Source organism: Carassius auratus, unplaced genomic scaffold (assembly GCF_003368295.1).
Source record: "Carassius auratus strain Wakin unplaced genomic scaffold, ASM336829v1 scaf_tig00217322, whole genome shotgun sequence".
Lineage (NCBI taxonomy): Eukaryota > Metazoa > Chordata > Actinopteri > Cypriniformes > Cyprinidae > Carassius > Carassius auratus.
Window position 1 is genome coordinate 29,348 of NW_020529001.1, and position 72,089 is coordinate 101,436.

The following is a 72,089-nucleotide window of genomic DNA, read 5'->3' on the forward strand; positions in this document are numbered from 1 at the left end:
TGATAAAGCTTCTGTTGAGGTTTCTTTATACTGCAGTCTCATCATTAAAGTCCCTCCTGAAGCTGAGGTACAGACATCTGTGTGCAGTGGCAGAGATGATTATCGCTCTCATATTCTGCAAGCACACTCAAAAAAATAGCACATTGGTTGAACATGATTTAATCGTGGACAGTGGTTCCACGTGATTACACCACATTATCTTAACAACAATGGATGATGTTCAAGCAGCTTGAAATATTTGTGTTCATTTAACATGAACTTCATTCATTTGAGTTCAGAAAAAGAAGCTATAGATTGCATTTAAGTAATTGATTAATTAATTAAATAATTGATTAACTGAGTGCTGATTGAGAATTAGTGATGAACAGCTGCTGTTAACAAACAGAATCACTGAAGAAAAGAGAAACACAAGAACTACTACAACTGACTTCAGACACAGCCTTAGATGAAATCAACTGAAATAAAATACATGAAATCTCTCAAGATCTGATTAAACAACCCCACAAACAGCATCACCAGCTCCACTTATTAATAACCAGACTGACTTTATTTCTGTCAGACGTCTACAGAAGATCTTATTGAGAATGAACTAAGGTTTAGATGTTGATTTATTGTTTCATTTGAACATCTCCTTTAAAATGAAAACATTAAACCAACGAGTGACAGTTTAACATGACACAATCATATTGAAATGAAAAATAGCCAAAATGGCATTAATTCAACATGAATTGTTCAGGTAAAGTGAAAAATCATTTTTTTGAGTGCATGTTGGTGATAAATGTTCAAAGTTTTGCTGTTGTGCTCTGGACATTACTGTGTGTGACGGAGAATGTAAAGGAAAGCACGCAGAAGCGGTGAGATGAGGATCTCAGTAGAAATGCACTGGATTCAGGCCAGAAGCTTGACACTTTAGCGCCCTCTGTTGGTCCAACACATGAAGAGGAAGGATTCTTTAACGAGTTTTATTCCTGGAAATATGTGTAATGTCATGATGTGATGCAATGTGACAATGAAGTGATGTAACTCTTATCTGAAAATATGTGTACATTTCATGATAATCAAATCATCACCAGCCTCCATGAGAACAAGTGCAGTTCAGTTTCAGTGCAATCCGCAAACTTCCAGTTACCATAATGCCCGCTGTCACTAACTTACTGACTTACCTTGAATAATAGCAGCACGTGTAAGATCATTCCTGACAAGTGCTCTGAACAGAAGCTTTACCTTCCTTTCACTTCTGTATCAAAACAAAACAAAAAAACATCCGGACTGTGGGAGGGTTTACTTCAGAACTTTAATTACATGGGGACCATCAATGAAAAAAGATTTTTTACAATATTGTTTCACCAGTTACAGAATATCATCCTCAGTCAGGTTCAGCCTCTGTGTCACAGAGAATAAGTCAAACGCTTAGAAAGGACATGAGAGTGAGTAAATGATGACAGAATCACTGCTTTAGGAACAGAGCAGACTGTCATTACTTTCCTTGTGCTCTTTATCTTTAAGTTGCTCTGAGATTTGTCTGCTGCTTCCATCTGTGTCTGAGCTGTGACTTTAACACAAACCGACAGTAAGTGAGTTAGTAATTTAAGAACAACACTGTGTATAGAGTGCTCCTCGCAGTAAGAAGGTCCTCTGTGCAGGTTTATATAACATGAGGACAGAACGATCATCCGTGGGTTAACTGCGACACATAAGGCATTTAGTTGGACATTCATGATTTTTTGGGATATTAGCTGGGCATTTGTAAATAATGAGAGAGCCCCATGCATGAACTTTGTTTGGGACTGACATGGTCAGACACAGTCTTGAAGTGAAGCAGTCCTCGTCTCAGAGTCTCATCCACAGATGACTGGTTTGGGTGTGTGGACGGGCGTTTTTGTAATGCTTATAGAGAAATGGAGAAAAATAAATTCTGCTGTTTAAAAGTAATAAAGTGTAAATGCTATATTCAGATTCATTAATAAATTCAGTCCGACTGAAACAGAAGTTGTGCATGTAAACATAGCCACTGAGTGAAAGCATAACACCCCATAACTATATTTACAGCATGGATACTGGAATCCTAGAGTCAGGCTATTACCTAATTATTTAATTGTTCCTTCTGCACTATTATAACTCTAACCTAAGGAACGAACTGACAGCACAGTTATCAGCACACTATGACTGAAGTGCAGTTCTTTAATTGTGCATGAGTTCACCAGTGCGCTCGAAAACTGTTATGAGATTGGCACAGTGAAATATGCAATCTATATGAATTCTATTGAACAATTGCCACTTTAATATGCGATGGAGAAAGTCAGTTTCTAAAAAAGGCACATAAACTAAAGACTGATGAATAGTTGTGCTTCATCCATGTGTTTTTGACATTGTAATCTTGAGATGTTTAGTGAGGATATGTAATTAGCTTGGTTAAATATAAAACATTTTATAATTTTTCACATATGTCTTGTGATAGTGACATAAAAAATAAGTCAAAATCAACAATAAACAATAAACAAAATCAGTAATATCTCATTCAATGACATAATTTGTTTACTCATTAATTATGTTGTGAAGTTATTGATGAAGTTGTGGCCTAGTGTTTAGAGAGTTTGACTCCTAACCCTAGGGTTGTGTGTTTGAGACTCGGGCTGGGAATACCACGACTGAGGCATAAATAATGCCGTGTGTGCATTTCGGATGGGTTAAATGCAGAGCACAAACTCTGAGTATGGGTCACCATACTTGGCTGAATGTCATGTCACTTTCACACAACTAGGGCAGAGCTTCACTGTTTATTATTCACTGTATGAATTAAATACAGAATCATTGTTATTAAAGCCACAAAAATTTTGCTGTTTTATTAAAATTACATGTCTGTACCGGTATATCGGCCACATCTAGCACTATAAAGGTTACTTCTTTGAAATCAAAATAAAATACAGATGAAGATAAGTATTATAAGCAATAAATAAATTATATTTCACTCCATTTTACATCCCTCCATTCTCTTTCTGTCTGCCGACGTTTTCTTTACCAAGGTCACATTTTCATCCGCTTGGAAGAAGTCTTGAGGGCGCATCCGTTTAAAGAACCCACGCTACACACACACACACACACACACACACACACACACACACACACACACACACACACATACACACACACATACACAAAAGTACATACAGATTGTATTGAGAATGTGAGAGGTGAATGATGACATCATGTGTGAAGTGACTGCTGACTGGTCCTTACCTTGACTAGCACTACCAATATGATAATGAACACGATGATCCCGCCCCCCATGGAACCGCCGATGATCAACATGATCTCATCGAGTGGAGCGACAAAATTCACCTTCACTGCAACCTGGGAGAAACAGCTCTAAATCATCATCATTTCAAACAATTGGTTCAAATTATTCAGAGCTGAGAAATCTCTGTTTCTCCCATCATTATATATAACAAGAGCTGGCATGTGAAGTTCAGCTTACCTCCACATACTTCTCCGTCCTGCTGTGAACGTCAAGAACAGCCACAGAGTTTCCAGACAACATCTCAGTTTGTGAGAAATTCATTCGTATCTTCAGAGGAGAGACTATGTCTGCAACACAGCGCTGAAACAAACACAATATTCACCATCAGACCGAATCTGCTGCGGCTGGCTGAAGTTGTGATAGACCACACATACCAGCATGAAGATGGAGAAGTTAAAACAGGAGGACCCAGAATCCAGCAGGATAAACTGCTGCAGAGTCCTGGACGACACATTGCTCTGATCGAAGAATCCTCGACTCATTCCTCGTACCACATCCACATTCAGATTCAGAGAAACATTCATCTTCTTCTCCAGAGATCCTGAGAGACATGAGGGGGTAAGACATATTCTTCAAGTGACAGAGAGACTCTCTGAAACTTCAGTGATGTTACCTGTGCTGCTGGTTCTCTCGGTCACCGTGAAACATGACGTGAGATTAAATGCATTAAATGTGTTTCCACCTGGACATTCAAAGTAGTTCAGACTGATTTCCTTTGGACTGAAACTGAGCTGTGTAGATACAGACATCACAGGCTGAGCCCTGAGAAGAGACACAGGGTGTTTGTTAATAATGTGATAAATATGGCAGTTTTGCACCTAATAATTTATTCTACAAACTAAAGCATGACATACTTGAGAAGAACGATCCCTCCTTGTGCTCCGATCACGATATCTGTCAGATTATCATCATTCATGTCCATCTGACCGGACAGAGACACTCCAAACTGCTGCAGACCGGGCAGAACTGACCGCGCTGGGATCCGCTGCACACACACACACACACACACACACACACACAGATATGTCAAAGCAGCTTATTATTGTGCAGATTTATCCCGACTTTAAGCACTTTCACACTGGAGGAACATTTTCAAGTATTGGTGGAAGTTCCCACTTTTTGGTGTGTTTACACCGCAGGAACGGGTTTTATCAGTGGTGGGACTTTCAAGTCACAAGCAAGTCCTTAAAGTCATATCCCAAGTCCTCAAAGGGTTAAAGTTAATGAGACAATTAAGAGACTAATTAAATGATGATTGTACATCAGGGATGAACATCTGTTGTTAATAATCAACATCACTGAAGAAAAGAGAAACACAAGAACTACAACTGAATTTAGCCACAGTCTTCAACTGAAAAAAAAAAAAAAAAAAAAAACACTATGCCACCATATTTTTGGTCAATGTTTGCTTTAGGTAGTGTCTTGACCCTTGTACTAATTCAAAAGAATTGCAATATTATTTTCATAACAAACACGTATGCATTGCTGAATCAAACCTGGCAGAAACAGACATTTTTATGCTTTTTCTGTTTATAACTCATGGTGACTGAACATCATGAAGTAGTCTTTATCTTTAGATTGTTGACTAACACTAAGCTAATTACTATTATTGAACTAAATACACCACTGCAATGCTTCAAACATTGAAAGACAAAAAAAAAGGAGACTGCCACTTCAGGTTTTAGACATGCACATTTATCACATGATCCTCAGCAGTGGTGACAGTTTTTACTATGGGGTTACCCAGCATGCAACATTTTGTTGATTGTCACCACTGTTGAGAGTCATATGCTGGTTCTTGACGTCTTTGTGTTTCTACAGAGTAGTGTAGCTCAAATTTTATATGCACTTAAATTTCATTCACTGTAATTATTTTTGCACACTGCTGTTTTACTGGGTTGATCATGCAAAACTCAAATAAAACAATTGTTAACTTGATTGTAATGAGACCAGGGGCCTGTTCTTCGTACGTCGCTAACTCCGTTAGCTGGATTTGATTGTTGACGATTTGGTGTGATCTTGGATCGTTTGGTTCTTCGAAGCTCATCCCGGAGCTGCTGTCATAGCAACAGGTCCGTAAGCTTAAACCTGCTCGGGAGCAGCTTATTTCATGTAAACAGGATTAGATCGCTTCTTTTCAACCAGAACTGATACTCAACATATGTCCAGTTTTACTCACTGAAATATTTATTTGTGATAAAATTATTACTTACATACATACATACATAATTGTATTAGAGTCTTACACACATGCTATACAGATAATAGTCGTGCATTATTTTGAGTGATGACTGCTATTATTAGAGTGGCTTGATGGAGCGCAGGAGACGCAGATAACATGATACTGACCCTTAAGAAACTTTCAATTAATGCTGTCACGTAACAAATCTATCCAAATATAAAATGAAATGAATAGATCATTTCTACATTGAAATAAAAATGTAAAGACTGCACAACTATAAATTGCGAATCTAAATAATTGGGAATCATGAAAAAAATTCTAATAAAATAAAAACATGTATCTATTATCTGTTTCATGTATCTATTATAACATTTATGTAGTTTTGTTTGCTTGGCTGTTTCCTTATAAAAGTCCAGAAATATGTCAAGTTTTTCGTTGGGTGTCATTTTAAATTATATGACGTCATTACATTGCCGTCTTGCCACCAGCCAATCGCTGCACTGCTGATCATGGTTTCGAGTATTGATACATATCCCCTTTTAAGACAACACATGAACGCGCAATTATCTCAGATAACTCTATCCAGCGATACTAATCATACACAACAGGTGTGTTCGAAGAACCCAATTAGCCAGATCAGGATTAGCACGATGATATCATCTTGAATGTGTTATTTGATCTCGGATGTAATAAGCGACGTACGAAGAACAGGCCCCTGGCCCCAGATCCTCTGTAATTCTAAATAACAGCAGGTGTTCATCACTAGTGCACAATCATCATTTAATTAGTCACTTAATTATCTCATTAACTTTAATCCTTTGAGGACTTGGGAAAATGACTTGAAGACTTGCTTGTGACTTGAAAGTCCCACCTCTGGGTTTTATTTCTAAAAACTCAGTTTGGGGAAACTAAATTAACACTGTAAAACCAGACAAGTTATGTTAACTCAAACCATTTGAGGAAACCGATTGCCTTAAACCATTTAAGTTGAAAAAACTAACAGTTATGAGTACTCTGAACTTAATTCAGTTGAGTTCACTGAAAGAAGATATATATTGCAATTAAGTGATTAACTGAGTGATAATTGTGAATTAGTGATGAACAGCTGCTGCTAACAAACAGAATCACTGAAGAAAAGAGAAACACAAGAACTACTACAACTGACTTCAGACACAGCCTTAGATGAAATCAACTGAAATAAAATACATGAAATCTCCCAAGATCTGATTAAACAACACACGGTTATAACATCCAGAGAAAAGATTAAGACAGAAATCAAGGGTCAAGAGCCCAACTAAAGCAAACACTGATCTCTAACATGGTTACTTCAAATGAAACAATAAATCAACATCTAAACCTTAGTTCATTCTCAATAAGATCTTCTGTAGACGTCTGACAGAAATAAAGTCAGTCTGGTTATTAATAAGTGGAGCTGGTGATGCTGTTTGTGGGTTGTTTAATCAGATCTTGAGAGATTTCATGTATTTTATTTAGTATTTTATCTAAGACTGTGTCTGAAGTCAGTTGTAGTAGTTCTTGTGTTTCTCTTTTCTTCAGTGATTCTGTTTGTTAACAGCAGCTGTTCATCACTAATTCACAATCAGCACTTAGTTAATCACTTAATTACTTGAATGCAAAGTTTTAAAACTTACATGGTTTAAATCAAGGCAATCTATTTACTCAAACGGTTTGAGTAAAGTTTACTTATCGGGTTTTACAGTGCTATTTCTTTTGTCTGTTTTCTTAATTGCAGAATATTTATCATGTGCATCCAGTCCTTCGTGCTGTCTTTGCTGTAAACTGGTTTAAAGGGACAGAAGTGAGATACTTATTTACCCTCATTTGATAAAACTGTTTTGAAAAAAATTATTTTACATTTAGAAATTTCTAGAATATCTGTTTCGGGTTTTTTATTAGTGTAAAAACTTTTCCAAAATAAAAAAGTAAGTAAGTGAAATTTTCACTTATTTTCACCAGATCTTGAAGTGTTCCTGTAGCTCAGTGGTAGAACATTGCATTGGCAAGCGCAAGGTTTGGGGTTCGATTCCCCGGGAACACATGATAGGTGAAAAGTGTTAGCCTGAATGCACTGTAAGTTGCTTTGGATAAAAGTGTCTGCTAAATGCATTCATTTAATATTATTTAATTAAATTTTACTCAATAAAATGTACTTATTATTATTATTATTTTTTTTACTTAACTTAGTTAAGTAGATTTACTTAATTTCCAAATGTGTTAAATTTACTTGAAAAATGCTTGTGCAAAAACTTGCCAAAATAAAAATTAAGTAAATTTACTTATTACTTTTTTCAGTGTAGAGAGAAACTGGTTCTCTAGGAAACACACCATGCAAGGTAGTTCCCTGAATGAAGCTCTTAGGACTCTGTGGTCCAAGAGCCCCTATATTCTGGCTCAAATGCGAGCACAGTTTTGGTTTGAGGGAAGCACAGCAAACTCTCACCTGAGGAGCGTGTTCAGGGTTTATGCCATGTGTCCTGTGGCCCAGATAGATGTAGACCACTCCTTCATTCTCCAGCGGTGCCCCGACCGCCACATCAGACAGACTGTCTCCATTCAGGTCCTTTAGTGAAGCCACAGATGCAGAAAATCTGCCAGTGGTTGATTCACTCACATTCAGAGTCTTCTGACAACTCTACAAAGAGAGAGTTAAGAAAACATAATATTTATTGGCACATGACCAGCACCAGCACAAATTTCATGTAACGAATGTCACTGGGAACCTATTACAAAGACAATCGCTATTAAGTGATGCATGGGTGACAACTAGCAGCCTTCTGGTCCAAAATCTTAGTTAAATGTGTTTGTACTGCGAATATCATCATAACTGAATCTGTGTTATGATTGAGAAGCTCCAATGCATTTTTCAAGTATGCAGTTCAATATCGAGGCTTGTATCGTTTCTTGGACTTTTGAGTGATTTATGTGTGTGTGTTGGTGTTTAATGAGGGACTGAAACGTTGTGCAAAAGCTAGCATACTACTTTAAGAAATTACAAGTGCTAGAAAAACGTAAAAGTTTCTCCATTTAGGAACTTTTGGGGGAATTGCTGTTGTAAAATTATCCAGCTAACAGATGATAAAAATGACAGTATCACTGTTGTCGATGCTCTGAAGCTTTTAATCTTTACAAGTACACTGTGAAAATGACCATCATTTTAATGGCAAAAGAATGTAAAAATGCTACAGGTAAAAACCTATTAATATTATAATATCAATTGTATGGTGTATTAACATTTCAGGTAATGAAATACGATTTGAATGCAAATTTAAATTAAATCTATAAAACCCAATATGTTGCTACCATATCTTTAGTGGTAAAATTCTGGCAACTACAGCCAGCTTTTTACCGTCAATTTTACAGTTTTTTTTAATTTATTTTTTTTATCAGTGTATAGTCAGGGGTTTCATTTTCTCCCCCTAAACTGAACAGCACTCAGAGAATCATGAATCTGTGCGTACCTGTTCTGATAAAGTGTAGACGTACAGCCTCCCTTCAGCCCTCGGTTGAGACTGGTAAAATAATGGAGCTCCGACCAGCAGGAAATCTGAGTCTCCATCAGAGTCCACATCCAACACACTCAGAGACGCTCCGAAATATGAGCCAATCTGATGCCAGAAATCAACACATGACAACATTAAAATGTATCTTTATAACCTGATGTTCACAGATGAATTAGCAACACAACATGTTTTAGTAATAGTATGGTCACACTAGATTCTTGGACAATATGGGTTTCTCTAATCTGCTAAATGTGCATGTAAGGCATAAATGTGTAAATAAATAATATACATTAACTTCAAGAATTTCTGCAAAGCTGCTTTGTCAGCTCTTCAAGTCAAGTCTGCTTTATTGTCAATTTTTCTACATGTACAGCACATACATACAGAGAATTGAACTTATGTTACTCTCAGACCGTTTGTGAATACAGAGAACACTAACAAGTAGAGTATAAAAATACAGATAGATAAAGATTTAATATAAAATACAACTATACAAATAATGCAAGACATGTTATAAAACTAAAAACTAAAAATACAGTTAAATAAAACAGCACAATGCTCATGGCAGATAGAGTGCAAACCAGTGAAGTAAACAAACTTCAGATAAAATTATTATAAAATGACTGTAAGGCAAGGCAAGTTTATTTATATAGCACATTTCGTACACAATGGTAAATCATGAAAAAATAATAAAAATAAAACAAGCAATTTTAAAACTTTTAAAATGATAAAAACATTTAAAAACAGTTAGAAAATGATTTTACATTTTACATGAAAATGTAGTGCAATCAGTTCGGACATTGCACAGTGCTCATTCAATAAATGCACAGCTAAACAGATGAGTTTTAAGTCTAGATTTAAATGTGACTAGTGTTTTAGCACATCTGATCTCTTCTGGAAGCTGATTCCAGCTGCGGGCAGCATAGTAACTAAAGGCAGACTCCCCTTGTTTTGTGTGAACCCTTGGTATTTCTAACTGACTCGATCCTAGTGATCTGAATGCTCTGTTAGGTTTATATTCAGTGAGCATATCTGCAATATATTTCGGTCCTAGGTCATTTAGTGACTTATATACGAGTAAAAGTACTTTAAAATCAATCCTACATGTAACTGGAAGCCAGTGTAAGGACCTGAGGACTGGTGTGATATGCTCAGATTTTCTGGTTCTAGTCAGAATCCTGGCAGCAGCGTTCTGGATGAGCTGCAGCTGTCTAATGCTCTTTTTAGGAAGGCCGAAGTCTTGACTGGAAACAAAACATCTAATTCGTGCGATGTTTTTTAAATGATAGTATGCTGATTTAGTTACTGCTTTGACATGACTATTGAAACTAAGGTCTGTCTCCAGAATCACACCAAGATTCCCGACTTGATTTTTAGTTGTTTGACCCCTAGAGTCAAGGTATGCATTCACCTTGAACACTTCATCTTGGTTTCCAAATGCAATGACTTCAGTTTTTTCCCTGTTTAACTGAAGAAAGTTCTGGCACATCCAACTATTAATTTCATCAATGCATTGGCAGATGGAGTCAATGGGGCTGTAGTCATTTGGAGATAAGGCTAGGTAAATCTGGGTATCATCAGCATAGCTGTGATAGGCAATTTGGTTATTTCTCATTATTTGACTTAGTGGGATCATATACAGGCTAAACAAGAGCGGTGCAAGAATTGAGCCTTGTGGGACTCCGCATGTCATGGACGTCCACTTAGACTTATGCTCTCCTAGACTCACATAATAGCCTCTCCCTTCTAAGTATGATCTGAACCATTTGAGTACCATCCCAGAAAGCCCGACCCAGTTTTCCAGTCTCTGTAGAAGTATGTTATGATCGACAGTGTCAAACGCAGCACTGAGATCTAGCAATACCAGCACCAATATTTTGCCAGAGTCACAATTTAAGCGAATATCATTTATTATCTTAATGAGTGCTGTCTCTGTGCTGTGATGCGGTTGAAAACCAGATTAAAATTGTCCAGGTATCCATTTGAGTTTAAGTATTTGTTCAGCTGATTAAAAACAACCTTTTCTATTATTTTGCCTATAAAAGGAAGATTAGATTTTGGTCTAAAATTGCTCAAAATTGTGTTATCAAGATTGCTCTTTTCCAGGAGGGGCTTAACAACTGCAGTTTTTAGGGAGTTTAGAAATGTCCCAAAAAGAAGTGAGGTGTTCACCACTTCTAAAAGATCTGCTTCTAAGCATTAAGCACACTTTTGAAAAAAGATGTGGGAAGTGTGTCAAGACAACAGGCTGAGGATTTTAGGTGCTGCACTATGTCTTTCAGAATTTTGCTGTCAATTGCTTCAAAAATAGACATAGTATCAAAGGAGAACTGCCCCCCCAACTGAGCCTGGTTTCTCCCAAGGTTTTTTTCTCCATTCTGTCACCGATGGAGTTTCGGTTCCTTGCCGCTGTCGCCTCTGGCTTGCTTAGTTGGGGTCACTTCATCTACAGCGATATCATTGACTTGATTGCAAATAAATGCACAGACACTATTTAACTGAACAGAGATGACATCACTGAATTCAATGATGAACTGCCTTTAACTATCATTTTGCATTATTGAGACACTGTTTTCCTAATGAATGTTGTTCAGTGCTTGGACACAATGTATTTTGTTTAAAGCGCAATATAAATAAAGGTGATTGATTGATTGATTGATTGATATTTTGGCCGAATCTGTCTGACCTCTGCATTACTTGAGGATGTGCTAATATCCTTCCTGATATTGATGATCTTCTCAGAAAAGAAGGAAGCAAACTCATTGCATTTTCTGTCTGAGAGCATTTCACTGGGAGTATGACTTGGGGAGTTTGTCAGTCTCTCAACAGTGGCAAAAAGAGTGTGAGTGTTATTTAAGTTACTGTTTATAAGGTTTGAGAAGAAAGTCTGTCTAGCTGTGGCTAGTTTCACATTAAAATCATGAAGGCTGGTTTTATAGATGCTATAGTGAATTTCAAGTTTCGTCTTCCTCCACATCCGCTCGGCTTTTCTCCATTGTCTTTTCATAGTCTGAACTGCTGTTGATCTTCTCCAAACTGATTTCTGTCTGTTTGTTTTCTTACTGACTATTATTGGTGCAATATCATCAATAACATTCTTAACTTTTAAGTTGAAGGAATCAAGGAGAATATCAACAGAGTCTGCAGAAATGCTTGGTGTTAAAGATATAGAATCCAATAATAGCACACTTGTGTTCTCGTTTATGCATCTCCTTCTGACAGAGACAGATCTAGATTCAGTGGTAGCAGAGATCAGTATATCATAGAAAATACAGAAGTGATCAGATAGTGCTATGTTCTTAGTAACAATGGATGAAATGTTTAGACCCCTACTGATGATTAGATCCAGAGTGTGTCCACCTTTGTGTGTGGGTCCATGCACATGCTGAATCAGGTCAAAGGTGTTTAGAACCGTTATCTTTTCTTTTGTAGTTTTGTTGTCTGCATTATCTATGTGAATATTAAAATCCCCTGCTATTGCAAAACAGTCAAACTCTGTGGAAATCATTGATAACATTTCTGTGACCTCTTCAACAAAGGCTGGAGAGTATTTTGGAGGCCTGTAAATAATAATAAACAGAATGCGTGGGGCACCTTTCAGCACAATCCCTAGATATTCGAAAGACAAGTACTGACCAAATGACACTTGCTTGCAATGATAGACATCTTTAAATAGAGCAGCTACACCCCCACCTCTCCTAACAGTCCTGCAGACACTCATGTAAGTGAAGTTAGGAGGCGCTGCTTCATTTAGGATTGTTGCACTGCAGCTGTCTTCTAGCCATGTTTCATTTAGAAACATAAAATAAAAACGGCCTACGGCAGTGACATCAGATGCTAATACCATCATTCACGCTCTCACAGCGGTTATAGACAGCAAATTAGCCTGAGTCACGGAACAGATTGAGAAATTGGAAGCGTCTGTGACACAGACGATGCACAGCAAAATCCCCAGTGTTAATTTAACACTGAGTGTGGACTCATATAAACACTGAAGCAGTGTTAAAAGTAACACTGAAGCAGAGTTGAAGTTAATGAGATAATTAAGAAGTTAATTGAGTTATGATTGATCATTATTGAAGACACCTGATGTTAACAAGCAGAATCACCAACTGAGACAATCACAATTTGTGTGTCACCATTATAGTGGTCAATGTTTGCTTTAGTTGGGATCTTGGCTTGTAACTTTTTATTTTTAAAGTTTGTTTGTCAAACCAAGAGCAAAAATCATCGCGTGTTGATGATTATGTTTTAATGTGATCGTTGTTTGACATGAGTCACTGAACTCATTTACAGTCTTTTCTCAAAGTAAAATTTCCATTACTGATTGTCACAGCTTTGATTCCACAATGAAAAAATCTGTATTTTCTATACATTTTGTAGGTATTTCTTGCAAGTGATTCTGATTTTTTTTTATTAAAGAATTTTAATTTTAGGCACACACAGATAACAATAATCAACGTATGAATCTCAACAACGGTGACAAACAACATATTCAGATAAACAGACCAACTCTGAACATCACAAAACTAGATACAAAAAAATGAACATAAAAACAGCAAAAATAAAATATAGTTAGAATAAAAAGTTAAAAAGACAGTTCAGATCATAATTTATTCATGCCGCAATGCATGATGGGAGCCATGGATGCTTTTTTGATGGTCACCGTTGTTGTGATGCTCACGCTGATTCCTGATGTCTGTGTGTCTAAACAAAAGACTTCTTTTTTACGTCGAACTAACTATTAAAAACATGTCATACTATGTCAGAAATGCTGGGTTGCTTACTTCTCTTTTTCACTTAATTTATGTATGCAGTAAAGAAACCTAAACTCAGGCATTCAGGTAACTCTATAACAAATAGCTCAAACCACAATCAATGGCACACATGATTGCCTCTGCTGTGGTCTGTCTGTATGATATAATTCAGTCACCACAGCCACATAAAATCTAAAGATAATAACTGAAGGGTCAAGATCCCAACTAAAGCAAACACTGACCACTATAATGGTGACACACAAATTGTGATTTTCTCAGTTGGTGATTCTGCTTGTTAACATCAGGTGTCTTCAATAATGGCCAATCATAACTCAATTAACTTCTTAATTATCTCATTAACTTCAACTCTGCTTCAGTGTTACTTTTAACACTGCTTCAGTGTTTATATGAGTCCACACTCAGAGTGTTAAATTAACACTGGGGATTTTGCTGTGTAAATCTAAAAAGGAGTTACTGAGATGGATGGACCTCCCTTTATCACTGATTGGCAGGATTAATACAATAAAAATGAATCTATTACCCAAATTTATTTATTTATTCCAGTGTATACCACTGAAGGTTCCAATATTCTTTTTTAAGGAATTAGATAAATCACTTACTTCCTTCCTGAGGCACAAAAAAACACAGAGAGTCAAACTCCTTACATTACAGGCGCCTTATTCCAAAGGTGGCTTGAATCCCCCAAATTTTAAATTGTATTATTTGGCTGCACAACTTCGCGCTCTGTGGATGTGGTTTCACTGCAGAGCAGATGAAGTAAAACGGATGTCAATTGAACAACATGAACTACAGGACAATCCATTAATAATCGTACCATTTTTGGAATCTTAAAGGGACAATAAGTAACTTTTTAGGCATTTTATTATCTAAAATCAATATTTTTATTCATAAATATGCCCACAATGGTGTACAAATACCTATGCCAATGTTTAAACTAATCCTCGTAAATGAAGAATTTATTATCTTTATATACTTGGGACGGGTAGGTTGACGGAGGCTTCCATGTAGTTCCGCCATCTTGCAAAACTATAATAGCAGAGAGGGACAAAAAAGTACTAAGCCAACGCGTTTCCACAGCGCGTTTTCGGTCAGAGCCAGAAACGCAGGTGCAGAGCAGTGAGAGGCGCTTGAAACTGCACCGGCAAGTTTAAAAGTCTGGATTGCATTCTTATTATGGACCATACATATGCCGCGCCACAGGAGAAGAAAACATCATCGCCAAAACAGTCAAAAATAGAACGTAAAAGGAAACGTGACCGTAGATTACAGAAAACAAGAGTTAATGTCGGGGAAGCTTTTTCTAGGTGGAAAGAGCTAATGCTGGATAAAGATTTCAAAAGAGACGCTGAAGTGGCCAGTTTTCTTCTCGACAGGTAAGTCAGTGTTACAATCTATATTATAATATTTTTTTTATATCTAACAATGCATATAATTCAGAAAATATAACGAATAAATTAGACATAACTACTAATTACAATATTTCATGTTTTCCACAGTCAGTAATTCATACTGTAACATTCGTTTGTTAGTTGTCATGTTGCAGTTTGTTTGAAATAACACACCTGTTCACCTGAAGGAAAACTCGACGAAGTGCTATTAGAAGACATCCTGTCAAAGCTTTTTGGTACATATCGCCTACCGTAGATGCAACGCGCATTTGAAAAAGCGAGGCGCTGGAGAGCAAAATAAGTTTGAATGCAAAATACAATTTCACCAATAGATGGGAGTAATTCCTACTTACTGTCCCTTTAAAAGAAACTAAAAACAATCACTCAAAAACCAATAATTTCTTCTACATTTAACGCCTGGCAGCAATTACACGTATTAGTTGGACAAAACATAAAATTATTGGTAAATTCACCTCTCATGAACAATCCCAATATCCCAACAGCCTTAGCGGATGGAATTTTACAAAACTGGGTGAGAAAAGGAGTAAAAATTGTGGGGGGGATTACTGGGGATGTAACCTTACTAAAAGTGAACTCAAATATGAAACATTTTGTGTTACTAGCAGCAACAGCCCCCCCCCCCAAAAAAAAAAAACAAACATTGGGCTAACGAACTCGTGTCGTACTGCACACCAGAAAAAATTATACTTTCTATTAGAGGAAAACTAGATGACTTTGAACTTATTTGGACTCCTTTTCTGAACATCCTGACCCAACTTGATATGACCACAGACTAGATGTAAATCTATGTTTATTATTGTTTATCTCTATCTTTATGATTATTTAATATCTTGCTTTGTGGAGAGAGGGTTTTTTGTTTTGTTTTTTGCTGTTTTATTCCGTTGCTTTTCTGTTTTTTTGTGTGTTTTTGTAAAAAATTAAAACTATAAATAAAAATGTATAATAAGAAACATAAAATCCAGATTGTTTGTGGTTATAAAGTCATTGATTAGAAATGATTTATTTTGTAGTGAGCGAATGTTTAAAAATGCTAACTTGATGGCAGTGCTTTGTGTCTTTACATCAATCTTAGTTTGATGCATAATAGGCCTGTAGTGCACAAGAGCTTATTCAGACTGATTTAAAAAGACAATTAGCTCAGAGAGCAGTTATTTATTTAAACTGACTTAAGAGGTACTTGAATGAGGTAGTGAGCAGACCAATGCTGCACAAAGTGTTTGGTAAAGGTCAGAGTTTGTTAGTTGGAGGGGGAGTGGAAGGGCCTGGTGATGTTGTAGCTGAGAGGGGGAGGGGTTCAGAGTTCAGTGGTGCCTGGGGCAAAAGAGGGGGGGGGGGCAGCCTGATGAATTAAGCTGTCCTTCAGTCTGCTAGTCCTGGCCTGGAGACTCCACAGTCTCCTTCTTGATGGCAGCAGACTGAAGAAGCTGTGTGACGGGTGGGTGGCATCACCTGCGATGCAGGGGGCTTTGCAGAAAAGATGTGTTCCATAAATGTCCTGGAGGGAGGAGAGAGATTGAAGAGGAATGGGCTCAGCACACATCCTTGGGGGGCCCCAGTGTCCAGTGTGATGGTGCTGGATGTGTTGCTGCTGACCCGTACTGCCTGAGGTCTTCCAGTCAGAAAGTCCAACAGCCAGTAGCACAGCGAAGTGTTGAGCCCCAGCTGAATCAGTTTGTGAATGAGCTGTTTAGGGATGATTGTGTTGAATGCTGAACTGAAGTCTATGAACAGCATTCTGACGTCTTTTTTCTATATATGTGTGAGTGCTGAGTGGATGGCAGTTGAGATGGCATCATCGGTCAACCGGTTCGACCGATATGCAAACTGGAAGGGGTCCAGGGAGGGGGGGGGCAGACTTGATGTGGTGCATGACTAGCTGTTCAAAGCACTTCATGAGGATGGGAGTACAAGTGCAACTGGATGGTAGTCATTGAGGCAGGATGGAGACGGCTTCTTCGGAACTCGAATGATGGTGGTAGCTTTGAAGCATTTGGGGACGACAGCCTGACTAAGCGAGATGTTGAAAATATCTGTGAAGACATCAGTGAGTTTCAATGCACCATGTGTACTGTTTTGTTCCTCAAAGTGAGCAAAGAAGGTGTTCAGCTGGTTCAGCAGGGAGATGGTCCTGTCACAGGTCCCCGGTGGGGGCTAGTAGTCCATAATGGTCTTTATCTCTTGCTACATGCTTCGAGTATCTCTGCTGTCACCGAATTGATGGGTTATCCTCTTGGAGTACTGTCTCTTAGCCTCTCTGATGCCGTGGGATAGGTTGGCCATAGCTGTCCTCAGGCCCACCTCATCTCCAGCTCCAGCAGCATTCTGTGTCTTTGGGACTCTGAAAAGTGAAAGTCATGACATTTGCCAAGTATGGTTACCCATACTTGGAATTGGTGCTCTGCATTTAACCCATCCAAGTGCACACACAGAACAGTGAACACACACACACACTGTGAACACACACCCAGAGCAGTGGGCAGCCATTTATTCTCAAGTCATTGAAGGTGGAGCGAGAACTGTACATGCACTCCCCCCACCCACAATTCCTGCCGGCCCGGGACTCGAACTCACAACCTTTCGATTGGGAGTCCGATTCTCTAACCATTAGGCCACGACTTCCCATCTCTCTCTCAGTACACACCCAGGAATGTTGTCAGGACGAGGAGCTTTGCATGTGTTGAACCTGCTGAGGGACCTCCTCACACTGTCTGGGGACACCGTCATCACTTTGTTGCCGGGAGGAGGAGGAGGAGTCTTCTGTGCAGTGGTACTGTTTTGTTCCTCAAAGTGAGCGAAGAAGGTGTTCAGCTGGTTCAGCAGGGAGATGGTCCTGTCACAGGTCCCCGGTGGGGACTAGTAGTCCGTAATGGTCTTTATCTCTTGCTACATGCTTCGAGTATCTCTGCTGTCACCGAATTGATGGGCTATTCTCTTGGAGTACTGTCTTTTAGCCTCACTGATGCCGTGGGATAGGTTGGCCATAGCTGTCCTCAGGCCCACCTCATCTCCAGCTCCAGCAGCATTCTGTCTCTTTGGGACTCTGAAAAGTGAAAGTGAAAGTCATGACATTTGCCAAGTATGGTTACCCATACTCGGAATTGGTGCTCTGCATTTAACCCATCCAAGTGCACACACACAGCAGTGAGAAGTGAACACACCGTGAACACACACCCGGAGTAGTGGGCAGCTATAGATCCAGCGCCAGGGGAGAAACTGTAGAACCCCCTTGTCATCCACGGCTCCTGGTTGGCCCGGACAGTGATGACCTTTGTGATGGTTATATCATCAATAAACTTGTTGAAGTAAGCAGTGACAGCTTTGGAGTACTCTTGGAGGTCTGTGGTGTTATTGTGTGTTGCAGCCTGCTTAAACATATTCCAGTTAGTGGTGTCAAAACAGTCTTGAAGAGCCTCTGATGACCCTTCCGGACAAACTTCCAAGGTTTTAATTTAGCACAGTGGCTAAATTAACAAATAACCAGACGCCACCTGATTCAAATATTCCATCAGCGTTTAATAGTAATGACTTGAATTGATGCAGTCACACTATGAATATGAATTTCTTCACTGATAAAATAGATAACATTAGAAATACAATAGATGTAGTGTCTAATACTTCAGTTTCATCCATCGCACCCAAAGATAAACTGCAGTCTTTTACAACTATAGGACAGGAAGAGCTAAATAAACTTATCACTGCATCTAAACCAACAACATGTTTATTAGATCCTGTACCCACTAAATTACTGAAAGAGCTGTTACCTGTAGCCGAAGAACAGCTTCTCAATATTATTAACTCATCGTTATATTTAGGTCACATCCCAAAACCATTTAAGCTTGCGGTTATTAGGCCTCTTATTAAGAAACCACAACTAGATCCTAGTGAACTGGCAAATTATAGACCTATTTTAAATCTTCTTTTATATCTATTTTTTTATATCTATCAAGTTTTGAAAAAGTTGTGTCTGCTCAATTGAGCACCTTCCTGCATAAAAATTATCTGCTTGAAGAATTTCAGTCAGGTTTCAGGCCCCACCATAGCACAGAAACTGCACTTGTTAAAATTACAAATGACCTGCTTCTTGCATCAGATCAAGGCTGCATCTCATTGCTAGTTTTACTTGATTTTAGTGCTGCGTTCGACACCATAGATCATAACATACTCATAGATCAATTGCAAAAATATACATGTATTCAAGGGCAGGCTCTAAGATGGTTTACATCCTACCTGTCCGATCGCTACCATTTTGTTTATTTAAATAAGAATAAGTCATCTCATTTATCATCAGTAAAATATGGAGTGCCACAAGGATCCATCCTAGTTCCCCTTCTATTTTCAATATACATGTTGCCACATGGTAATATTATTAGAAAATACGGGATTAGTTTCCACTGTTATGCTGATAATACTCAATTATATGTGACCCGTCACGGAAACCAGTGACACAAGTCGGCAGCACAACTTTCGAACAAAATGAGAAAGAAGCATTTTATTTCAAAATTGGTGATTTTCGTTTTTTGCAGAATCTGTTAGTTGATATCAAAAAGAAGCCTCTCCGTGTTTGAGATAGCAATATTGGTATATTTAAAAGCGTACATTTTGGGTTGAAATCAGGTAGTTTGTCGGAGATTCTAGCGCGCAGTAGGGGTGTTTCATTGTCTGTCTGTATTTCCATACTGGATAAGCCGACTTTTGTTTCTTTTGTTATTGCCCCCGCCCTCCGAGGGAAGCGTGGCTACTTAGTATGCAGCGCTCTGGCTGGCTGTAGCGAACAAGCGCTCACTGATTCTGAAGACGATCTGAGCGAAGATGAAAGCGCCATAATAAGACTGTATAATATGCCTAATCTACAACTGAGCGAAGATGACGACGAGGAAGAATGTATTGGACTGGCGTCAGACGAGTTGGACCGTAAGATATCAGAGACTTTATCGATAGTAACATTTGATGGGGATAAAGACAAAAAAAAAATCCGTAACATTTAGAGGCAAACAGACGCACAGTGCAAACTTCGGAGATTTACATCCACAAAGAAGACCCCAACAAAGAGAAAGTGTGCCCGAACGACTTTTCATTGAAGGCATCGATATCTGCAAGAATACTTTCTGTTTCTTATGGGGTGAGTTTCCATAAACATCAAAGTTTGTCGTTTTGTGTTCATTCTAAGAACACACGTTATCTCATGTTTAGTCCATGTTTAGACCTTCCCATATCTACCTATTGTTATTAGCTAGCTCATCGGTTATCACAGAATCCTGTTAAAAAAGTCCTAATGCTACACAATGAAATCAATTCACTAAGTTTTATGTAGAAAACCAGCAAATAACAAATACAATTAGCATCAATATGTACTTTTTGTTTACATAAACATTAAAATAATAACATTAAAAATGATGGCCACATTTGAAAGATTAAAGATTTTTTATAAAAAGATAAAACTCACATATTTCAGCCTCTAAATCATTTTGTATAAAAGTCAAAAAAGATAAATTACTGACATTTACAATGCACATTCTCCTTTATTATTAATAGTATGCGGTCCGATTTTTCCCGTTGTGTCTGTCGTTGCTATGAAGGGGGTTTTTGAGCTTTTTTAAAAAAAAAAGCTCAAACTTTGAGCAAAAAAAAAAAGCTTTAACTTCTCCAAATATTATCAGATTTCCATGTGTTACACATCGTTGGAAAGCTTGGAGACTACACTTTCAGAATCTGTGAATAACTCAAAATGCCCCAGAACCGACTTGTGTCCCTACTTTCCGTGATTGGTCACATATATATCATCGAGACCAGATGAAACTTATAATTTATCTAAGATAAGTGTGTTAAAAATGTAAAAGATTGGATGACCAATAATTTTCTCCTATTAAATTCAGATAAAACAGAAATATTAATTATTGTACTAAAAAAAAAACAGTACACAGAATCTAGTAGACTACAGCTTGCAACTAGACGGATGTACTGTTACTTCCTCTACAGTCAGAAATCTGGGTGTTATATTAGACAGCAACTTGTCTTTTGAAAATCATATTTCACATGTTACAAAAACTGCATTCTTCCTTCTTAGAAACATTGCCAAGCTATGAAACATGTTATCTGTTTCTGATGCAGAAAAGCTAGTTCATGCATTCATGACCTCTAGACTGGACTATTGTAATACACTTCTAGGTGGTTGTTCTGCTTCTTCAATAAACAAGCTACAGGTCGTCCAAAATGCAGCAGCTAGAGTCCTTACCAGATCAAGAAAATATTATCATATTACCCCAATTTTACAGTCTCTGCACTGGCTACCTATTAAGTTCCCTATCAGTTACAAATTATCATTACTTACCTATAAGGCCCTAACTAGCCTTCTACCACGCTACAACCCATCACGCACCCTAAGGTCACAAAACACTGGACTTTTGGTAGTTCCTAGGATAGCAAAGTTCACTAAAGGAGGCAGAGCTTTCTCACATTTGGCTCCCAAACTCTGGAATAGCCTTCCTGATAATGTTCGTGGTTCAGACACACTCTCTCTGTTTAAATCTAGATTAAAATCTCTTTCTCCAAGCATTCAAATAATGCATCTCATAAATTTTGACTGAAGTTGCATCTGATCAAATGCACATTCTTACTCTTTATCTTTGGTTAAACTAATTAAATTTACTAATTATGCCTCTATTTGTTTCTCTGTTTCTGCTGGATCTTCATCCCGTGGTAACTAGGATTTACACAAGCTCCAGTCTGGATCCAGAACACCTGAGAAGAGATGATGCTGACCCTCAGAGGACCTCAGATGATGCTAACCCTGAATCAACAACAGAACTAACAAATATTGTTACAAGTGTGACTGAATCATATTATAATTATTAATTAATAATATTAATAATGTTCATCGCCTGGTTGATTACGTCTTGTATAAATTTTTCTTAAAAATCCTGTCATACGCACACAAACTGACAGTCACCACTTATAAGCTACGATTAAATATTGTAGAAACATAATTCTCTGTTCTCTAATTCTCTAACGTTGCTTTGTAATGATTTGTATTGTAAAAAGCGCTATACTGTACAAATAAACTTGAATTTAATTGAATTGTATTTGTTTCTTAACTGGTTTGGCGACATGACAGTGATGTGGTCTGAGGCACCAAAGTTGGGGAGGGAAGGCCTTTGTAAGCTCCTCTCTGGGTGGTGTAAACAAAGACCAGAATGTTTTACCCGTGTTGGAAAGTCAGTGTGATGGTGTATTTTTCCTTCCTCTCACACCGCTTATGTTGACTCCTCTGTGGGCGAGATGCAGCAGTGGGGGTCGGTGATGGTGAAGGCCTCCGGAGCAGACTCTTCCGTGTGCGTGTAATTTAACTCTAAAAATGTGGTTTTGCTGACATCGAGCAGAAACTCATGACGGAATCTGAACTTAAAGACAGGTAGACGCGATGAAGTCGTACAAAAACACTGCGACTCACAAGACCAAAAAACATGAACTTCCGTTTTTTTCACTACCAGAGGTTATTCTCCACCACATAGACTCTCACACTACACAGACTGTTTCACTCACCCTGGACTCCATTTCCCATAATCCTCTGCCTGTACACATCATCAATTGCAATCCCCTGTCTTTCATCAGATCTCATCATCAGTTCACAGCTGTCTCACATTAGAAGGACTTTAAAAGTAGCACACACACACTGTCTGACTTTGCTGGTGACTGAATGCTTATCCTCCCATTGTCTTGCCTTCCATGTTTCCTGGTTTCTGTGTTATTGTGTTTTGATTTTGGACTTGCCCTTGTATTCCCACTTTGTCCTCACGACTCCTCTAATGTTACAGTGAAAGTGTTATTCGTATTTATAACTTACGTTTTAAATAATTTATAATTTACAGTAAAAAAAATGTTTTTTTAATTATTATAAGAATTAAAAAGAGCAACATAAAAATAGCAACTGAAAAATAAATAATATGCAATCTGTAATTACATAAGCACATACTCCACAATCAAGCTTGTATTATATTTAATTATTGGATGTTTAATAGCTTAAACCTGCCTCCCAAATGAAGAGGGTCATCAGAGAGAGAGAGACGGAGGAGAAGAGAGACAGGCAAAATTGTGAAAAAACTGAAGAAATGTAGGGGAAAATGTGATTTCAGTTTCTTTAGGTTTGTTTAAAACTGAGTATATTTGCTATTGAACTTCTAATATACAGTTATCTCACAGTATGTATTAACATTGAGTCCCTCTGAGTTAAACTGAGTACTCAGACTTGAGTGACAGGAGCCCCCATCTGTGGGTTGTTCCTCCTAAAAATATTATTAAAAACCATGTTGTGCATTGTAAATAATTTTTATTATTTATACTTTTAATACTTATGTAAGTAGTAAAACAACACAAATGGGGCAAAAATGCATTTTAAGTTTAGAAAGATTTCACTCTCCCCCTCCCTTGCCACAGCGCTTTGGTCCACATGCCTGCTTTGCTCTTTTACATCACCTACACACACACACACACAAGTGGTTTGTATGGGTGTGAGCCCAAACAAACCATGTTTCGAGGGGTCCCTCGCGTTTCGGGGGATAAAATACACATATTGGGGTTGCTTCAACCTGCTGTGAGGCCATGAAAAACAGCCTGTGGCAGCAGTGAAAAAAAAAGCCCAATCCAAAGGAAAAAACTGCGGACTTCGTAAAACATTTTGAGGGATAGTAATTTCTACAACGTACTCTAGCGCTGTCACGTTGCAATCACAACAGCTTGACATTGTCTGATTTGGCATGGTCTCCCGCTGCACTAATATTAGTACAGCTTTCCTCTGTGTATACATATCCTTACCATAACCTTACCATATCCTTACCTATCCTTACATATCCTAAGTACAATTTTACCTTATTTAAGTGTACCCTTCAAAAATTGCTTTTGAAAAATGTTTGTTTATCTTACTTCTTCTAAACTGTTGTATACATGAACACATTACTCCAATTCTCAACTAAAGTTAACTACAGTTAGCTTGGTGTTTGTTGTAAATGTGCTATACAGATGAATGAACTTGAACTTGATAAGTGGTTGTTAGGCTGTTCCTAGTTTTTGCAAGGGTATTTCTGAGTGGTTGCTTCTCAGTGGACTGTATGTTTTGCTGATCTCACCGGTGGAGAGAGATAATGTTGTGTCTGAGGGTTTTTCACTGACTTGTTCTCCGTTGATGTTGCTCGTCACTGTCCATGTGCTTTCAGTCTTGGTGAAGAGGGTCACCAGACCCCTGTGTTCGGCCCGTGGTGCTCCAGAGAACAGAAGAGAGACGCCGCGTCTCATTCCCAGCACAGTAGAGTAACCTGAACACCATCAGCATCATTAAAACACACACACACTCTTTACATCACACAAGAACAAACAAGAACCCCAACATACCCATGTACGAGTCTTTATTTACAGCCGGATCAATGATCTCTGTCTGTCTGAATTCAGATCCTGATCCTGTCACTTCATACAGAGCTCCACACCAGTCATTCACTCCGACCGAACCCACGATCACAGAGTCCTGAAACAAACACTGCAGTCTCAGCACTGACATATTACACACAATAACGGAGAGCAGAGAAAACAACTCATCTGATCTGATTGTCTGTGTGCGCAGGTTTATATCTGTCCATCTGTTCTCACAGGACAAACACAGCTACAGTGAGAGATAGTCACTGGATCTCATAACGCTAGCAAGGTTAGTGGCATCTAATCTTTGAAAGATGCTTATAGTTTGAACTGTGATGCTTAACAGCAAATAAACTAATCAGTTTCTCTTGACTGGCTTTACTTCAGGGCCCCAATTAAATATCAAATAGTGACATTACATTGATTACCCTATTATAAGTATATAAGTACAAGAAATTGCGTTGAGCACAAATCTTGAGTGCATCTCAGTCAGCTCCCTAGAGCACTGACGGGCAGTCTGACATTTCCAGGACTCTCCCAGTGTCAAAACTGATCCAACTGATCCTACAGTCAATTACTACAGTTCCCACAATCCACTGCAAAAAACAGGGAGCTTTGCCACTTACTATGTTCTCTTTTGACAGATGGCAATATTTTGAGATGTGAATAATGGAGATGTTGTTAAAAAGTCACCATCATTAATTATGTGACCAATGAGCTGCCACCCAGTTAAGGTATATAAGTCGGTTGGTTCTGCCTCTTGCAGTGTGTCATGGTTTTGGACTACTGAGGTAGGTGTTTGTAGCTGCTTAGTTTTGCCGTCTGGTTGGAGTGTTATTTAGTGATTTGTGTGATCTCTACTTTAGTGTGGTGTAAGGCTGCTATGAAATACTGTCTGCGGTGTGCTGTTTGCTCTCAGTTAAGTTAATGATGTACGGGAAGCTGAGGGGAAGTTTGGATTTAGTTTAATGTGAGTTTAGTGTTTCAGTGTGGTGTGCCTTCATAGCTCCCACTGATTGTTGCTCCGCAGAATAACGTAGCACAGGTTGCTTTATTCTTTTAAAGAAGAGTCTATGAAGAGGTTGTCATGATCCTTGGATCTGTTGTCATGAGCATTGCACCATCGTATTATTAGCGGGTATGTACACTGCTCTAACAGCCAAATAACGTTGCATGTTTTATTGCAGTTGTAATTGTGTGTTTTGGAATAGGTTGAGTGGGAGCAGTAACACTGCTTGTTTCCTATTCTGCTTTGGTTTAGCCACGCTGCTGCTTTTGGAGTTTAATTATGTCCACATGTAGCATCTTAGTGGGCTTGATGTTTGTTTGTTTGTTATTTGCCTTGTGAACTTTAAAAATGTGACTTCTTTTTGCTTTTTCTAATGTGATGTTTCTTTTGCTTGTAGGAGCAGAGTGCTTCCAGAAGCAGCCTGGGTTTTGACAGCACTATGGACATTATTGCACTTGGGGTGGCCATTTAGTTTGCATGTCACTATTGCTGTGTTCCTATTTGCAGTGAATTTTGTGGGTGTGATTCTGATTGGTTAGTGTTTGTTTGTTTTTTTGACCTATGATATTGGTATGTGCTAGCTATGGATTTGAAATTTAATGTTGACCAATTCTTTTCAGCTTTAAGTTGTTTGTATGGAGATTCACGCCTCTTGCTCTTCATGTGGAACATATTTGCTTGTCCTTATTTGGGTTATTTTCCCTGGTATTTCAGGGTGGCGTAGTCACTACAACACTGGTGCGCTTGCTACAGATGGGACGGGAAAGATTTTAGTGTGTCAAGACTCCTATGTCAGTCTGTATCTTACACAAAGCATCTTATGACTTCAGAAGATATATTGCAGGAGCATTCATGTCCTATATTGGAGCTTGGCCACTGGTCACTGAGGAGTGCTTTCACTGAACAGAAAAGAGCTGCATAGAAATTCTGAATATTACATTTACATTTAGTCCTTTAGCAGATGCTTTTATCCAAAGCGACAAACGAGGACAGTGCACATAACAAAGGCTTTTAAATAATATAATAAATAAAAAGAAAACAGATAGAATAGAAAAGAAAAAGAATAGAGAAAGCTAGTGTTAGAGGTCTTTTTTTATAATTTAATAATAAATGAAAAGGAAATAGAATACAAAAAAATCGGAAAGGTAGTTAGATTTTTTTTTTTTTTTTAAAGAATCAGAATTAGAATAGTGAGTGTTAAAGTTCGAGGGTCAAATAAAGATGGAAGAGATGTGTTTTAAGCTGATTCTTGAAGATGGCTAAGGACTCAGCTGCTTGGATTGAGTTGGGGAGGTCATTCCACCAGAAGGGAACATTTCATTTAAAAGTCTGTGAAAGTGACTTTGTGCTTCTTTGGGATGAACAATCAAGCGACGTTCACTTGCAGAACACAAGCTTCTAGAGGCACAGAAGTCTGAAGTAATGAATTTAGGTAAATGGGTGCAGAGCCAGTGGTAGTTTTGTAGGCAAACATCAATGCCTTGAATTTTATACTAGCAGCTATTGGAAGCCAGTGCAAACTGATAAACAGAGGTGTGACGTGTATTCGTTTTGGCTCATTAAAAATTAATCTTGCTGCTGCATATAAATATTAAAATATTAAAACAACAGGTTTGGAATATACTTTATGAACAACCATTTATCTCTCACCTGCTGGTAGACGACACTGAATCCACTCTGTGATAACTCTCTCTGTCTGTCTCTGCCTTGAGCATCCTTTGACCCTGAAACACAGAAGGAAAACTCTTACAATCATCTGTGGGTTCTTCAACTGCTACTTCTGTTTAAAACTTCTATTTAGGGTCCATTTTCTGTACATGTACATTTTACCTGTAATATTGTAGATCTTTTTTTGCAGGTTGTCAAGAAGTCCTTTTAGTCCACTGTAGTCTTTAATGTAGAAGGTGTTGTTCTGTTTTGGTTCTGATGCCAGCTGAGTGAGTCCAGTTAAATCAACGTTTCCAACCTGAAAAACAGTGTGTAGTGTGTCATTTCTGTGTGACTAGTGAACATATCTGAACATACAGAATAAATGACATGCTTGAGCTTTAGAGAAACACACCCCGATGACATAACGGAGGATATTCTGCTCATCACATTTCTTGAGGACATTATCATCATCGTTATCACTGGGGTCTCCATCTGTGATGATCACCAGAGCTTTCTGAGCATTGGGATCGGCTCCAGACGACACTCTATTCAGCAGATCCTTTCTGATGACATAATAAATCATAAATCATAACAGATTTCAGCCTCAGTGTCAAGAAAGGTTTTTTTACTTCTAATTTAAAGAATGACAAAAGGCAACTTCAGAAACGGTGTTTAACAGTCCAGAAACTACAGCATGAACCATGATTTATTTTCATCTTAAGAATCAAGACTATCAAAGTGTAATTCAGTGAATGCTCATAATCATATGAAGGTTTCACTCACAGAACGTAGTTGATTGCTTTATATGTGTATGTGAGAGATTTCATGTGTTTCTCTTTCATGAGTTTCTCTTCAGCGGAGCCATCCTGATAATTGTTGAAGTCAAACACAGTTCGTACTTGTCCTGAAAACTGGACAGCAGCAAACTGACAACAAACAACAACATTATCATCATTAGACGTCGTGTTCACACCTCATTACACACGTTTATAATAATGACATTCACGTGCTGATTCTGCTGGTTATTGAACAGATTTTGATGGATTGTTTTACCTTTATGGATGAGTCTGAAAGTTTTTTCATAACATCTTTAATGAATTTTTTGTTCATGTCAAACTCGTGTGCTTTCATGCTGCTGGATCCATCAAAGAGAAACACCAGATTGACTTCTCTCTTGGTGCATTCTGCAGAAACACCACAACATACACAAACTCTGCTGTTACTTCAAATATAACAAGTGTAACATAATATCATCTATTTCATCTTTAATTTAGTTATCAACTAATATATCTCCAAATGAAGTGAAATAGAGCAACACAGGGTTTACAGTGTTAGAGTCTGAGATGGTTAAACTGAATGAAGTCTTGGTTTGTGTGAGACTCATCAGACCTTGGTAAGCAGCGGTGAAGTTAGAGACGGTCTGTAAGCTGCTGTTGAACTGATAGCAAACACCGTTCAGATACGAGTTTCCATCACACTCATGAGGAACATAAGGACTGCAGCTCTGAGGAAGAGACACACATCATTAACATCTCATGAAGGAGGTCTGACTGTCAGAGACTCTGAACTTACAGTGAGAGCAGCAGAAGACACAGCAGCAGACATGCCGAAGAAGAGGACGCTCTCTGAACCTGTCGCACCTGAGAGAGAGGGACGAGAAAACACGAGAAAAGACCAGCTCGATCATTTAGACAAACCCATAGAATTACCTGAACTGACAGAGAAGATGAAATCCCTCAAAAATAAGAAATCAAGTGGCTTAGATGGAATTTCTAATGAAATGCTGAAACACAGCAGCCCCAAACTGAGACTTGCTATCCTAACATTATTCAATCTCTTATTAAAATCTGGACACTTTCCTGAGATCTGGAAAGAGAACGTGATAACCCCAATTTTTAAACAAGATGAGAAGTATGACCCAAATAATTATAGAGGCATCACAGTGAGCAGTAACCTCGGAAAACTATTCTGCTCCATCATCAATGACAGATTAATTCAGTTCATCCAAGAACACAAGATTTTAAACAATTGTCAAATTGGATTTATGCCAAAACAGAGAACTTCAAATCATATTTACACACTCCACACACTCATAGACAAATATGTTCATCAAACAAAACAAGGAAAAATATTTGGCTGCTTCATTGATTTTAAAAAAGCCTTTGATTCAGTATGGCACAATGGACTTTTTCTAAAACTGATTCAAAGCGGAATAGGAGGAAAGACATATGACATCATAAAGGACATATACAACGGGAACAAATGCTGTGTCAAGATCAACGACAGACGGACTGATTATTTCAGTCAGAACAGAGGAGTGCATCAAGGCTGTAGCCTCAGCCCGACTCTGTTTAATATCTATATTAATGAACTGGCATCAGCACTTGAGAAGTCCCCTTGTCCTGGTCTGACCCTCGAGGGCAGAGAAATCAAATGTCTCCTGTACGCTGACGATCTTCTGCTCTTGTCACCTCATGAAGAGGGGCTACACCAAAGCCTCTCGCTATTAGAAGATTACAGTAGAGACTGGGCCTTACCAATCAACATGGAGAAATCCAAAATTATCATCTTTCAGAAAAAGCCTCGCCTTACTGACAAAAAATATAGTTTTACAATCGGGGGAACACTTCTTAATCATGTGACGTGTTATAATTATTTGGGTCTCACTATCTCAGCTTCTGGTCAATTTGACCTGGCAATAAAACATCTGACTGATAAGGCACGCAGGGCTTATTACACTATTAGGAAATCTTTGTTCAAATTCAACCCACCTATTAAATTATGGCTAAAAATCTTCGACAGCATCATCAAACCAATTCTTCTATACGGTTGTGAGATCTGGGGCCCCAAATTTAAATTAAATTACACATCTTGGGATAAAAGACCCACTGAAATGTTCCACCTGGAGTTCTGCAAGAACATCCTGGGACTTGACAGAAACGCCCCTAGTCTCGGCTGCAGGGCAGAACTGGGCAGATTCCCTCTTCTAGCAGAAATCCAGAAGAGAACAGCCAAGTTCTGGTTCCATCTATCAGACACACGGACAGATGATTACCATCACTGCGCTCTTATGTACAGGACAGGACACCCAGAGAGTGACCCCATGCACCATTTAGTGGAAAAACACCAACTCAGCTCAACCATTCAATTAAGACACGCAAAAGTTAAAGGAATTGGAAAACTAACCCAGGAAGAATACATCCATGATTGGCAGATCAAAGTAGAACAAATTAATAAATTAAAATACTTCTATAGATTAAAGACTAGCTATCAATTGGCACCTTACTTGATCAAAATTAAGGACTATAGTAAGAGAAAGCTCCTGACGAAGTATCGTCTGAGTGATCACCGTCTGTGTGTGGAGACGGGCCGACACAAACACAGCTGGAGAGAGAGAGAGTGTGTGTGTGTGTGTGTGTGGAGACGGGCCGACACAAACACAGCTGGAGAGAGAGAGAGCTCCGGCTGTGTCCTCACTGCACAGAGTGTGTGTGTGTGTGTGTGTGTGTGTGTGTGTGTGTGGAGAGAGAGAGAGAGCTCCGACTGTGTCCTCACTGCACAGAGTGTGTGTGTGTGTGTGTGTGTGTGTGTGTGTGTGGAGAGAGAGAGGGCTCCGACTGTGTCCTCACTGCACAGAGAGTGTGTGTGTGTGTGTGTGTGTGTGTGTGTGTGGAGAGAGAGAGAGCTCCGACTGTGTCCTCACTGCACAGAGGGACTCGTAGAGGACGAGCTGCACTTCCTCACACACTGCACTAAATATGAACACATTAGAGACCACTACTTTACCCTAATAGCTCAAATTGTGCCTGAATTCAGGCAAGCAAGCGACATAGACAAACTCAGTTATATTTTGGGAGAGAAAGAGAAGTGTGTCCAGCTCGCAGCGCAGTATGTGTCCTCCTGTCACATCATGAGGGACAAAAACTAAACTCCTGTTCTTCAGCAATGCTCTCTGTAAATATTTACCCTGTATCCACTATTTTTTTTTTGTGATTATATATGTACAATATTGACATGAATAGGTTTTTTTTTTTTTTTATAATTATTATTATTATTATTTTTTTTTTTTTTTATATCTACATATCTGTACATCTATATATCTGTATAACTTGTTCACTGTTTATTGCTTTGGCAACATTGTGCTGTTTCACAGTCATGCCAATAAAGCTCATTTGAATTGAATTGAATTGAATTGATATGTATCAGCCTGTCACAAACTGAGACTGTCAGCCAGTGGACAAAACTGAAGCAAGAGCATTTCTTACATGTACTGTATTTATTTTATTTTATTTTTATTTTTTTGTTATTTGTTGTTGTCTTTTACTTGTTTCTCGTTTGAAGAAAAAAAAGGAGAAAGTATACATATACTTAATTATTTTACGAATCTGTTTTTGTTTTATGTATTATATAATTGTTTATTCCTTTTTCATGTAATGTACAATGCTTTGGCAATACTGTGCAAGTCATGCCAGTAAAGCTCATTTGAATTTGAATTTGAATTTGAGAGAGAGAGAGGCAGAGAGAGAGGGTGAGAGAGAGAGAGAGAGAGAGAGGCTTAACAAACCTTTATTTTATCACAATTATTTCATCAAAAATTACACTAAAATACAGAAACCATCGCATTATAAACTTTCTCTACATTAAAAATATAAAATCAGCACTTCATCTACAATTTCACACAAAACTTTTCCCACAGTCCAAACAGTTGAAAATTCTAACACATTATTTACCATTTTAAAATATGAAAACTCGACTTTAATTCGAGCGGCAACCAACCCTTTCAGAACACACTCTGCATCGACTGAACCAGTTCCCAATAATTTGTTCTTCCTTGTTTTCCATATTGCTAACTTTGCTGATCCCAATAAATAATTTAATAAACACAATTTTCTTAGTTCTTGATAATTATATTTCAAACTGCTAATAAAAATTTTATAAGAAAATTCTACACCAAAGCCTTCAAACCAACTTTTTAAAATACGAAAAAGACCTCCTAACCTCTTACATTGAATAAATAAATGATCCACAGTTTCTTCTATTCCACAGAAAGGACAATTTTTCCCAACTTCTGAATTCAGGTGCGCCACGTGTCTGTTTGTAGCTATGATACCATGAATTAGCCGTCACTGTAAATCTGCTGTACGTTTCTCTATAGGAGATTTGTACAGAGATCTCCAGCAGCCTCCAAAGTCTGGCCCAAACAATTCTGACCACCTCCAAGTCTTGACTTTTTCCAGAACACGCCAGTGATACATTTTGACACACACAGAATAAAGTGCTTTTTTACTAATGTACTGAAACACACCCAATTCAGGTGTTTTAAAAGACAAAATCATGCCGCTATCTTCCTTAAACTCCTCCAATGCCGCTGCAGACACAGAAATCAATGGAAACGCACAGTTTTTCTCCTCCTCTTGCACTTGAAGTCCTAACGCTTCTCTGCAGACTCCTGGTAAAGCTGCCTTCACTTCTGTCAGCACCTGAGACACAACACGCCTAGAATGTATTCCAGTGTTCTTTTGCAATGTTTCCTCAGTTTTCCATCCGTTTGCATCTCTGAGATTCTTAACTTTAGTACATCCAGCTCTAATCAGACAGTTCCTCAAACTTTCTGAAGACAAACATTTGGCCTGAATAAATGGATTATGAAGCAACGGTTCCTCCAGAATCCATTCTTGTAAATGTTCAACTCCTCTGCTTACAGAAAAAGTCATTTTCCATGCTTGTAGCATGGAGCGATAGAAAGAAGTCAGATTGCACAAATCCAGTTCATTAGTTTGAATTAAAAACAACTGCTTATCGTATCCAAGACATGATGTACTCGCTACATTACTCCACTCGATGTCTTCTACATACAACAGTCTCTGTAAAGCTTGTAAACGAAAAGTGTTGATCCGACTTCTGATGTCCACAAGGCCTTGTCCTCCTTCTTGGGTTGACAAATACAGAGCAGGCCCAGGAATCCAGTGCTGGCCTGACCAGAAGAAATCCACCAACTTTCTTTGTATATCCTTGATCAATTTATCAGGTGGCTCTAGCACATTCAGCTTGTGCCACAGCATGGATGCAGCCAAATTGTTTATGACCAGGACTCTACCCCTATAGGATAGTTCAGGTAATAGCCAATTCCATTTAGACAACTTAGCTAACACCTTATTCAGCATCCCTTCCCAGTTCTTTTTTCTATAATTTTCTGAACCCAAGAAGACTCCTAAGACTTTAATGCCTTCTGTACCCCACTTCAATCCACCTGGAATGCGAGGTATCCCACCATTCCTCCATTCACCCATAATAAGCCCCTCACTTTTTCCCCAGTTCACTTTTGCAGAAGAAGCCTCTTCAAATAGAGTTAGACTCTTACAAATGTCTTGAATATCTTCTTGACCAGTTACAAACACAGTTATATCATCTGCATATGCGGACACAGAACATTTAACATTTTCTGCAACATAAAAACCTTTCAAATTACTTCTTAAATGACATAATAGAGGTTCAATTACTAAGCTATATAACTGCCCTGAAAGAGGACACCCCTGTCTAATGCCTCTTTTAACAGCTACTGGGCTACTCAATCCCCCACCTCCTGTCTTGATTAAAACAGATGCATTATTATACAACAACTTTATCCAAGCAACAATATTATTCCCAAAGCCAAAAGCTTCTAAAACCTCAAAAAAATATGTATGTCCCACACGATCAAAGGCTTTTTCCTGATCAATAGATAAAAACCCGACATCACAATTATTATTCATCGAAAAATCTATAACATCTCTCATTAAAAACTAATTATGAGTGAAGTGAAGTGACATTCAGCCAAGTATGGTGACCCATACTCAGAATTTGTGCTCTGCATTTAACCCATCCGAAATGCACACACACAGAGCAGTGAACACACACACACACACACACTGTGAGCACACACCCGGAGCAGTGGGCAGCCATTTATGCTGCGGCGCCCGGGGAGCAGTTGGGGGTTCGATGCCTTGCTCAAGGGCACCTAAGTCGTGGTATTGAAGGTGGAGAGAGAGCTGTTCATGCACTACCCCCACTCACAATTCCGTCCGGCCCGAGACTAGAACCCACAACCCTTCGATTGGGAGTCCAACCCTCTAACCATTAGGCCACGACTTCCCCTGAATTATCCATGATTGTACGACCTGGAATACAATATGTTTGTTCCTTCTTCACCACACTATGTAAATATTTCTTTAGCCTATTAGCTAAACATTTAGATATTATTTTATAATCTAAACACATTAAAGAAACTGGTCTCCAATTTTTTAACAAACCCAGATCTCCTTTTTTTGGAATTAGAGATAACACCGCCCTTTGACAGCTACTTGGAAGTATTCCTCTCACAAAACATTCACAAACTACTTCATGAAAGTCTCTGCCTAAAATGCTCCAAAAGTTCTTGTAAAATTCGGCTGGTAGGCCATCAATTCCTGGTGCTCGACTTGTAGAGAGTTGTTGAACCGCTTCAGAGAGTTCATTAAACGAAATCATCTGTTCAAGCTCATCTTTATCCATATCATTCAGCTTAGGTAACCCTTGCAACAGTTGATCCATACTTCCAGAAACACAGTCAGTAGGTCCATATAAATCAGTGTAAAAGTCCATAGCCATTTTTCGAATTTCCAATGGATTTGAAGTCAATGTCCCATTCTCACGACGCAAACAATGCAAAACTTTCTCTTGTGCAACTTTTCTTTCTAAATTAAAAAAATAAGAAGTAGGAGCATCAGTTTCTTTAATAGACATTATTCTTGCTCTAATCAAAGCACCCTTTACTCTTTCCTCCAAAAAAAACTTCAAATCCATTTTCTTATTCTTTAATTCCTTAATTAGTCCTTCATTATTAACATCAATCAACTGTTCCATATCATAAAGATCATTCTCCAATTGCTTTATTTTCCTTTTTATATGCACCGTTGAATTATAAGAATATTGCTGACAAAACACCCTGATCTGTGTCTTCCCAACTTCCCACCATTGAGTCAAATTTTCAAAGCCACTCTTATTCAATTTCCACATTTCCCAAAAGAACCTGAATTTCTCACAGAAGGAATTATCCTGCAATAATTTAACATTAAAATGCCAATAATACTTTGGACGCTGTACTATATTAATATTAAAATCAATGGTAACAACATGATGATCAGAAAAACCATTAGGAAAAATATTTGCATTCATGATTCTGTTGTTTTCTTTTTTACTAACATATAATCTGTCTAATCTTGCTCCAGTAACAGAGGACTCAAACATCTTGATCCATGTATACTGTTTAACCATCTGATTCCTATCCCTCCAGACATCCATTAACTCAAACTCTTTAGTTAAACTGAGAAGTACATGGCTTGACTGTGGGTGAGTTTCCTCTCCATTTCTATCTAATAAGAAATTAGTTGTACAATTCCAATCTCCACCCATTATCACACAGATATCATCATTTTGTTGTCTTAATGTGTCTTGCAACTTTTTAAAAAGCTCTACACGATCTGGTCCTTTATTAGGAGCATAAACATTAACAAATAAACATACAATCCCCTTAATTTCTGCTTTAACTATTACAACTCTACCCTTTTCTAATTCTATAGTAGACAAAATATTTAAATACATATTTTTTGAAAAAAAGAATAGCCACCCCCGCACTTATATTTGATCCATGGTTAATGAAACACTTCCCATCCCACCATCTATGCCATTCCACCTCATTATCACAATCTGTATGTGTTTCTTGTAAATAAGTAATGTTTATATTTTTTAATTTAATTATTTCAGCAACCATTGCTCTCTTGCTCCTGTCTCTTCCTCCATTAATATTTAAGGAGCCCACTCTTATAATCTCCATAAGAGGACTAAGAAAGAAAGAAAGAAGAGACAGACAGAAAAGGAAAAGTCTTAAAGTCACCTTATGTGAAGTGCAACTCATTTGGGCCAAATATTAAATTTATGTTTTGCATGACTTTCCCCCTTCTTATCTTTGAAAGTATCTTTTTTAAGCGGAATCTTTTCCTCTGACTCAGACCTTCTTCTCCAACCCTCTTCTGCCAAAAAAGAACTGACGTTTCAAACTTTTTCACATCAGAAAAAAAATTCCTTACATCAACTGTTTTTCCAAACGTCTCATCCATAAAATCATTCAACTCTTCCAATGAATATACTTGTTCACTTGTGATTTGTGAGAAATTAGATACATCTGAACAATCTGACAGAACACTTTCATCATCGTCCCCATCCTCATTACTAGAGGTGCTCCGATCACGATCGGCCGATCGTTATGCGCATCTCGTCAGTAAAGCCGGTTTTCTAATCAGCGGTTAATTCCATCAGGTGCGTGATTTCACATAGAGTAGCTGTTAATACACAGAGCCGTTGTTAATAGAGAAGATGCGCAAATCACGTTAATTTTCAGCGTTTATTGGCCCATCTTCTCAGTTAACAACGGCTCTGTGTAGTAACAGCTGCTCTATGTGAAATCACACACCTGATGGAATTAACCGCTGATTAGAAAACCGGCTTTACTGACGAGATGCGCATTAACGATCGGCCGATCGTGATCGGAGCACCCCTACTCATTACCCACTTCCTTATCAGATCCCAACACTATCTTTGGTATAGGAGGATCACCACCACTTACAGTCTTCGATTCTACTCCACTTTTACTTTCAGTTTCCATCTGACCTACTGTTAACTCATCCACTGCTTCAGTTTGCTGTAGAACTCCTCCATCAGTTACAACAGACTTACCATTTACAATCTCAACATTTTCCTGAAATTGAACATTGCCAGAACTATTTCCATTCTGATTTTCACTACTGGACAATTTATCATCAGAAAACTGTCCTTCTTGTTGGGAACTTCCGCCAATCTCATCTCCTTTCTCAATATTTAGCGACTTAGCTTCCCCACTATTATTTCCTTCCAACACTGGATTATTTGTTCTCTCACCCGAAACAACACTCGGGCCAGCCTCACTGCCTACTTCGTTTCTGAAAGGGCACGACAATTTCACATGTCCAACTGAGTTGCATTCATGGCATCTCATTTCCCCAGCGCTAGCATACACCATATACGACTTACCATCAAAAACGCACCTAAATGAAACATTTAAATTCGGTGAATTCAGAAACATATACACATGTCGTCTAAACGACAACACATGTTTCAAAGACGCATTCTTGCATCCAAGCGGGACCATTTTAATTCCACTCGCGAACTTCCCAAAACGTGAAAGTTCCCTTTCTATATCCGCATTGGGAATGAACGGCGGAACATTAGAAATCGTTACCCTTGTTGTTGGAGAAACCAAGGGTTGTACTGGAATAAAATTCCCACTTACCGAAATTCCACTTTCAACCAAACGATTAACGAGTAGTTCGTCCTTCAGGAAAACCACAACGGCCTTATTCATCCGAGAAGCCGATACAATATTTCCATGTCCCACTCGTTCTCCTACATCCACTAGTACATCCTCAACCGCAACTCCCGCGTTAGTAACACATCTAACCCCGTGTCTGAGTGATAGGGATGACGCCTCCACTCTCAGGTGAGACGCCATCCCGCCCAAAACACGAGGCCAGGTACCAAAATTACAACGAGCTGAGAGTTAGATTCAAACTAATTACAAATTCTCTTTTAGGTGCAATTTAAAGAAAACTGAATCAAAGATAAAGAAAAATTATTATTATTTTTTTTTCTCACCACCACCTAACCCCCTTACTCTAACACCCCCCTTCCCAGCATGCACCGAGAGAGAGAGAGAGAGGGAGAGAGGGAGAGAGGGAGAGAGGGAGAGAGGGAGTCACCAGCTCAGTATAAAGCAGTGTAAGTGCTCAGTAGTCACTGGTAGATGGCTGTGCTGCTGATACCTGGCCGCTGCAGTCGTGTGCAGGACTCAAGATCTGCTGTGCAGCTGTACATCTCCCCTGTTGAGTTTCCTTCTAATGGAGCTCCAACAATGATCCTGAGAAACACACCAGCACAACCAATCAGACATTCAAGACCATCAGAAAACACCTAGCAACCACACAGAACACCCTAGCAACCAGTGTGTGTCTGACTCACTGCTTCCTGTTTCCAAACTCGGTCTGATAAACGCTGTAACCAAAGAAATCTTCCGGCGTGCCGTGAAATCTCAGTGGATGTTCAGTGTCGATGTTGAAGGGCTCTGAGAGAGACGCTGGAGAAACAAGAAAGAGACTCTTGCGACATCAGGAGACGATTGTGAGACTTTTCTTAAAGATGCACTGAGTTCCTCTTCTAATTATTTTGTTTTATTTAACAAACAATCACATTTGTTTCAGCAAGGCCCTGGTATACTTCAGCCTGCTTTTGATCCTTCCATTTCTACTGTTTGTTCTGCTTAGTTGAACCTGTTTGAACCTATTTCCTTTATATATCTTCAAGAAATAGTGTGTCAGTTAAAGCCACTTGGCTCCTCTATTGATGATACAGTATTCCACCATATTTCTTCACATAAGTTTTGACGGTCCCTATTTTGTGACCGTGATAAATCTATGTTTGGAAAGTAGTATTGTACCTGATGTGTTAAAACATGCCATAGTTTATTCCTTACTTAAGAGGCCGACAGAGATCCTTCTGTTTTAGCCAACTATAGACCCATTTCAAATTTGTCTTTTATTTCAAAACTCTTAGAAAAAGTAGTTCTGCAACAACTACAAAGCTTTCTGGATGAAAATAAGTTTATTAATCAGGTTTTAGAAAACACCACTTGACTGAGACTGCACTTCTGAAGGTTTTAAATGATATTTTATTAACTGGTGACTCTGGGGATCATGATGCCTTGGGTAAAAAATCTTGGTGTTATCTTTGATGATGGTCTAGAATTTGACAAACAGATAAATTCAGTGGTTAAATCCTGTTTCTATTTCTGTTATTACATCTAGATTGGTCTAATGCAATTCACTGTATGTAGGGATTAGTCTCGCTTGCAGATAGTTATAAATGCAGCTGCTAGGCTTTTAATGTGCTCCAAAAATGTGAGCGTATTACACTAGTTTTACGTTCTCTGCACTGAACATATATTGTGTTCTGGACTTGTTTGAGGTTTTTTGTGGGGTGTTAACTGGCATGTGCTACTGATTACCACTGCATGTTTTACCCAGAACAGTTTTGTAGATGTTTGAGAATACACTGGTGATCAGTATGACACCAATGAAAAATGAGTTGTAGCCTTTAAAAAGGATTTTTATGAAGCCAATTAGATTGCAATAACCTAACAATTGAATGACAGCAAGGATCATACAGTGACTCTAGTACAGCGACTGCACCATTGATGGGTTGTTACGCTGGCAGTGTCTTATATACCCCCAGATGACAGTAACATGCATTTCAAAAGATTGCATTGCATAGTGATTGGACGACTCAAAAACAAAGATTTGAGATTGGTTGGAGGCAACCATGTGACCTTAAAAGGGGCGTGTTCAACAAACGTTGGTAAGAAAGATTTTTTATTTGTGTTATTTGGTACATTATGCCATGTTGAGCATTTTCTTATAACAGTTTTATTGAGCACAGTGTTAGATCAGTCAGGCCACGGAGGCATAGTCTGTGACCAGCTGATGTGGTCAGCCGTCAAATCGCTCCAATCACTACCATTCTCCTATTAGACACGGGACATATATACGTGGCACTACTGCTCGGTAAGTATGCTCAACGGCTCGCAACCCTCACTCTTGTATGCTCAATTCATTAGGGAGCAAGAACCCCAATAAAGAACCATACTGCCAAAGATAAATTGTGTTCATTAAACTCAAGTAACTTGCCAAAGTGGTCCTGTCTGAAATATGGGAGGAAAAGGCTTAATGTGTTATTAAATGTGTTGCTTTCATATTCAGGACTCATCTGATTTTTTGTAGATAGTACACTTTATTAGTATGATGTTTAGTGAGTTTGGTCTTTTAATACTGTCTCTTTAAGCATTTTCAGTGTTTTAGAATGTCCCATAAAAGCCTAACAGAAATCTGTTCATCATATAATCTCTGATCGGATCACTGAAGCAGTGAGATGTTGACTCAAGAACAGCTGCAATCTGATCAGTCCAATTCACTATCAAATCTTTCAGTGTGATGTTCAACAGGATCATTGAAAAATCAGCTTGTTCACCGATCGGACATGGCTACGACTTCTCTGTGTGGCTGTCGTTTCTTAAAGTTCCACATAATGAGGAACTATGTGTTTTTATTAAATGAAGTGGAGTAAACGTATGATATTATGCTTAGAAATGTAGTTACGTTTAAAGTAAAAAAGAAAAAGAAAATCTAAATCTGATGAATTGCAGATGCTTGAAAATATTTTTCTTAAGTACAGTAACAAAGTAAGTTTGTTACTGTCCACCACTATAAATTAAAACATCAGCTTTCTATTGTTTTAAATAAAGTTTATTTTAATGACTAATGCAAAAACTAAAAACAACCCAAAACATTATTTACTCTTATAAATAAATCTCTTACCCCACATGAAGAGAATCAAGCCAAGTATCTCCATCCTGCTGCTGCTCGTCTGTGTGTCAAACATCTTCCTGTTCATTCCTTCATGACAAACTCATTTCCTCTTTAACACGATGTTTCTCACCCTCGCAGGGCGTTCGTGTGTTTCTCACCGATCAAACAGAAGCAGTGGCCATGCATCATGATGTTTGCAATTAAGTGATACATTTTTTGCAAAAAAAAAACATACTCATCTTTGCACCAATAAATGTGCAACACTATGTTTTACTCTTACACTTTATTAGCAAAAAAGTCTCACAATTTATTTCCAGAATATGATGCATGATTGGATACTGCTCTGGAGCAGAGTGTGAATTTAGTGAGTGTTAAGGGTGACTGATATGAACTATCATCACTTATGAAAATGATCTTTAGAACTTGGCACTTTCCACAATTTGTTGCCAAATTCAATTCAATTCAAGTTTATTTGTATAGCGCTTTTTACAAAATAAATCGTTACAAAGCAAATTTACAGAAAATTATGTTTCTACAATATTTAGTAGTAGCTAGTAGTTTGTGCACATTTGAAAGGATTTTAGAAAAAAATAAAATAAATAATAATAATAATACAAGACCTAGTCAGCTAGACGATGAACTATCAATATTATTAATTAAGTTATTATATGATTCAGTCACACATTTAACAATAATTGTTAGTTCTGTTTGTTGATTCAAGGTTAGCATCATCTGGGGTCCTCTGAGGGTCAGCATCATCTCTTCTCCGGTGTTCTGGATCCAGACTGGAGCCTGTTTAAATCCTAGTTACCACGGGATGAAGATCCCAGCAGAAACAGAGAAACAAGTAGAGACATCATTAGCATAGCTGCTGATCCAACAAAGTAAAATTAGTTTAACCCAAGCTAATGAATAAAAATGCACCTTTGAACAGATGCAACTACACTCACAATTAAAAAGATACATTATTCGAATGCTTGGCGAAAGAGATGTGGTTTTAATCTAGATTTAAACAGAGAGAGTGTGTCTGAACCCCGAACATTATCAGGAAGGCTATTCCAGAGTTTGGGAGCCAAATGTGAGAAAGCTCTACCTCCTTTAGTGGACTTTGCTATCCTAGGAACGACCAAAAGTCCAGCATTTTGTGACCTTAGGGAGCGTGATGGGTTGTAACGTGGTAGAAGGCTAGTTAGGTACGCAGGAGCTAAACCATTTAGGGCCTTATAGGTAAGTAATGATAATTTGTAACTGATAGGGAACTTAATAGGTAGCCAGTGCAGAGACTGTAAAATTGGGGTAATATGATCATATTTTCTTGACCTCGTAAGGACACTAGCTGCTGCATTTTGGACGACCTGTAGCTTGTTTATTGACGAAGCAGGACAACCACCAAGAAGTGCATTACAATAGTCCAGTCTAGAGGTCATGAATGCATGAACTAGCTTTTCTGCATCAGAAACAGATAACATGTTTCGTAGCTTGGCAATGTTTCTAAGATGGAAGAATGCAGTTTTTGTAACATTGGAAATATGATTTTCAAAAGACAAATTGCTGTCTAATATAACACCCAGATTTCTGACTGTAGAGGAAGTAACAGTACATCCGTCTAGTTGCAGATTGTAATCTACAAGATTCTGTGTAGTGTTTTTTGGTCCAATAATTAGTATCTCTGTCTTATCCGAATTTAATTGGAGAAAATTGTGTGTCATCCAATCTTTTACATTTTTAACACACTCTGTTAGCTTAGATAATTGGGAAGTTTCATCTGGTCTCGTTGAGATATATAGCTGAGTATCATCAGCATAACAGTGGAAGCAAATTCCGTATTTTCTAATAATAACCAAAGAGCAACATGAATATTGAAAATAGAAGGGGACCTAGGACGGATCCTTGTGGCACTCCATATTTTACTGATGATAAATGAGATGACTCCCCATTTAAGTAAACAAAATGGTAGCGATCGGACAGGTAGGATCTAAACCATCTTAGAGCCTGCCCTTGAATACCTGTATAGATTTGTAATCGATCTATGAGTATGTCATGATCTATGGTGTCGAACGCAGCACTAAGATCAAGTAAGACTAGAAATGAGATGCAGCCTTGGTCTGACGCAAGGAGCAGGTCATTTGTAATTTTAACAAGTGCAGTTTCTGTGCTATGGTGGGGCCTAAAACCTGACTGAAATTCTTCATACAGATCATTTTTATGCAGAAAGGTGCTCAATTGAGCAGACACAACTTTCTCTAAAATTTTAGACATAAATGGAAGATTTGAAATAGGCCTATAATTTGCCAGTACACTAGGATCTAGTTTTGGTTTCTTAATAAGAGGCTTGATAACCGCCAGCTTGAATGGTTTTGGGACGTGTCCTAAAGTTAACGACGAGTTTATGATATTGAGAAGCGGTTCTTCGGCTACAGGTAACAGCTCTTTCAGTAATTTAGTGGGTACAGGATCTAATAAACATGTTGTTGGTTTAGATACAGTGATAAGTGTATTTAGCTCTTCCTGTCCTATGGTTGTAAAACACTGCAGTTTATCTTTGGGTGCGATGGATGAAACTGAAGTGTTAGATGATGTAGAATCTACATTCGCTATTGTATTTCTAATGTTATCTATTTTATCAGTGAAGAAATTCATAAAGTCATTACTATTTAACGTTGGTGGAATATTTGAATCAGGTGGCATCTAGTAATTTGTTAACTTAGCCACTGTGCTAAATAAAAACCGAGGATTGTTTTGGTTATTTTCAATGAGTTTGTGTATATGCTCTGCCCTAGCAGTTTTTAGAGCCTGTCTATAGCTGGACATACTGTTTTTCCATGCAATTCTAAAAACTTCTAAGTTAGTTTTTCTCCATTTGCGTTCAAGACTACGAGTTAATTTCTTGAGAGAGTGAGTATTACTGTTATACCATGGTACAGTACGTTTTTCTCTAACTTTTTTCAATTTGATTGGGGCAACAGCTTCTAATGTATTAGAGAAAATAGTGCCCATGTTGTCAGTAATTTCGTCTAATTCGTGTGTATTTTTGGGTACAATTAGCAGTTGAGATAGATCAGGTAGGTTATTTGCGAATCTTTCTTTGGTGGCTGGAACAATAGTTCTGCCCAGATGGTATCGCTGCGACATATAGTTAATATCAGTTATACGCAGCATGAACGATACAAGGAAATGGTCTGTAATATCATCACTTTGAGGTACAATATCTATAGCAGTAAGATCGATTCCATGCGATATAATTAAATCTAGTGTATGATTAAAACGATGAGTGGGCCCGTTGACATTTTGCTTGACTCCAAAGGAGTTTATTAGGTCAGTAAACGCAAGTCCTAATGTATCATTTGCATTATCAACGTGAATATTAAAATCTCCCATGATGGAAATCTGCAAATTCTTTTAGGAATTCTGTATACGGCCCTGGTGGTCTATACACCGTAGCCAGAGCAAGAGATACATTAGATTTCTTTTGCATGTCTGACAGAGTAACATTTAGCAGAAGTATTTCAAAAGAGTTAAACCTGTATCCTGTTTTCTGGGTAACATTGAGAATATCACTATATATTGTTGACCAGTCTGACGGGGCTCATGTTTATAACAGTAGTTTGGTGGAGTAGACTCATTTAGACCAAAATAATCATTTGGTTTTAGCCAGGTTTCAGTCAAGCAGAAGTACATCAAAACTATTATCTGTGATCATTTCATTTACAATAACTGCTTTTGGTGCGAGTGATCTAATATTTATGAGCCCAAACTTTAAAAATTGTTTTTGTTCATTTACTTTACATTTTTCTGGTTTAATTACGATAAGATTTTTTCTAGATCCTACATTATATTTATATTTTGACCTCACTATTCGGGGAACAGACACACTCTTAATAGGTTTTACAGCGTACCTTTAGCATTTAAGTGGTTAGAACAAAGTGAAGTGTCCTGGAGATGTTGTCAGAGAGCAGCTCCACTCTGCTCCGACTCTGCTGGGGTGTAATCCATCAGCGCGAAACAGCCTAGGACGCTCCCAGAAAAGATTCCAGTTATTAACAAATAGCAGTTTCTGTTCTTTACACCATGACAACAACCATTCATTTAAAGCAAAAAGTCTACTGAACCTTGCACCAGGCAAACAATGAGTGTGCACTTTACCTTCGGCTAACGTAGCACTTACGTGTCGGACGATGGAGTCTCCGATGATCACAGCGTCGCGTCCTGTCTCGCGGAGGGGAGCGAAGCGGTTCTGGATGGAGATCTCGAAGGCAGGAGGGGGAGAAGTAGTCGCCCGGGACCCAGCTCGTGTCCTCCGCTGTGGATGCACCCAGGGTCCGTGGTGTCCCGGCGTCGCAGTGAAGGACATCTGGGAAGATCGCGTCCTGGGTGCACCGGGCCTGTGCAGAGAAACACACGGAGTAGACGTGGTGGGACTGTTAACAGCACGCTGTATACTTACCCCGGACTTGTGAGCGTCAGCCCGGGATGATTCCAGCGCGGCTCTCCGCTCTCTCAGCTGGGCCTGCCTCTCCTCCAGGTCGCGAATCTGCTTCCCCACGGCCTCGAGCTCGAGCTGCACAGAGTGGAGACATTCATCCGCCATTAAAGCAAGTAACAGTGAGTACAGCAGTGGTAATGTGTGAGAATAGAGTATTAGCAATGTAAGCGCAGTTAGCAGCAACCACGCTTGCTGATGCTAACTGGCTAAAAGCTAATAGCGGACCCGGGAGATCAAAATAAAACTAGTGATAGCGAGGCGCTCTGATTGTTTTTGTTGTAGAATACAATAGAGGATATATTCACGCGTTATATAAACGGAAACAATGATGTATAAAATTGATTTTTAGGTTAAAAATAGTCAATGAAAAGAATATAGTGACGGAGCTCAAACGCAGTACAGCCATCAACAACAAACAGGAAGTGACGTATGTGAATATCCACCAACATGATCTTTTTTACAAATAATATAGAGATGGATCTAAGTGCAAGCTTAGTCTTATTTAAAAAAAAGAAACAGAGGAGAAATGTAAGCCCTTCACTTTAGATAAAGGGCAGGGCGACAGTGGTTGTGCCCATAGTATTTGCCTTACGCTTCATTAGGGGAAAGAGACAGGTCCCCTGTCATTTGTATGTGTTTGTAATTGTGTGCATGTATAGAGGTTATTAGGGCAGGTTATTATCTTTCATGTGACATTTTTCATAATGTTTTATATTGACGGCGGCTAAGTAGTTGGCCAGAGGGGTTCTGGCACGTAACTGAGTGGCCTCTTGGTGTGTATTGAAGTGTGTGATTTAACTGATGCACATATCGATTTTGATACCTTTGGTGTTTGCTGTGTAATGATTTTTATTAAGGTTGTGTGCTTGAGTCTCCTTGGCTATTGATGCTAAAAATTAATTATTTTGTCCAGTCAGGACCCTGTTGGTCTCTACCTTTATTCCTTTGACTTTTATTGGAGTGTTACAGAATGGAAAAAACCACAGCAAGCCGAACAACCAACTTAAACTGACCTGGAGGGTATTCCCTAAAAGCAAGTCCGATCAACCTTTAGTGGGCGTAACAGATGTGCACAACATTTATATAATATTACAATATGTAATATAGGGAAGTAGTGGTCTAACGGTTAGAGATTGGGACTCTTAATCCAAAGGTTGCTGGTTCGAGTTTTTGGTACGCGCGCGCGCGCGCGTGTGTGTGTGTGTACTTTGGATGGCTTAATGCAGAACACGAATTCTGAGTATGCATTGTCACATGGCTGTATGTCACGTCACTTTCAAGTAATAAATAATGTAATATTCTAATATGGTTATTTATTTTATTGGTATAACAATTAACTGTATAAATTATAAAATACTATGGCAAGATAATGTTTTATATATTTATATAGACGAGACGAACCCCGTGATTCCCTCTGATGGCCAGCGGAGGGCACCCTCACCTGAATACTGACACACGCATCCATTCATTCACTTACACTGACTACACTACATTTCCCACAAGCCCCATCCTTGGACTCTGATCACCGTCACAGTTGCTCCTCATCAGGACTTGTGCATAAAAGCTGGACTTCCACAACAGTTCAACGCGAAGTTTTGATTTGCTGTGTCTGTCATTTCTGAGCGTTATTACCCGTGTTACCCATGAATTAGGTGGTGATATGCACTAACCATGTTAATAACCATTGAACAAAATGAGACGATTGAAACAGCATGGGCTCTTTTTCTTAGCTTCCGTTTAGCTGATGGTAAGTTAGGGATGTATTTTGTGCTTTCTGGAATACATCCCTGATAGCAAAACTAAGGATATAAATACACAAGGGCATAATTAACTAAACACAGGACAGGTGTGACTAAATCAGTACTTAAGACAACAAACACAGTATGATTGACCATATCAAATTCCTTTTTAAGGTCAATAAATACAGCTCCAACCAACTTTACCCTGGTCTAGGGACTTTTTTACATTTAATTTAATTAAAAAATTAAATGTATGCATTTAGCAGATGCTTTTATCCAAAGCGACTTACAGTGCATTCAGGCTAGGAATTTTTACCTATCATTAATTAATTAATTTAACAGCAGTTTGCTATTTCTGTTGAATAACCTGGTCTAAACCCAAACTGGTGAGGATGGGAGTAGCTGTCTGGCTTCCAAATGGTCACGTCAAATCAAGTCAAGTCACCTTTATTTATATAGCACTTTAAACAAAATACATTGCGTCAAAGCAACTGAACAACATTCATTAGGAAACAGTGTGTCAATAATGCAAAATGATAGTTAAAGGCAATTCATCATTGATTGCAAATGATTGCACAGACACTATTTAAACTGAACAGAGATGAAATCACTGATTTCAAGTCAATGATATCGCTGTAGATGATGTGACCCCAACTAAGCAAGCTAACTAAATGGTCACTCAGTTGCACTACTACAACTTTTTCAATTATTTTAGATAAATCTGGTAAAATCGATATAGGGCGATAGTTACTCATTGAGTCTTGGCTACCACTTTTGAACACAAATAATTATGCCTTGTTTCCATGCACTGGGAAATGTACTGGTTCTTATGTACAGATTAACAGGATGGGTCAATGGTTTGGCAAGGACATCCTTATACTTTTTACGAAAATAACTATTCATCCTAAAAATGTCATTAGACTTGGAATTTGGAAGTTTATTAATTATTTCTCCAACTTTGGTATCCCACACCTCTTTAATATAAAAGGAATCTGTTGGGGTTACTCTTAATGAATGGTTGAGAGGATTGATAAGCTGGAATTCTTTTGTTAATTCTTCAACAGATTGTACAAAATATGAATTTAATTAATCAGCCATAATGGCATGATCTGTTATACTGTTACCATTAATGTTACGTTCTGTGATCTTTTTTGTGTTTATTTGGTTTATTAGTCAGAATATTTAATTGCCTCCAAAGTGAATTATTGTTGCCTTTAGCACTATCAATTAGATGAGTGTAATATGTCACTTTTGCTTTCCGCAGCTCAAATACGACTTTATTCCTTAAACTTCTGTAAGTTAGGAGATCGGTCTTAAGTTTAGATCTTAAAGATGTTTTTAGAGCTAAATCTCGCTTTTTCACAAGTTTTTGTACTTCAGTATTTATCCAGGGCATCTTTCTTCAAATCCTTTAAATTATCTGCTTTAAATTCAGCTGGAGTCACTTTAATAAATAACATGCAACTAACACCACACAGTAGATTGGGTGAAACCAGACCACATATGTGATGATGTCGCAATCATCAGCAAGGTAAATAGTAAAAGTAATCTACATATTTAAACATAAATAACGAATAATTACATAGGCCTATAGCTTATAGAAATAATATTTGATGCTATATCTTTTAGGGACCACAACATGTTAGGGAGGCTAAGCGCAGGGAAGTTCTCCCATTCAGATAGGCAAAGTCTCACTGAGAAGGTGACTACAGCTGAGATGTTTTTCATTCCTTTTTTGGGGGGGGGGGGATCTTAATTTTGATCAGTGTTTTATCAATGAGTTGCCTGTATTTAATCAATAAGAAGCAAATATTTAACAGACAATGTAATGAGGGAGGGCAATGAAACTCAGCTTGTGCCTTACAGATTTTAGAAATATAGGTTATATATTACAGAAAGCTTGAAACTTTTAAACAAAAATATTCAAACCAAAATAAATGGGCTTATCTCTGATTATGTAATCCATATGAAATGTGCATTTCTCTCTGGCGTTCATGGTGAGTCTGCATTGTCAACTTCATCTCAGCAGCGACACAGAAAACACCAGTTTATTACTAAACTATTAAATGTCTCCTTGCGTATTTTGGAACCAGCAGGCCATTCTGTGTTGAGCGAGACCCCACGGAATGAGCGAACGGAGCGGGATATTCAGAAATGCTCTCTCCGCTCACGAACTCTGATCGGAACAAACCTGAGCCTCAATGACTGCTGAACTTGCAGAAACATACAAATAGACATAGCCAGACTAGACTATTTTAGTACAAATTATGAGCTTACTGACAATTTTTTATATTTTTTGACAAAATTATAGTATATTAAGTGGGTTATTACGTCGACCCGCACATCACTGCTGCCTAGCTGGCCTATGCATAGAAACTTCCTTAATACAACACACACCTCAACTTTTATGATTACAGCACAGAGGAACAATGCTGTTTGAATCTCTTCCAGTGTTTAACTTTTTTTTCCAGCCAGTGATAGGTAAAGACCATTGACAGCCAATCAGCATCCATCTGCATGAGCATTTAAAGAGACAGACAATAAAACTGCAGCACACTTACAATAAACAACGATATGTTCTAATGGAGTGGATGATAAAAGACCCTAATCAGGTTAAGAGGCCATACTCAATTTAAGGAACTCTCATTCAGAAATGCTTCATGGAGTTTTTGTGTACACTGTAAAAAATGTATTGTATTTTTACAGTATAAATAATCTAAAACGTTTTTAACAAAAAGTTAGCAAAAACAAAATATTTATTCACTGTTAAACATCAGTGTAAAAACCACAACAGCATTTAAAATTATTTATTTTTATATCAGTTGGGTCATTTAAACCATTTTAGTGCAGTCAGTTGGTTGTTATTAAAACAGACTTGTTGATTTGCTTTATATATGCAGAAATGTTTTCTGAATCAACTGCAACTGCAGAAAAAAGTATTGCAGCAAAAGTTGAGGGTCTAGAGCACAACTGAAGCAAACCCTGATCTCTATGATGGTGATCTCAAAATAACATTTTAATTAAGACATCAACATCTTAACCTCTGTGAATTATCAATAATAACTTCTGTAGATGCATGACAGAAATAAAATCATTCTGGTTAGTATTACTACAAGTGAAGCTGATAATGATGTTTGTGGAGTTGTTTATTCAGATCTTGACAGATTTAAAGTCTTGTATCTTCAGTTCACCTAAGACTGTGGCTGAAGAAAGTTGTAGTTTGTGTTCTTATTTCTCTTTCTTTCTTGCTTGATCACAGCAGGTGTTTGAATGACTGAGAGAATGTTGCAGGAACATTTTACTAATCTTAATATAACATTATACTTATATGGAAACTGGACCTTTTTATGTTCTTGAAATGTTACAAATTAACTTTCCTAGAATGTTGAATTTTTAAATCAAAATTAAGTTGAAAGAATGTTTGAGAAACATCATACCTTTTAAAAAGATTCTTTTAACGTTAAGAAAACTGGACTTTTTATGTTAGAAAGAATATGAAAGTACCAGTTTTAATGCTATCCCACAATGCTTTGTGGTGTCTGTAAAATAATGCTTCTACAGTGTAGTTACAATAATATTACAGGACTGTCCATCAATTTCCCATCATGCATTTGCATTTACAATAAAAACCATGAATACAGTGTATTGTTGTAAAATATATTGTAAAATTACATTTTTTTTTTTGTTGTCTGTTGATTTTTCATTTGTATAGATAGTGCCATAAAACATCAGCCTAACAATAAACAATAACTCACTCAGTTATAATAATAAAACAATAACTCATCTCATTCAGTTAACTGATTTATTTATACTGTTTGATTCATTTCTTTACCAATATTTGGTGTGAGGGTTACTTATAGAACACTTTCTTTAAGATTAAAAAATAAAATAAAAAATAACATACTTCTAGTTAAAATCAATAAAAACAATAATACAATACGTTTTCTTATAGACAAAGGTCCATCACTGTAAAAAGTGTTTCCCTATATTTATTCAGTAAAATTGTGTCAAAAATTTACAAGCAATATTATTAATTAAATTTAACACATTTTAATTAAGTAGAAATAATCATTAAAAATGAGTAGAATAACATGAAAAAATTAAGTAAAATTTACATAAAAATATTGATTTCATTGGACAAAAATGAAACAAACAAAAAAAATAATTTGCTTACCATTGTAGTGGTCAGTGTTTGCTTTAGTTGGACTCTTGACCCTTAAACTTTAAAACAGATTTGTTTTGGTTGCTAGTTGTGATACAGCAGCTAGATAAGCCAAGAAAGAAATGCGACCAGGTGGTGTTATTTGTTTTTACATCATCATTTGGTCTGAGTTGGGTGTGTCTTATCAATAACGTGTGTCCTGTGATTGAACAATATAAGCTCTGGTGTTATCAGCATTATCAGAGAAATTCTTAGAAGCACCTCTGATCAAAACCTTGTTAAAAATTTTATGGCTCCCATCATGCTTTGCGGCATGAATAAATAATGAGCAACAATTCTATAGTATTTTGTTTTGTGATTCTTACAGTTGGTCTGAATATGCTGTTTGTCACCATTCTTGAGATTCATACGCTGGTTCTTGATGTGACTGTGTGTCAAAAGAAAGTTCCCTTTCTCTGTTTTAAACACAATTCTCAAACTCTGGTTTACACTGAAAATTCCACTTTTTTTTTTCAGACTCTGAATGAGTTCAGATATTCAGGAAGAACAAAGATTATGTAGTAGCATGACCAACACTACCTGATCATCTTTATTCTTAGCTTGTCTAGCTGTTATAACTGAGTTATAACAGCAATGCAAAATGTAATATTAAAACATCAAGGGTCAAGAGCACAACTAAAGCAAACACTGACCACTGTAATGGTAACCAATAATTTACCCTTTGATTCTGTTTGTGAACTTTAGGTGTCTTCAATAACTCTGTTTTGGGGGCATTACAACCTTTTGAACATGATGCCTGTATCATATCTATGTAAGCAACAAAAATGTTAATTTGTAAAAAGGCTGATGTCGTGTGCATGCATATAATCTTTCATGATCGCCAACTACTGGCCTGGCATGCATAACATAGTATTCTTTAGCATAGTGTTTTTTTGTTTGTTTGATTTTTGTCCAATGAAATCAATATTTTTATGTAAATTTTACTTAATTTTTTCATGTTATTCTACTCATTTTTAATGATTATTTCTACTTAATTAAAATGTTTTAAATTTAATTAATAATATTGCTTGTAAAATGTTGACACAATTTTACTGAATAAATATAGGGAAACACTTTTTACAGTGTATAAGTGAATATCAGAATGAAACGGAGTTATTATAAAAATGCTCCATATCATTGAGCTAAACATACTGAACGTTAATATCATATCTTTATGCAACTAGACCATTAGAAGACCATTTTCAGCTCTATCAAAGCAAACATCTTTACTTTTGTTGTTGTGTAATAAAGTGATATTTTATTGGTCTGTGTTTGGAGGATCAGGACTGGAACTCGTCTCCTTCACTCCGTTCTCTTTCTCTGTGCTGTCGTTCTCACCGACTCCGTTTTCTTTAGTATTCACGTTCATCAGAGGAGAGTCTTCAGCCGCAGTTACATTTTCATCCTCTTGACCGAACTCTTCAGGGCGATTTCGTTTAAAAAACCCACACTACACACACACGGACAAAACAAACAAACAAGAACGCACGCGTACACACACACACACACACATACACACACAAATTAGATTGAGAATTTGAGAGGTGAATGATGAGATCAACTGCAAGGTGACTTGATTGGTTCTTACCTTCAGCAGAAGGACTAATATGATAATGAGGAAGATAAACCCGCCCACTACACCAGTGCCAACAATCAGCATTCGACTGGGAGGAACGACAAACTCCACCTTCACTGCAGTCTGAGGAAAATCATCACAACCACTGGCACTAGTAAGGTTTATACTTTACATAAACACACATAAAATACACTGAGCGCATAAATGAAATGTATAGAAGTAGTGATATAAATATATTATTTAAAATAAGTAGAAAGAAAATAAAAACTAATTTTCACTTATCAAAACACTTCTATTTGTGCAGAGATATAACGGTTCAGATATACACTTAAGATGATGATCATCTTCTATAGAGGTGACCATATGAGCCATTTTCCCAGGACACGTCCTCGCCAGGATTTCTATTTTGCCATGGTTTTGGCTGTGTGCACTGTGCAGAATGATCATTGTATGACATTCACAAGAGCTATAGAGAGCAGAGCAGACTTTGGTGTCATACAATGATCAGTGTGCAGCAATGCTTCAGGTTGAACGAACGAACATACACACCTAACATGTAGGCTACGTGTATTTGCATTGCTTTGATCGTTCTCTGTAGATCTCACCTTCTCACACGCCACGATTGGTCGATTATATACAATACCTGCATGTTATTGGTCAAACTACTTTGGATGTTTTAGGCAATATAGTAATCCTGGAAAGGATGCGTCCTGGGAAAATGGCTCATATGGTCACCCTACTTTTAAATAAACTGAATGAATGAATTACTGAAGAAATAAGAAAGCGGGTACCTGGGATCTGTGGAGATTGTATTGCTGAAAGAAGAAGCAATATTTTCTAGTTAAAAAGTGATAGAACAGTGTTCCTCTCTAACTGTGAGATGAGCTCATGAGCTGCAGGTCTGTGCTGTGAGTTCAGACTGACACTGATAAATCCCTCACACAGCTGCTCGTCTGTACAGGGCAGCACAAGCACAACATCAGTTATAACTGCAAAAATCAGCTTTCCCAATGCCAAATATTTAATTAATCTTCTAGTAGAAGTTTCATCAGTGTGTGATTGATTTTAAAGGCTCTGAAACTGTGAAAATGACTGGAGGTTATGTCAGTGACCTGCTGATCTCAGACCTGTCTAACATAAAAGAACAGCTAATCATTGGTTGATATCTGATGTGGATTCACCTCCAGTCCGGTAGATTTCTGCTTGTAGCGGCTTGTGTTGTAGTGGAGCTCAGCAGTGATGTTGAACACAGAATCCCTCCTGAACTCGTAGAAGGAAGATTTCTACAGCACAAGAAACAGTTGGGGATCAACATAAGCTTTTAGACTTAATAACTCTTAAAGACCCTGCTTTTGTCAGATGCATGACAGCATGTGTGTGTCTGTGGATGCATGTGTGATTGTGCAGTTCTGTAGTTCAGATGTGTGTTCTTCACTCACGCTCTCGTATTCCTTCACGTTCTGGAGTTTTGCGTCTGCTGTCAGGTTGAAGTGAACTGATGAAAATTCCTTCAGATAAAACTGAGGACACTCAAACTCCCTGTAGTGACTGTCCTGAAACAATACAATCAAGGGGGCAGAAGTGGAGAATGAGATGTGTTTTAGACGTGTTTACTGTGACTGCATGGGATCTGATAAAGGGATAATTTCTTCAGAAAATATCGTCACCTAAAGAAGATATTTTAAAGGCATAGTTCACCCAAAATCAAAATTATTTACTCAGCCTCAAGGCAGTGATGGGAAGATGGAGCCTCATGAAGCTTTTCAGTCAAGTGGTTCACAAAAGGGTTAATTTCTGGAAACTGAATTTGCTTATAATACCACCTGGTGGCCAACAAGTGTAAAAACAAGCAGATATATTACAGACAGAGGTGTAAAGTCCAGGGGTCAGAAAGTAAAAGTCCTGCCATATTTTTGTTCCACCCATGAAGTCAGCAGCTGATTTCACCAGAGGAAACAAGTCATTCCTTACAGGTCACAAACGAGTCTCAAGTTAAATACCAAGTCCTCAAAGAGTTAAAGTTAGTGAGACAATTAGGTGACTAATTTAATGATGATTGTGCAGTAGTGATGAACACCTGCTGTTATTGAGAATTACAGAGGACCGGATGATTTATTGTTTAAAATGATGCCACCATCACGGAGATCAATGTGTTCTTTAGTTGGGCTCTTGACCCTTTTAATAATTCAAAGTAGTTTGCTTTTAAACACTTGCGGTTGTGTTACATGGTAAATATTAACACATTGCTGAGTTAAAAGCTTGAAAACAGCAAATTAAACTGCCCTTTTATCAAGTAAAACTTTTAAATGACCTTCATTAGGGTGTCTCTCTTTGGTTTGTTACATGATGTTCAGCTATTACTGAACTACAATAAAAGTCCTATTAAACAAATATTATTGTAATGCTTAAATATTGGGGAAAAACTGTACAGACTCAGGATTTTAGACATGAGCATTTATCATATGATCCTCAACAGTGGTTACATTAATTATTCATGCTACAGTGCATGATGGGAGTTTTTTTTACTATGGTGTTACCCAGCATGCACTTCAGCTTGAAGCGTTTTGTTGGTTGTCACCATTGTTGAGATTCATATGCTGGGTCATAATGTCTGTGTGTCTTATTAAAACAAGGTTTCAAAAATGTATATGCATTACATACATTATATTACAAATTAATTATCACCATTAAACCAACAGTTCAATAGTATGTAGCAGTCCCACAATGTAGGTTATTTAAAAACTGAAAACATGTTAATGGAAATATATATATATATTTTTGGAAATAAACAGCCTGATGCCTAATAATTACTTCATCATGTAATAGCAGCTACTAGCAGGTTTCTGCATTGCACTGCTTTATAACAACACATGCACTTGGGCAGAGAAACATTTAACACAAGAAGCAAAAAGTTAAGAGCCCAACTGAAGCAAACACTGATCTCCGTGATGGTGGCATCATTTTAACCAATAAAACATCAGCATCTGATCCTCTGTAACGCACAATAATGGCAGGTGTTCATCACTAATGCACAATCATCATTTAATTAGTCTCTTAATTATCTAATTGACTTTGACTCTTTGAGGACTTGGGATTTGACTAGACTAGTGTGTGACTTGAAAGGAATGACTTGGTTCCTCCTCTGGTGAAATCAGCTGCTGAGTTCATGGGTGGAACAAAAATATGGCAGGACTTTTACTTTCTGACCCCTGGACTTTACACCTCTGTCTGTAATATATCTGCTTGTTTTACAATCTGCTTTTTTTGACCACCAGGTGGTATTGTGAGCAAATTAAGTTTCCAGAAATTAACCCTTTTGTGAACCACTTGTCTGAAAAGCTTAAAGCTTCATCTTCCCATCATTACCTCAAGACATCCTAGGCGTATATGACTTCCTTCTTTCAGGTGAATCCAGCCAGCGTTATATAAAAAATTTGTCTTTCATCTTCCAGACTGTTTAATGGCAGCTAGGGCTAGGATGCATTGAGGGTGAGTAATACTTATTTTCTTATTTTCATTCTTGGGTAAACTAACACTTTAAGAGATGTCCTATTGCAGGGATCCTCAAATCTGGACCTCGAGATCCACTTTCCTGCAGAGTTTAGCTCTAACCCTAATCAAACACACCTGAGCATGCTAATCAATGCCAATCACTGTCTTTGGGATCATTCGAAAACCGCAGTCAGGTAACTTTGATCAGGGTTGGAGCTGAACTCTGCAGTGCATTTGACCTCCAGCGCAAGATTTGAGGAAGGGGGTTCTATTGTATGTTAGTCAGTGGTTTGGAACAGCATGAGGATGAGGTAAATTATGACAGAAAAATTAGTGTTAGGTGAACGGTCATTTTAATAACAGTTGCAAAAGGGCTCTATGATCTCTTACCTGTCGTTCTGTCTTGAAGTTGCACTGCAGCGAGTTCTGGACAGAAGAACAGAAGAGGTTTATTCAATAAATAGGTGATGATTTGATGGTATGAACTGATGATCGAGTGATGCACCTCATGCATGCTGAAGTTGTGAGGTCTTAAAATCACATGTGTCGTCTGACAGAGCAGGATAAGCGTGACCGACACGTTCAGACCTTTAAATTCTGAACTCTCCACCTGCAAACACACAGACACAGCAATATGATCCTCCTGAAGCACCTTGTGTCACATTTATACTCCAGTCCTCAGATAGATCATTGTAATGTAACATTAAATAAATGCTGTATTTGAGGAAAACTATAGATGTTTGTTTGACTCTCTGACCCTGAAGTTGATGTTGAGAGGTTTTGGACCTCTGTCCTCCAGAGAGAAGTTCAGATACGTCACAGACTCTCCAGCCACTCTGACAAACAGTAACAAATGGATTAGTAATAGTTTTATTATTTTTTTTTTGTTTGTTTTATTATATTATTGTCTTTGATCATACTGTGTCTGTAACTGCTGATGAAACCAATGCAGTGCTGTTTATTTGTCATCAGTAAAGCCGAGTTAGTTAGCTAGTAAAAGAATGAACATAGCTAGATATTTACGCCAGATATGTCCATGAGGACGTCTACACTGAACGTGTCAAACACACCTCTCGCGTCAAGTGTAGTCATGGTGTTAGGTTTGAGTTTCAATCATTCAGAGGTGAAGAGCAGATCAAGAAGGACAGATGTTATGATAAATGTGACTCACAGACTGATCGCCAGATCAACGGAGAACTGCACCGGGACGCTCTTCCTCACCACCGGATCACTCATGTTACCATTGTTATCACTGTGTACAAACATGCAAAATTTACTCACAGATGAACATGAACTGCAATAAAGTAATTCCTCTTAACCTTCAAAACACGGATAAGAATTATTAGGGGTTCAAGCATGAAGCACCAAAACCCCTATTCTAACTGTAAGGATAATTATTATTATTCTGCTGTAAAACATTGTACGGACAAAACCATACGGCATAGAGACTTGCAACTTGGCCAGATGATAGTTCTAACTTTGAGGAGACTTTTGTAAACTATTCCTATGTTTCTGACCCAATAAGAATCAAACAAGGCAAAAAAGTTATCTGGATTCTTATTAGAAAAAGTTCTCAAAACAAAGTTGAAGTTCCATTGTCAGTTGGGACAATACGCAAAATCCCTTTTACTGAAATGGCAATATGGAATGATGTACCTTCACCAAACTTGGAACACATATGAATGAGCTCAATATTTGAGGAGTTCGACAGCTTGGTGGTAAAAATGGCTGTAACTACACACCCATTAGTCTGAATGACTTAACATTAGGCATGCAGCTTTTTGATAGACCTAACCATTCTTAAATAATGCATATATGAATTTGTGCATTCATTTGCTCGCCAAAGTGGACATAAGGCTATATCTCCTCAAAGCTTTATCATATTCAGACCAAACTTTTTTTTTTTTTAATGACAATCATGTCCTGAGGTTACCTGCACAAATTCTGCACAGTGTCACCCAGTGGTCAGGAGACAAAAAAAATGCCAAAATGGACCTAAGGCTATTTCTTTGGAATTTACTTTCATATTGACACTAAACTCGGTGTGTGTCATCACCCCTAGAGAACCACACCAGATTAATTTGGGAGTAATGCCACCAATTGGTCAAAAAGTGATAAATCATTAAAGAATGTTTTTGGCAATTTTATTTATTTTTTGTTTAACTTTTTGCATGAAATCATCTTGAAATGTCGTTAATCACTCAAATGTCTTAAAATGCTTGAACCCTGGTAATTGCTGTTTGCCGCGATATTTGTTATAATCTTTGCTCAAATGAAAATAAATAAATCTGTCACCCTTTAAGCCTTATTCACCTGTACGCAGTGATCATCATCTCCATCCTGTCAGACCAGTCGTGTTCCCATTTCATCACACGGAAAGTTGCCAGAAACTGAGTCTAGAAAACAATAGAGTCCACAGAATGTAGAAATAGTAGAAAGATGTTAACAATGCCAAGAGAATAACTGAACCGAAAGAATGAAAACCTTGAATTCTAAATGAAGAATCTAACTTTGTGTCTGTCATATGCAAACAGTCGAATATTGTCTGTGTTTTATTGTCACTATCTGAAGAACAAAATGATTCATGGCTTCACATGTGTATAACCTGTTTATCAATTGTCCAAATAAAAGTGTATTTGATACTTTGTATGTCTGTCTGTCTCTCTGTCTGTCTATTTGTCTGTCTGTCTGTCTGTCTGTCTGTGTGTGTGATTCTGTCTTACTGTGGTGCCGCTGCGGTACACTGGTAGATTAATGCCGCAGGTTGTTCTGTTCGTAGCCCCACTGTCCCGATCACCACAGCTGCTTCGAGTCCGACTCTGTTCAAAACACATACATATTTATCACTGGGAGAATCATTTTCATAAGTATTTGATCTTGTATTCCTGTTAATATTTTAAATTGTAACATAGACATTTAGATAAATTAATCTGTAAATCTGTTATATAACAGGGTAGAGCAAAATTTAGAACTGAACAATTGGCTCCCATTCAGTTAAGAGCCATGCCCCACAGGAAGTTGACAGAGTGATATGGATGTGATGCATTCTGGGAAATTAATTGCTCTTCTACCCTGGTTCACAAAAGTAAATTTCTTAAATATGATGAAATACACTCAGCTAAAGGAGTATTAGGAACACCATACTAATACTGTATTTGACCCCCTTTTGCCTTCAGAACTGCCTTAATTCTACATGGCATTGATTCAACAAGGTGCTGAAAGCATTCTTTAGAAACATTGGCCCATGTTGATAGGATAGCATCTTGCAGTTAATGGAGATTTGTGGTATGCATTGTAAAAATTTATTCTCTATATTTACTCAATAAAATTGTGTCAAAATATTACAAGCAATATTATTTATTAAATTTAACACATTTTAATTAAGTAGAAATAATCATTCAAAATTAGTAGAATAACATGAAAAAAAAATAGTACAATTTACACAAAAATATTGATTTCATTGGACAAAAAAAAAAAAAACCCTACACTGTAAAAAGTGTTTCCCTATATTTATTCAGTAAAACTGTGTCAAAAATTTACAAGCAATATTATTAATTAAATTTAACACATTTTAATTAAGTAGAAATAATCATTAAAATTAGTAGAATAACATGAAAAAAAATAAGTAATATTTACATAAAAATATTTATTTCATTGGACAAAAAACAAACAAACAAAAAAACCCTATGCTAAAGAATACTATGTTATGCATGCCAGGCCAGTAGTTGGCGATCATGAAAGATTATATGCATGCACATGACATCAGCCTTTTTACAAATTCACATTTTTGTTGCTTACATAGATATGATAAAGGCATCATGTTCAAAAGGTTGTAATGCCCCCAGAACAGTTATTGAAGACACCTAAAGTTCACACCACAGAATCACTGAAGGAAAAAAAATAATAATTTGCTTACCATTGTAGTGGTCAGTGTTTGCTTTAGTTGAACTCTTGACCGTTACAGTTTTAAACGGAATTATTTTTTTTTTGGTTGCTAGTTGTGATACAGCAGCTCGACAAGCCAAGAAGGAAATATAAGTTTAAATATAAGTAGATTTATGGCATAGTTCTATAGTAGCTTGTTTTGTGATTCTTACAGTTCCTCTGAATATGCTGTTTGTCTTTTCTTTTTTTCTTAGCTTGGCTAGCTGTTATAACTGAGTTACAACAGCAATGCAAAAAGTAATGTTAAAACATCAAGGGTCAAGAGCCCAACTAAAGCAAACACTGACCACTATAATGGTAACCAATAATTTACCCTTTGATTCTGTTTGTGAACTTTAGGTGTCTTCAATAACTCTGTTTTGGGGGCCTTAAGACACAGCCTTTTGAACATGATGCCTGTATCATATTTATGTAAGCAACAAAAATTTGAATTTGTAAAAAGGCTGATGTCATGTGCATGCATATAATGTTTTCGAAGGGTGTTTCATGTTCGCCAACTACTGGCCTGGCATGCATAACATACACTGTAAAAAAATTTGCCGTTAAATAACAGTAATTTTCTGGCAGCAGGGGTGCCAGTAAAGTACTGTTAATTTACAGCTCTTAACCATTAATTTACCACTCTTATTTTTTAACAGTATTTTACCGTAAATTCTACCATGGAAATTAACTCCACTCCCACTGCTTCAAACAGTTCGAGTTTTTAAAACTAGCATTCCTACGATGTTAATACTACAAACATATTTCATTTGAGTCCACTGAGAAGGAATATTTCTTACACTTAATGTGCAGTAATAAAGTAACTAAATACATGACTTTTACTCAAATCACTGCTGTATTACACATGTATGTGCTGAAATACTCAACACAGAGATCATCACTGTATCAGCAACTCCACATTTACTGCCTTTATATAAAGCAGCAGAAAATCTGAATTTGTGGCTCATCATTGACTGAAGCACCGGCTCTACTCTCCAGCACAATGGTGAACAACAAAACTACATTAAACTAAACGATCTCTCTTGTGCAAACACACATTAATACAGTCAAGTTCAGTATTTACTCTCATTATCAGTGTATGACTTTGCCTATTTTTTTTTCTATGGATGTTCACAAATATTTTAGTTAAATTAACTTTTTTTCATTTGGTAAATCTGACGTTTACATTTTACAGTATATTACTGTTTTTCCTTGACTTGACGGCAAAAAACTGTAGAAAAACACTTTTTTTTTGCTGGCAACCATTAATTTACGGCAAGAAACAGTAGAAAAACAGTTATTTACTGGCAGCAGGGGTGCCAGTAAATAACTGTTTTTTTACAGTTTGTTTCCTGTAAATTAATTACAGTTTATTACTGTTAAATTATGTTTCATGCTGTTTTTTCTTCATCTTAAATCTTTAACCCTTTAAACCCCACAAGAAAATCCTCAGTTTTAAATGAACACTTATAATGTGTGCACACTACAGAGTGTTAGAGTAACACTGAATCAGTGAAGTTAATGAGATAATTCGGTGATTAATTGATGATTGAGCATTAGTGATAAACACCTGCAGAATCACTGAAGGAAAGAGAAACACAAGATCTACAAATGACTTCAGCCACAGCCTTAAATGAAATCAACTGAATAAAAGAATACATCAAATCTCTCAAGATCTGATTAAACAACTACTAAAACAGCTTCACCAGATTCACATTACTAACCAGACTGACTTTATTTCTGTCAGATGTCTACAGAAGAACTTATGGAGAGTTAAATAGGTTTAGGTGTTTTTTTTTACTACCATGATGGAGATCAGTGTTTACTTTAGTTGGGCTCTTGAACGTGACTTTTCAACAACTAAGGTTTTTTTTTTTTTTTACATGCTGTAACAATGCGTCTTTGGAACTTGTTATAGCAAAACAAAAGTACACAGAAGAAAAAAAATCTGATATTGTTGTTTATAGATTGACAAGAACAAATACTATTATTTCTGATCTAATCCCGTGTCTCTTCTCTTATTGAATATTGATACTACTGTTAAGAAAATTTCACTCATAATAAAAAAAAAAAAAAAAAACCTTTGCTGAAATTTAGACAGAAACATCAAGAATCAGCGTATGAATCACAACAATGGTGACAATCATTCATGAATCATGACAATCATGAATACTTTTAGGGTGTGATTTGAAACACAGCCACTGAGTGTCGACTTTGAACGTTGTTAATTTACGATATATAGCAGCAGGCTACTTCTCGAAAACGATGAATATTACCCAGAATGCACTGTTTTAATGAAAAACAGTATTTTACTGTCGAAATTTGGCCGTTTTTTTACAGCGATTTTTAACAGTGTGTTAAAAATCGCTGTAAAAAAACGGCCAAATTTCAACAGTAACATACTGTTTTTCATTAAAACAGTGCATTCTGGGTAATATTCATCGTTTTCGATGTAGACATCTGACAGAAATAAAGTCAGTCTGGTTAGTAATGTGAATCTGGTGAAGCTGTTTTAATAGTTGTTTAATCAGATCTTGAGAGATTTGATGTATTCTTTTATTCAGTTGATTTCATCTAAGGCTGTGGCTGAAGTCATTTGTAGTTCTTGTGTTTCTCTTTCCTTCAGTGATTCTGCAGGTGTTTATCACTAATGCTCAATCATCAATTAATCACCGAATTATCTCATTAACTTCACTGATTCAGTGTTACTCTAACACTCTGTAGTGTGCACACATTATAAGTGTTCATTTAAAACTGAGGATTTTCTTGTGGGGTTTAAAGGGTTAAAGATTTAAGATGAAGAAAAAAACAGCATGAAACATAATTTAACAGTAATAAACTGTAATTAATTTACAGGAAACAAACTGTAGAAAAACAGTTATTTACTGGCGCCCCTGCTGCCAGTAAAAAACTGTTTTTCAACTGTTTCTTGCCGTAAATTAATGGTTGCCAGCAAAAAAAGTGTTTTTCTACAGTTTGTTGCCGTTAAGTCAAGGAAAAACAGTAATATACTGTAAAATGTAAACGTGAGATTTACCAAATGGAAAAAAAGTTAATATAACTAAAATATTTGTGAACATCCATAGAAAAAAAATTAGGCAAAGTCATACACTGATAATGAGAGTAAATACTGAACTTGACTGTATTAATGTGTGTTTGCACAAGAGAAATCGTTTAGTTTAATGTAGTTTTGTTGTTCACCATTGTGCTGGAGAGTAGAGCCTGTGCTTCACCCAATGATGAGCCACAAATTCTGATCTTCTGCTGCTTTATATAAACACAGTAAATGTGGAGTCACTGATACAGTGGTGATCTCTGTGTTGAGTATTTCAGCACATACATGTGTGCTATAGCTGACAATGAGCTGCAGTGATTTGAGTACAAGTCATGTATTTAGTTACTTTATTACTGCACATTAAGTGTTTGCATCGTTATATTAAGAAATATTCCTTCTCAGTGGACTCAAATGAAATAAGTTCATAGTGCTAACATCGTAGGAATGCTAGTTTTAAAAACTTGAACTGTTTGAAGCAGTGGGAGTGGAGTTAATTTCCATGGTAGAATTTACGGTAAAATACTGTTAAAAAATAAGAGTGGTAAATTAATGGTTAAGAGCTGTAAATTAACAGTACTTTACTGGCGCCCCTGCTGCCAGAAAATTACTGTTATTTAACGGCAATTTTTTTTACAGTGTAGTATTCTTTACAATAGGGTTTTTTTTTTTTTTTTTTTTTTTTTTGTCCAATGAAATCAATATTTTTTTCATGTTATTCTACTCATTTTGAATGCACAGTAACATACTGTTTTTCATTAAAACAGTGCATTCTGGGTAATATTCATCATTTTCGAGAAGGTAGCCTGCTGCTATATATCGTAAATTAACAACGTTCAAAGTCGCCACTCAGCGGCTGTGTTTCAAATCACACCCTACACCCTCATTCACTATTCCTTACATGAGTTTACTAATATAGTCCACCTGATAGAGAGAATGAACACTAATGAGTGAATTCAGACAATGATCAACAGCTGCTGTTAACGAGTAGAATCACTGAAGAAAAAAAACATAACAAGACAAACACATGAAACACAACTGACTTCAGCAACAGCCCTAGATGAAATCAACGGTAGATTTAAACGATCAACAAACGGCTTTACCAACTTCACTCATTACTAACCAGACTGACTTTATTTCTATCAGATCAGAGATCAAAAGATCTTATTGAGAATTACAGAGATGTAGATGATAATGTTAGTTTTGTTTAGCGTTACCATTGTGGAGATCAGTGTTTGCTTTAGTGGGGCTCCTGACCCTTGACTTCTGTACTTTAATTTTTGTTCCATTGCTGTATTTGTGTCTTTATAGTACATCTGCTACAGCAATGTTAATGTTGATGGTAGTGATTATGGCTGTTTCTGTCAGACGTGATCTTCTAGACTGACTTAAAGTGTTCCTATAGTAGTGAAATATGAATTAATTTTTTGTTTTTTCAAGTTTATTAGTTTGAGCAGCAATGTAATAACCAAAACATATGGATTTAATGACAGTTTGAGTTTTTACATATTTTGGGACAGCACTGTCCACAGCACTCAAAGAGAGACAACAACAATCAGCATATGAATCTCAACAATGGTGACAATCAAAAGGTTCATGATGCAATGCATGCTGGGTACCAGCACACGATAAAACTCATCCATGACTCCCAGCATGCATTGCGCATGAATAAATTATGCCCCTGAATTGTCCACTTATTTTCTTGAATTCTTATGTGCTTATAATTTTGCTTTTGTCTTCAGTTTTAGAAGCATGTTTTGTGATGTTCAGAACTTAACTGTTTATTTATTTTGTGGATTGTCACCATTGTTGTGATTTATACGCTGATTATTGATGTTTCTGTCTAAATTTCAGCCACGTTTTTTTGTGATGAGTTAAATTTTCTTAAAATTCTTTCATAACTTAAGGCTCAGCAGTGTTTCTCATTTTGCTGTGTATCAATATTCAATAAGAGAAAGGACACAGGATTAAATCAGAAATAATAGAGTGTTTGTTCTTGTCAATCTATAAACAGCAGTACCAGATTTATTTTTTCTGTTGACTTGTTTTTGGCTTTAACAAGTTCCAAAAATGCATTGTTACAGCATGTAAAAAAAAAAACCTTAGTTGCTGAAAAGTCACGTTCAAGAGCCCAACTAAAGTAAACACTTATCTCCATCACGGTAGTGAAAAAAAACACCTAAACCTATTTAACTCTCAATAAGATCTTCTGTAGACATCTGACAGAAATAAAGTCAGTCTGGTTAGTAATGTGTATCTGGTGAAGCTGTTTTAAGAGTTGTTTAATCAGATCTTGAGGGATTTGATGAATTCAAGGCTGTGGCTGAAGCCATTTGTAGTCCTTATGTTTCTCTTTCCTTTAGTGATTCTGTATATTAATAGCAGGTGTTCATCACTCATGCTCAATCATCAATTATTCACAGAATTATCTCATTAACATCACTAATTCAGTGTTACTCAAACACCCTGTAGTATGTACACATTATAAGTGTTCACTTATGAACACTTTTGTGGATTTTGTTGTGGGGTTTAAAGGGTTAAAGATTTAAGACGAAGAAAAAACGGCATGAATCAATTTAACAGTAATAAACTGTAATTAATTTACAGGAAACAGACTGTAGAAAAACAGTTATTTACTGGCACCCCTGCTGTCAGTAAATAACTGTTTTTCTGCAGTTTGTTGCCGTAAATTAATGGTTGCCAGCAAAAAAAGTGTTTTTCTACAGTTTGTTGCCGTTAAGTCAAGGAAAAACAGTAATATACTGTAAAATGTAAATGTCAGATTTACCAAATGAAAAAAAGTTCATGTAACTAAAATATTAGTTAATAATAAAAATATAACATCAGTAGAAATAAAATGTATTCAAAGTCATACAGTGATAATGAGATTAAATACTGAACTCAACTGTATTAATGTGTGTTTGCACAAGAGAGATCTGTTAGTTTAGCTGCTTTATATAAAGACAGTAAATTTGGATTCTCCTGATACAGTGGTGATCTCTGTGTTGAGTATTTCAGCACATACGTGTGAGCTGCAGTGATTTGAGTAAAAGTCATGCATTAAGCTACTTTACTATTACACATTAAGTGTTTGCAGTTTTATATTAAGAAATATTCATTCTCAGTGGACACAAATGAAAGAAGTTCATAGTACTAAGATCATAGTAATGCTGTTTTTTTTTTTTTCGAACTGTTTGAAGCAGTGGGAGTGGAGATAATTTCCATGGTAGAATTTACGGTAAAATACTGTAAAAAAAAATTAAGAGTGGTAATTAATGGTTGAGAGTTGTAAATTAACAGTACTTTACTGGCACCCCTGCTGCCAGTAAATTCCTGTTATTTAACGGCACAATTTTTTTACAGTGTGATTATTTCTACTTAACTAAAATGTGTTACTCCTGCTCCACCACATCCCAAAGATGCTCTATTGGGTTGAGATCTAGTGACAGTGGAGGCCATTTTAGTACAGTGAACTCATTGTCATGTTCAAGAAACCAGTCTGAAATTATTTAAGCTTTGTGACATGGTGCATTATCCTGCTGGAAGTAGCCATCAGAGGATGGGTACATGGTCACAAAGGGATGGATGTGGTCAGAAACAATGCTCAGGTATGCCGTAGCATTTAAGCGATGCCCAAATAACACTAAGGGGTCTAAAGTGTGCCAAGAAAACATCCCCCACACCATTACACCACCACCAGCAGCCTGCACAGTGGTAACAAGGCATGATGGATCCATGTTCTCATTCTGTTTACGCCAAATTCTGACTCTACCATCTGAATGTCTCAACAGAAATCAGTCCAGGCAACATTTTCCAGCGATGGAAACAGATGAACAGAGATATTATTAAAATAACAATGAAATCTGCTTAAATGTGTCGTCTAACGGGAATTTAGCTAAAACAATATTAAGGAGGTTTTTATGAAGCTTTTGACAGTCTTCAGTTTGATATGCAGACAACTGTACCTTAATAGCATCAAATTTAGCGAGCGAGAGGCCTTCTGGGTAATGCAGCACTATGCTGGTGTTGAAGGAGTCATCGCCTGGGTTTGACAGCGAAATGAGGACCGTGAAATGAGCTTGATTCACCATCACTAATGTGTCGTTCCTGCAGAACACACACCGTCATTTCAACATTTCAACCAAAACCTGAAGAAGAATGCCAATATTCTGAAGCATTTACAATCATGTTTCAGATTAAAATCATATATTATTTATTTATCAGATATTTCTCACGTAAAACTGACGTTCAGCTTCAGATCGGCCACACAGCTGTTGTTTGAATCACAGTTCCTTTGAAACGGCACCTGATCACAAACAAAAGAGAAACTTTGAATGAGATTTTGAATGTCATGGAAACTTTATACAATAAAGATGAAGAATCTTAGATACTTAAGAGTTGGTTTACACTGAATAGCAGAATAAAATCTGATATTTGTAGACTCACCTCGACATACTTCTCCGTCCTGCTGTGAACGTCAAGAACAGCCACAGAGTTTCCAGACAACATCTCAGTTTGTGAGAAATTCATTCGTATCTTCAGAGGAGATACTGTGTCTGCAACACAGCGCTGAAACAAACACAATGTTCACCGTCAGACCGAATCTGCTGCGGCTGGCTGAAGTTGTGATAGACCACACATACCAGCATGAAGATGGAGAAGTTAAAACAGGAGGACCCAGAATCCAGCAGGATAAACTGCTGCAGAGTCCTGGACGACACATTGCTCTGATCGAAGAATCCTCGACTCATTCCTCGTACCACATCCACATTCAGATTCAGAGAAACATTCATCTTCTTCTCCAGAGATCCTGAGAGACATGAGGGGGTAAGACATATTCTTCATGTGACAGAGAGACTCTCTGAAACTTCAGTGATGTTACCTGTGCTGCTGGTTCTCTCGGTCACCGTGAAACATGACGTGAGATTAAATGCATTAAATGTGTTTACATCTGGACATTCAAAGTAGTTCAGACTGATTTCCTTTGGACTGAAACTGAGCTCTGTAGATACAGACATCACAGGCCGAGCCCTGAGAAGAGAGAAAAGAGTAAATAGCTAATGATACCAGACAGTCAGACAAATCCACTGGATCACTGATGTGGTAAAGAAGTTTGTTTATTAAGTTAGCTTAAGAAAGCAAACCTACTGAATTGCTATTTAAATTTATTATAATTATTATTAATAGGTTGTCTTGAGAAAAACCCCATAAGCCATGTCTACACAAGATGTGATGCAACATGACAAAATAGAGTTGAACCAATTATAATCAGTAATGCTGTCTACACTGTATGCACCGTGACAGTAAAATGATGTCTCATTCTGTTTACGACATACCCCAGCAGGCACAGTAAATCAATGTGACGTCTGACGTCATATTTTGGTTAAAAATGAAAGTCAGGTTGACGTCTAAAACCAACTTTGTTTGACGTCAAACTCTGACATCAGACAGACGTTTAATTTTGGAAGAAATAAGCACCACACTGCAACAAAGGGTGAAATGCATGGCAGCACATTAAATATATCAAGATCTCACCAGAGGAGGATTAAACAACTCCACAAACAGCTTTACCAACTTCACTTATTACTAACCAGACTGACTTTATTTCTGTCAGACATCTACAAAACCTCTTATTGAAAATGAACAGGGGTTTAACTCTAATGTGTTTAATTTCCATAACAGCATAACAGTTAAACACCATAACAGTGATTAGTGTTTCCATTAGTTGGGCTCTTAACTCTTAACAAGTTTTGTTTTTTGGCAATGCATGCTGGAAGCCATGAGTTTTATACTGTGGTGTCTCCAGGCATGCATTGCTGCATGAAGCATGTCACTAATAATGGCAAGATGAAGCGTTAAGATTTGCAGTCAAGTGGTTCACAAAAGGGTTAATTTCTGGAAACTGAATTTGCTCACAATACCACCTGGTGGCCAACGAGTGTAAAACAAGCAGATATATTACAGACAGAGGTGTAAAGTCCAGGGGTCAGAAAGTAAAAGTCCTGCCATATTTTTGTTCCACCCATGAACTCAGCAGCTGATTTCACCAGAGGAGGAACCAAGTCATTCCTTTCAAGTCACACACTAGTCTAGTCAAATCCCAAGTCCTCAAAGAGTCAAAGTCAATTAGATAATTAAGAGACTAATTAAATGATGATTGTGCAGTAGTGATGAACACCTGCCATTATTGTGCATTACGGAGGATCAGATGCTGATGTTTTATTGGTTAAAATGATGCCACCATCATGGAGATCAGTGTTTGCTTCAGTTGGGCTCTTGACCTTTGGCATCTCGTGTCAGATATTTCTCTGTAAAAGTACATGTGTTATAAAGCAGTGCGGTCAGTGCTGTGCAGAAAACTGCTGCTAGCTGGTTTTACATGACGAAATATTTAGGTGCCAGTTTGTTTATTTCCAAAACTATTTTATTTCGCTTAACATATGTTCAGTTTTTAAATAACCTACCTTATGGCACTGCCTCACGTAAATTAACTGTTGGTTTAACAGTTATAATGGATTCAAAATGTAATGAATGTAAATCTTTGAAACCTTATCTTAATAAGATGCACAGACATCATGACTCAGCATATGAATCTCAACAATGGTGACAGCAAAATGCTGCATGCTGGGTAACACCATAGTAAAAACTCCCATCATGCACTGTAGCATGAATAATTATTGTCATCACTGTTGAGGATCATATGATAAGTGCACAAAAATATGTGTTCAATATTACTTTTTTTTGTAGTTCAGTAATAGCTGAACATCATTCAACAAACCAAAGAGAGACACCTTCATAATGTTCATTTCAATGTTTTAGAAGAAAAAAAGGACAAATAAACTTGCTATTTCCAGCTTTTAATTAAACATTTTTTTAATGTTTACTACATAACACAATTGCAAGTGTTTAAAAGCAATTTACTTTGAATTATTAAAAGGGTCAAGAGCCCAACTGAAGCAAACACTGATCTCCATGATGGTGGCATCATTTTAAACAATAAATCATCTGATCCTCTGTAATTCTCAATGACAGCAGGTGTTAATCACTAATGCACAATCATCATTTAATTAGTTACTTAATTATCTCATTAACGTTAACTCTTTGAGGACTTTGGATTTAACTTGAGAGTTGTTTGTGACTTGAAAAAAATCTTGGTAGGAAAAAAATATGGCAGGAATTTTACTTTCTGACCCCTGGACTTTACACCTCTGTCTATAATATATCTGCTTGTTTAACATTTGTGGATCCGTGGAAAGAAACCAGTTGCTGAATATAATTCATTAATAATAAATAACCACTTTAGGTCAATGACGAGAGTCCTCAATCTATTTTCTTTATGATGATGAAAATGATACCACCTTATTTTTGTTTATGGCTCCTTATAATAAATTATGTGTTGTAGTAAACACTATTACAAGAACCACAAATGTACTAAGCCAAGAGTCAAACTACCCAACTAAAGCTAAAACTGACCACGATCATTTTCAAATAAAACATCAACATTTAAACCTTTGTTAATCCTCAAAAAGAACTTCAGTAGACGTCTGACAAAAATAAAGTCAAACTGGTTAGCAATAAGTGAAGCTGCACTGTAAAAAGTGATTCTCTATATTTATTCAATAAAATTGTCAAAAATTTACAAGCAATATTATTAATTAAATTTAACACATTTTAATTAAGTAGAAATAATCATTCAAAATGAGTAGAATAACATGAATGAAGTAAAATTTACACAAAAATATTGATTTCATTGGACAAAAAACTAAAAACCCTATCACTGTAAAAAGTGTTTCCCTATATTTATTCAGTAAAATTGTGTCAAAAATTTACAAGCAATATTATTAATTAAATTTAACACATTTTAATTAAGTAGAAATAATCATTAAAAATGAGTAGAATAACATGAAAAAATTTAGTAAAATTTGTTGTTGGTAAAAGTCATATGTGAGTAGGCGTCAACTATCATGAATATCATTGTGATTTACACCTGAGAAGACAAAGCCCTGCATAATGAGTTGCATAATGAGCCTCTCATTCAGCTGTGCCACTGTGAGTGAGGAGTTACAAGAAAGACTTTGAGAACAAAATAAAAGTATATAATTTTATGTTTGTAGTTTATTAAGAATATATTTAATTATCCCACAACACAATTTAATATCCACTTGGGGGGGCAGTTAAACAGTTTATTAGGAAACAATTTCAAACAATTTTTTTGGCATCCTTACTCCAGTAACACAATCCTTCAGAAATCCTTTTAACAATCTTATTTTCTACCAAAAAACCCCCATTAATTATTATTATCATTATTATTATTATCGTTATTAATGTTGAAAAGAGCTGAGAATATTTTTTCAGGTTTTTTAGGGGGAATAAATTAAAAGAATTCTGCATTGTTTTTACATTTGTTAGAGTTATCTCTATTTGTTACATTTATATTATTTACATCAAGCTTTTGAATGGTATAGTATTGTATATTGTTATTGAAACTTCATAATGTTTCACTTGATTATACATTTAGTCAGGAATTATAGTTTGGAAAAAGTATTTGGAAAAAGTCTAACTAGTAAAATGTTTACAGGTTATGTGAAAACTAGTACAAGTATATAAATAAATAAAAAGAGACTTATTTTTATGATCTCTGCTGAATAAAGTGCTTCATTCTTTTTTCTGAGGAAATCCATTTCTTAAATCCTCAACCACATCACATCTTTTTGGGGTGAATTATGTATTATTCCTCTCATCGCGAAGCAAACAGTAAAATAAAAACAAAACTTGAAGAACAGTCTCGCTGCTTTTTCTTCTGTGTGGGCGTATGCAAGCCGCGCGCTTCAGTTTGAATCTGAATAGCGTGTTAAGCGCGGGGGCGTGGTCGCATTAGATATAAAGAAGGGAGACATGAAAAACAGACAT

The 72,089-nt window shown here is 37.1% G+C and overlaps 2 protein-coding genes across 2 annotated transcripts in view; both read right to left on the reverse strand.

Moving 5' to 3' along the window:
- Positions 1-2,773: 2,773 nt before the first annotated feature.
- Positions 2,774-40,797, reverse strand: LOC113100658 (integrin alpha-L-like). Its single transcript, XM_026265282.1, has 20 exons — positions 40,722-40,797; positions 38,314-38,428; positions 38,118-38,212; positions 28,819-28,886; positions 28,636-28,750; positions 28,300-28,430; positions 28,030-28,172; positions 27,659-27,809; positions 27,427-27,562; positions 27,247-27,320; positions 24,570-24,699; positions 24,351-24,493; positions 8,960-9,106; positions 7,942-8,133; positions 4,153-4,283; positions 3,912-4,060; positions 3,673-3,839; positions 3,476-3,598; positions 3,238-3,351; positions 2,774-3,082 (listed from the first exon to the last, which is right to left on the reverse strand). The coding sequence occupies exons 1-20, from the start codon at positions 40,795-40,797 to the stop codon at positions 2,966-2,968; spliced, it is 2,517 nt and encodes an 838-aa protein (XP_026121067.1). The 3' UTR covers positions 2,774-2,965.
- An 11,377-nt stretch (positions 40,798-52,174) lies between these two features.
- The window catches only part of LOC113100656 (integrin alpha-L-like), a 49,235-nt gene continuing 29,320 nt past the window's right edge, over positions 52,175-72,089 (reverse strand). The window contains exons 16-31 of the mRNA XM_026265278.1: positions 68,062-68,210; positions 67,823-67,989; positions 67,626-67,748; positions 67,415-67,485; positions 67,145-67,286; positions 58,927-59,022; positions 58,517-58,599; positions 57,375-57,455; positions 56,961-57,039; positions 56,709-56,813; positions 56,594-56,629; positions 54,151-54,264; positions 53,893-53,994; positions 53,503-53,526; positions 52,724-52,834; positions 52,175-52,585 (exon numbers count right to left, since the gene is read on the reverse strand). Coding sequence (XP_026121063.1) covers positions 52,394-52,585; positions 52,724-52,834; positions 53,503-53,526; positions 53,893-53,994; positions 54,151-54,264; positions 56,594-56,629; positions 56,709-56,813; positions 56,961-57,039; positions 57,375-57,455; positions 58,517-58,599; positions 58,927-59,022; positions 67,145-67,286; positions 67,415-67,485; positions 67,626-67,748; positions 67,823-67,989; positions 68,062-68,210 — 1,675 coding nt within the window. The 3' untranslated portion in view covers positions 52,175-52,393. The remainder of the gene's footprint in view (positions 52,586-52,723; positions 52,835-53,502; positions 53,527-53,892; positions 53,995-54,150; positions 54,265-56,593; positions 56,630-56,708; positions 56,814-56,960; positions 57,040-57,374; positions 57,456-58,516; positions 58,600-58,926; positions 59,023-67,144; positions 67,287-67,414; positions 67,486-67,625; positions 67,749-67,822; positions 67,990-68,061; positions 68,211-72,089) is intronic.

Coding starts and splice junctions, on each gene's coding strand:
- LOC113100658 (XM_026265282.1), bottom strand. CDS start 40,797: ATGAACAGGAAGATGTTTGACACACAGACGAGCAGCAGCAGGATGGAG. Junction 28,431..28,635: donor CTTCACCGCTGCTTACCAAG/GTCTGATGAGTC, acceptor GTGTTTCTGCAG/AATGCACCAAGAGAGAAGTC. Junction 27,810..28,029: donor AAAGCAATCAACTACGTTCT/GTGAGTGAAACC, acceptor TTATGTCATCAG/AAAGGATCTGCTGAATAGAG.